We start from the raw sequence: 72,089 nt of genomic DNA, 5'->3' as shown, positions 1-72,089 counted from the left end.
GTCTGATTATTTTAACTAACGACTAGTTTTATTTCCTTTGTAGGATTTTTCTCTTCTATCTCTTCCTACTTGGATTTGTTAGTAATACACAGAAATGTTGAAGATTTGTGTGTTTTATTTTATATTCTGCAGTTATTCTGAAGTTGTTGTTTTGATTAGTTTTTTAGTTGATTCTCCAGACTCCTCTAAATCAAGGTTTCCTAAGTTTTTTCTATTTGCTACCCCTTTTTACCTGAAAAAATTTTATGCGACTCCAGTATATAAGGATAGAAAACAGGCATACAAATCAAACATTTATTTGATGATAAATCATAATTTCACAATCCCCACCCATTCAGTTACACAACCCCATATGGGTCAAAACTGACAGTTTAAGAAGCTTTATTCCAAATAAACTATCATATTATTTTCAAAGAATGATCATTTTGTTTCTTCATTGCTTATACTTAATCCCTTAATATCTTTTTTCTTGTCTTATTGCTAATATTTGGCATTTAATAGTACAGTATTGGATAGTAATGGTGATGACAAACATTCTTGCTTCAGTCATGATCTTACTAGAAAGCTTTTTAATTAATGCTTGATTTTAGCTTTAGATCAATGTTAGTTATCATTTTTAGGAAATTTTCACTTATTTCTGGGTTTTCTAGTGTTTTCTTTCCTTAGAACAGCTAAAAAGCACTGCATTGTGTACACCCAAAGCACTCCAACTGTGGACGGTAAAGATTCATTCTACACTCCCTAATATGACCCAAGTTAGTCTTTTTTGAGTAACTTCTCAAAATCTCTGCTTCAGTGACAATGAATCCTGGGAAGTACTCCATATGCACAAAAGTAGCTTCTCCCATCCAATACTTTGGATGTTTTCCTCATTACTGGTGAAATATACATGTATATACCTGGTAAAAATAATTAGTTATCCCTAGAACATGACTTGCATTCTTTCTAGGGATGCTTCTTCTAGGGATTTAAAAAAAGGGCAATGTAGTTTAGTCCTTATATCCTCTAAGTATACAATCCAAGTCAGCAATGATTTTCTTTGTATACATTAGGCATTTTTTTTACACTTCTTAGTGATATCTGATTTTTGATTACTGATTGGGTGTGGAAGTGAGCCTGGGTGAGGATTGGGTCTCTCAGCCTCTTTGCCTCCTCTTTATACCAAATGGCTTTTCAGTGGCATTTGTCTCTTCCCAGTGTTGATGGTGGCCCTGGACACAGGCCATAGAAAGAAAGTCCTGCTGGAGAAAGTCAGCAGTTATGACTGTGGTGTGCCCCAGGATTTGTTGGATATCCTTTAATCAGCCCTCCTTTGCTGGAATAGGAGGCATGGAAAAATGGGTTATGGGAGGCCAGTAGTAATGGAGTTTGTGAGACAGTGAGCACCCCAAATGCCTGAGGTTTAAAATACCTCCATGTACTCCCATATCCCCAGAATTTGAAAAAAATCTGACTCCTCTTCCCCACTGCAAAGGAGGGCTGATTAAGGGTTATCCAACAAATCCTGGGGCACACCACAGTCATAACTGCCTACTTTCTCCAGCAGGACTTTCTTTCTATGGCCTATGTATAGGGTCACCATCAACACTGGGAAGAGAGAGATGCCACTGAAAAGCCATTTGGTATAAAGAGGAGGCAAAGAGGCTGAGAGACCCAGTCCTCACCCAGGCTCACTTCCACACCCAATCAGTAATTAAAAAAAAAAAAAAAAAAAACCTTCTATCCTGCCGCTCATTTCAGGTAGGAGTAAATTTTCATTGTTATTCACTTTGATTTGAATTTTGTTTTCTTGAGAAGGAGATGAATGTGTTTATGTAGGAATTATACTGAAAAATATCCATTCATTTTGGACATTACTTCATGCCCCTAAGATGGGCACTTCATTCCTTTCTGTGGTGCTATGTTCTGAAGTTTGGGAAACTCTGCTGAAAACCTATCAGCTATCCTTAGTCTCCAGGTAACAAACACCCAAGTAGAATTAGTTGATTGACAGCTAAGAGCTAGAATAGGATATAGGAAAAGGTCATATAAAGGGGGAGTTATGTCATGAGGCAGGATGATGTGAAGGAGACTGAAGGGGGAGTTGTCTTCCACCAAATATTTATCCAGTTCTTAAGTTACTACTGGCCCTAAGCCCAGAGGAATGATCAAAATCCTCATGCATCCTGGAAGAAGGAAAGGAATGACATCTCTAGTTAAGGACTCTCAGACCAGAAAAAACAAATTCACTGGACTGGGAATCAGGATATCTGGGTTCTAGTCCCAGCTTGGTTACTAATTAGCTGTGTGATCAAGGTGAGTCACTCTCTTTTGAAATTAACAATTTTATTGAAAAATTGATACTGAACACTGATACAGCCATTTAAACTTGTTTGATAACCAATTGCTGTTTAATTTATTTCAACAAATAAAATGTCATAACTTTTTCCATGTCTATTAACAACATCCTAGCCAACTATCCCTACTCCTTGCCCTCCAAACCCCACATAGATGTGTTCTGCTATAACAAAACAGCACTTTTGCCTTATTTGAGAATGCATGTCCGGTTCTGTATCTCATCAACTCTCTGCCAAGGAGCAAAAGGTATATTTCTTCTTCAGTCTTTTGAACTTATGAATGATTGCTGGAGTCATTGAGGGGCTGTTTCTCCTTACATTATTGTGGTGGTAAATTGTTCTCCTGGTTCTGCTAACCTAACCATGCATTAATTCTTATAAAACCCTCTATATTTTTCTGAATATCTCCTATTTCTCATTATTTAGAGCATGATAACATTCTATTATTTGTGCACCACAATTTGTTCAACCTTTGCTTAATGAATGGACACATATTTTGTTTCGAGTTCTTTAGTCAAATAAGAAGACTTTACCCCAATAATTGATGCCCTTGGGGATAATAGATACAAGATTACTATGTTCAGTTGCTTTTGGGTCTTATTAGCCTATTTTGTTATTAATCCACTTTTGTATTTCTCAAGTAGGGCCAAATGGTGCTGATGATTACTGCTTTAGAGTGTAATTTGTCACTACTGGGCCCCTTTCAGTCCTACTCTTAAATATTACTTTCCTTGAGATTCTTCACCTTTTTGTCATATAACAATAACATTAATGGATTTTGTATTATTTTCTTTTGATCTACAAGGTAGCCCTTTGTGGTTTGATCAATATGAAATTAAATTTGTAAAATAATTTAGGCAGTATTACCATTTTTGTTATATACATTTGTGGGTTGTAGGGTTATTCCAACTATTTCTATCCACTTTTCCTTACTCTACAACTGATTCATTGCCTAGATGGACTTCCTTTCCTTTTTTTTTTTATCTGCTCTGGGAAGTTGTATCAAAGGATCTATAATAGTCTCTTTCTCACTAATTTTTTTTAACCTTTGAGACTTCATTTAGGAGTAGGACTTCTGGCAAAACACGTCACTGTTACATTTATCTCTCCTCTTTACTTCTTTTTAAACATATTTCCAATAAATATACAGAGATATCAATATATGCAGAAAAATCTTTAGTTAAAATGCATCATTAATTTATATTAAAAACAGTAGGAAGCATAGGAATAAATGATTTTTCCTAAAAGTGATAAATAGTATCTACTAAAAAATAAGAATTAATTTCATTGTGACAAACACAAAAGATCTTTCCACAATGAGAAAGCAAGTTGTCCATTATCGTTATTATTATTTAATACTTAATTAAATATTATTTAATATAGCTTTAGAAATGGTAGCTATTACAATAAGACAGGTAAAAGAAATTGAGGAAATAAGCATTAAGAAGTAACAAAATTATCACTATTTTCAATTGGTGTGTTGCTTTATCTAATTAGCCCTCAAGATTTAAAAAAAGTTAGCCAACTATATTAGTAATCAACAAAGTAGCCAAATATAAATTAAATTCACAAAATTAAATTATTCTTTGTTGTAATTCTTTTTCTTTTGCCTTTTGATACCTCATATTAAAAGATTTCCTTTTGCTTATTGTGAAAATCTTGTGTGATCCTTGTTTGATTCCTTGGTATTTAATTTTTCTAACTTTTTTGCACTATTTTTTCTTACCCTGAAAACTCTGAATTTTTGTTATGATGTTTCTGAGTGTGTTCAATTTGGGATTTCTTTGGGGAGGGAATCAAATCATTCTTTCATTTTGCCTTCTGGTTCTAATAGTTCTGACCAATTTCTTCTTGTCATTTTTTTTTTAATTTGGTATCTATGTTTGTGGGGTTTTGGGTCAGTTTTCAGGATATTGAGTGATTCTTAAATTTCCTTATCTCAGCCTGTTTTCTAGAGCAGTTGTCTTTTACAAAAAATATTGATTTCTTTTGTTTTTATATGATCTAAATTTCTCTTGGTATTTTCCCTACTCCAGAGAGTCATCCCACATAACAGGGAATATTCTTTTTTTATTTGATATTTTATTTTTCCCAGTTACATGTAAAGCAATTTTTAACATTTTTGAGTTCCAGATTCTCTCCCTTCCTCTCTCCCCCACCTATTGAGAAGGCATATGTGAAGTTATGCATAACATTTCCATAAAAGTCATGTTGTGAAAGAAAACATAGATCTTCCCCCACCCCCTCAAAAAAAACCCTCAAGAAAAATAAAGTTTTTTTTAAAGTATGTTTCGATCAGACACAGTTTTTTCTCTAGGTATGGATAGCATTTTTCATCATAATTCTTTCAGAGTAGTCTTGGATCACTGTACTACTGAGAATAGCAAAGTCATTCATAGTTGATTATCCTGCAATATTACTATTACTTTACACACAATACATTTCACTTTGTGTGAGCTCATGAAGGACTTTCTAGGTTTTTCTGAAAGGATTCTCCTCATCATTTCATAGGGAATATTTTTAAAGAAAAAAGAAGAAAAAAATCAGCAAAATTAAACAACATGTTAGAAAAATCTAAAAATGCATGCAATATTTCACAATCTTGATATCCTAGCAAAAAAGTAGAAGAATACATCTTTTTGTTGTTTGTTTGGCTGTTGCCCTTCCTTCTCAAAGAGGACCAAAATGACATCACTATGTTAGAATTCATTTATAGTGTGTCCAACCGTGATTGATTAGACCAATTTGAGCTTGGAATGCTCTACTATAGGTCAGGCACAATAGTCCATGTGAACATTTGGAGTAGATTTTCTAAATTTGCACATCTTGAATTTTTTTTTTGAGCTACTTCAATTCTGCTTTGCTTATAGAACACAACACCTTCTCTGATGAGGGTGTGCCATGCTGCGCAGCTTTCCGCCAGAATCTTCCAATCGGTTCTAAAGTTCTTAAGAGAGATGTTAAGAGTGTCCTTGTGTCACTTTTTCTGAAAGTGAACAATTGCCCTGAGTTCTCCGTAGTCTTTTTAGCAAACATACATTTGACATTCAAATAACGTGGCTAGCCCAACGGAGCCAACTCTCTATGGTAGAGATTGAATGTCTGGCAGTTCAGCTTGAGAAAAGATCTGTGTCTGGCAGCTTAGTCTGCCAGGTGACCTTCAGAATCTTCCTAAGACTATTCAAATGGAAGTGATTCCATTTCCTGCCATGGTGCTGGTACACTGTCCAGGTTTCAGAGGCATACAACAGGAGGTCAGCACAATGGCTCTGTTGACCTTCTGTTTGGTAGGCAGCCTAATTCCTCTTCTCTTCCATACCTTCCTTTGGAGCCTCCCTAATCCTGAGTTAACTTTGGCAATTCATTCATCAACCTATTCTCATGTGTATATCCCTTGAAAGTAAAGGTAAGTAGACTTATCCACAGTATTCAAAACTGGAATGGATGGTTTCAGTTTTCATAATGGTAATTATTAGGTCAAAGTTAGCACAAATAGTAGAAAATTGATCCATACTTTATTATATCTTGGCTTCAAAGGTTGGACTGAGTGCACAATCATCTACAAACAAAAAAATCGTGCATCAACACTCCCTCCACTTTAGTCTTGGCATGTAGCCTTTTCAGATTGAAGAGTTTATCATTAGTTCAGTAACTGATTTTGATGCCGTGTTAGTCTTCACTGAAAATATAACTGAAAACATCATGCTAAGCATGGGCACAAGCACACAGCCTTGTTTCACTCCAATGGTCACAGGGAAAGTACAATAGCATCAGTGATGAGAAGATCATGAGATGCACAAGTCTTCCGTAGTAAGTGACCATTGCTGTTGCTGTTTCCCACTCCATTCCTCCCAAGGACTCCATATCTAGTAGTCTAAGCCTACTCCCATATTAAAGTTGCTCAGAATTATAAGCTTGTCACTTTTGGTACATTGATGATAAGAGTCTCCTTAAATTTTTTTCTTTATAATTTCTTCATAATTTTTTTCTTTGACCTCATCAGGATTCATCATGGTGGGACCATAGATCTTGATGGTGGCATTTGTATATGATATCCATCCACTGAGTTTTCTCACAACAAGAGCTAGTTGTCTTTCAGGTCTATTGGATTTTGTGTTGTCTATAAATATGTGCACATTCCATGTACCAAAGGTGAGTGGAATCACCTTTGTAGAAGTTTTTGTACATTTTTTTTGTGCTTTAACTACAGGGTGCCCAGGATCAGGCCAAAGTTGAGTGAGCAGACAATTTTTAGGACACCTTTTCTAGCCCATTCCTCACACCAGGAGGTGAGCAGTGTGGTCCTTAAAAAGCTACTCAGTCACAAAGAGGCTGCTAAATTCCACTGCTGCTTCCATTATGAAGATGATTCTATGGCCTAAGATTGTGGGTATCTGTGGGTAAGATTGTGACTACACCTCCCAGTGTATCTGCACTTGCAGTTTTGTCACTTGTCTGTCACCACAAATAAAGGTGAGAAAGGTGAAAATGATGAAATGGAATGGGTTTTGTCTTTTGATTTATGCATAAACTGGAGTTAAGTGATTTAGGGCTGCATGAAGTCAGCAGCCTCACTCTCCTCCAGAGTCATCACAGTCCAAAGACTCTTAATTATGCACTCAATTATTTCCCAATAAATGAGCATCTGTTTCCAGTTCTTTGTTACCATAAAATCAATACTATAAGTATTTTGGTGAATACAGGACCTTTCTTTTAATCTTTGATTTTCTTGTAGTAAAGACCTAGCAATTGGATCTCTGAGTCAAGAATTATGAGTATTTTATTTTATTTTTTAAAAAACATTCATTTACTTTGCCCTAAGGAAACAAAATAACTTACTGATAAGAATTGTCTTTATTTCATAATCTAAGCCACAAAAAATGCACCTAACAATTATATTTAATAAGATTTAATTTCAATTAGTTATGTTTAATTAGAACAATAAGTAACAATATATTGGTGTCTGATTCTTAATTTATTTTTAATGAATACTTCTTTCAAAAATTTAAAAATTAATATTTTTTGTTTTTACATCATCTATATTTGCCTATGTGTATTGTATACCTTTCCCCCCTTCCAAAATAAAAGAGAATATAAGAGAGGGGGAAATATAATTTAGCAAAACTAACCCTTATTCCACCTCTGCCATCTTTTGTTGTTCATCTCCAGAAAATATTTCCTTCTTCTCTATCTGTATTCCAGACCACAACATATTGGAGGGAACATCTCACATTACATATGGTATTCCACACTTATAATCCCTGATGTCTGCAAAGATATGGGGAGAAGTGCTCTCTAGTAATTCTTCTTTGGGAACAAACTTGGTCATTATTATTTTGTAGTCTTTGGTTTTAATTGTGTTCTCTTTATGGTTCTTTCTATTTACATTGTTGTACTATAGTTTTTGTGTGTATTATTTTTTCATTGCTGCTTCCTTCATTTTGCATCAATTTATAAAAGTTTTCTCATAGTTCCCTATTTATTATAATCATCATTTTTTACTGTATAGTCATATTCAATTATATTTGTGTAGAACAGGTTCTTTGATCCATTCCCTAGTTAATAGGGATCTGCTTTTCCCTCCCAGGTTTTTGCAACTACAAAAAGCATTACAATAAATATTTATCATGCAATTCCCATCCCCAACTAAGTTAATTCATATAATCATGGTATTTAAAGGAGATGTTTTAATTAGGTTTTTTTTTTACATTAAATTTGAGCCACACCTAGAGATTTATCCCTTTACAAAGTTTGAAAATTTCTTTGAGTGAGAAGGTACCATCATGGTTGGCTTAAGGCTTTCCTCCCCACCAAAAAAGTTACTTCCATTGGGAAGATGTTGAGAGAGAAACAGTATATTTATAGGGGAGGACTTTGCAAGGAGGAGAATGAGAATATATTTTTCTCCTCTCCATTAACCATGCTGTTTAGTAGGGACGATACCTCCAACAATTAAAGGAAATTCGAGGAGTAACTTAGGGACCAGAGATGAATAGTGCAGATAGAAGAAGATAAAGAAATAAGGTCACTGGAAAGAGAAAGCATATTAGGAAAGCAGGGATTCTTGAAGAAGAACAGTGGTTATGAACTCAAGATAGTGTTAGTCCAGGCAATCAAGACTCAACCTGTGGAAAGAAGCAGAGCCCAAAATCCAGCTAAGACTTTAAAAAACTCCAAGTAGAACTAAGAAAGAAAATCTATGTAGTTCTGAAGTTGTAAATTACTTTGATACATGTGGCTCACTACTGTAGTACTTTAAGTATGAACCCACTCTTCCCACGGATACTTAACGTATTTGTGGGACAATGTCATTCAAGTAACTAGAGAGAGTAATGTTTTGCATCTACTGTTTTTATTATACCATTTTAAGACACATCTTTGCTAAGTTCTAATTGTGTCTACTGGATGATTGTTAATAAAAGACATGTCAGTGGGTGCAGCTGACTTGTAATGTTATGAGTGTAATCACATGTGATTAACCCTATAACCCAAGATAGTTGCTTCCCTGTAATCTAACCAGCCAAATTAATTGTCAGTGGGAGCACTACAGATATTTTTTGTGCATATATGACCTTTTTTTCTACCTTTGACCACCTTGGAAGTATGTGAGGAAGGAAGGAAGGAAGGAAGGAAGGAAGGAAGGAAGGAAGGAAGGAAGGAAGGAAGGAAGGAAGGAAGGAAGGAAGGAAGGAAGGAAGGAAGGAAGGGAAGAAAAATCTCTCATAATATCTTTTCCTTATACCCAATATCTTTCTGTTCAATTTCACTTTTGCAATATCTCTAGAATATACCACCTTCTCTCCTCCACTACTGCTACTACATTTGAACATTTGTATAGCTCCTCATCACCTCACATTTGGATTAAGCTCAAGTTCAGCTGTGTTACTCCCATACTCAATAAACTCCAGTGGCTCCCTATTGCCTCCATACAAAACCTTTAGTTTGGTATTTAAACCTCCTACATTTCCATTTTTCTTACACATTATACCCTATACCGTACATTCTCCCCTTCCTATACACATATACTCTTTTATTATTATTATTACAGCTTTTTATTTACAAGATGTATGTATGGATAATTTTTCAGCATTGACAATTGCAAAACCTTCTGTTCCAACTTTTCCCCTCTTTCCCCTCACCCCCTTCCCCAGATGGCAGGTAGACCAATACATGTTAAATATGTTAAAGTATAACACATATACTCTTTAATTCAATGATAATGGCCACTTTGCTATTCTATGAACAGACACTTTATCTCTTGCCTTTCTTTGTATCCCCAGCATTTAGCAGAATGTATGACACTAAGAAGGTGTGTAATAAATGATTACCAGTTCACAGAATACGGACTTTTTAGTAATTTATGTTATTAAATTCCAGATTGCTTTTCAGAATGGGTGGAACAATATATAGCAGCATCAACAGTATAGTTGATGCGACTATATGTGCAGAATATTATCTATGTTGTCAGGCATAAGTACCTTTGATCCTTTTTGTGTAACTATTTCTCTTTGTTATAAGAGAGGATTCAGTATCAGGGAGATACATTATAAAAAAACTGGAATGAAAACAAAAGGTATTAATAGAAGTTTTTTTTAAAAAAACCAATAAATTAAATCAACCATTTTTTCAAAGCCCAATATGTTAGTGCACATGTCTTTCCACAACCCTTCCAATATTCATTATTGCCATCTTTTGTCATCCTTGAAATATTTATTTATTAATATTAATTCCCTCTGCAAAGGCAGATTTCACAAGCTTCTCATTCAGAAACTGATCTCTAGAACCTTTTAGGGCTTTCATTTTTCACTACTTTCTGAACCTCTTTCATCACTGAGTCCCAGTACCTGGCACTGAGCTTTCTCAACCTAGATTCTTTAACCTTCTTAAGTCACTGAATTAATAGATCTGCCCTACCTAATATACTTTCCCCTTACTCTGCCTTTGATGCCATCTTTTGTTATCCATCTCAAGAAAATGTTTCCTTTTTCCCTATCTGTATTCCAGACCACAAGTGTATTTTTTTAAAGAATTTATTGAAAATAAAAAATTAAAAAAAAAAAAAAAAAAAAAAAAAGAATTTATTGACAAAAGAATATATAAACACAAAGCTACTGTACAAAGATGATGTACAGAAAGGATATGCAAAGGGAATGAATACACAAACTCCAAAATATTATAATCCATGATGGCAAATTAATTAAATGTACAAATAAAATAAATCTACCCAGGCACAGGCTGAGGGACACCTAAACTGTCTAAATTAATCCTTAATGACAGTTCCCCAAACCAAATTTGGCTCTAGGCCCTCTCCAGGGCCTAGAAAAGAATGGCATCTCTGCTTCTAAAGCACTCTTAATAAAACAAAACAAAACATTTCCACAGCTTCTTCACAGCCTATTGGGAAATTCCTTGACTGCCATAGAGGGGTTTCTGGTATTTATACATATTACTACAGGTTCACACAATTAAATAGATAAATCTTCCTTTGCCCAAAGTAGAAAAGTGAAGAGAAAAATGTGAATTTTCCTAGAACCATTGACTTCTAATTTGTTTTCTCAATATATCTTGAGTTCCCTTCTTGACTCAAAATGGTACATTATTTCACAGCTTTTTAAAGGAATTAGGTGTAAACACATCTCTACAGTTGGTTTCACATCTCATTACCACCTTGTGATTACATTCTCTAACTTATCTGACTATATCAACTGTGGCTGTGTGTTAGAGTGGGAGGGAAAGGGATCCTGTAAGAATTGTCCTCCTCAATCCTACTCAAAGCACAATGAAGATACTTCTTTCTGCCTAACACCTTTTCTAGTTCTACTAGTTGATATTTTCTGACTCTGTCCCTCCCTTCCTCCTTCTTTAATAATCAAAGGTAGATTCCTCAAGATTAAAATTTTTTTCATGTTTCTCTGTATCTCCATCCTCTAGCTCAAGTCTAACACATAGGAAACATTTAATAAATATTTGTTGAATTGAATTGAAGTTTTCTTTATCACTTCAAAAAATCAGAATTATTTAACCAGATTAATCAGTCACAAAATTCACCAAAAAAAAAAAAAAACCCTTTTCCACCCTACAATCTTATTACATCCAGAAAAACAATTCTAATTCCCTTTATTGAGTGAAGCACTGTGGAAACAAAAACAAGATACTAGAAAGGGGCAATTTATGGGATCTTTTGCTCTCAATGGGGTAATTAAAATTAACAGGGAAGCATTGCTCTAAGCATTCCTCTACTGCTAGATTTTTAGCTCAATTTAGCTCAGCCCAGATGAAATCAGACCAGTATAACTCAAGTGAATAGACTAAAGCAATGGTTCTCAAAATTTTTGTCAAGGGGTGGATGGGTGGGGCAATTAGGGGATACAATAGATAGAGCACCAGCCCTGGAGTCAGGAGGACCTGAGTTCAAATGTAGCTTCAAACACGACATTTATTAGTCATGTGACTGAACAAATTACTTAACCCTGATTGATAGCCAAAACAAAACAAAAAATTTGCTCCCAAGAGAGCTTCAGACCTTTAAAAATTATTGAGAGCCTTAAAGAGTTTTTGTTTATGTGAGCCATGTCTATTGATATTCACAAAAATAGACATTACAATGTCTTAGTATTATCATGAACATGATTTTGACCTTGAAGACACCCTAAAAACATTTCAGGGACCTCCAGAGATTTCAAAATCACATTTTGAGAGCTATTGAGCTAGATTAAGGGATAATAATCAGCTTCATTATCCAACTTGTACACACATGCTCAAGAATAGGAATTGTGCTCATTTACCCTTGTATTCACATGCTCAGTCATATAAGCACAATTGTACACATTTTAGACATTCAACTCAACACAATTACAAACAAACTATGTTCAAGGTACCATATTAGGTTCGGGGAATACAATGATAAAATTTGGAGCAAAATCCTACTTCCTAAGGGCAGTTAGGTGGCCCACTGGACAGAGCACTGGGCCTGAACTCAGGCAAACCTGAGTCTAAATTTGATCTCAGATACTTATCAGGTACATGACCCTGGGCAAATCATTTAATCTTATTTGCCTCATTGTCCTCATCATAAAATGGTCATAATAATTGTACCTACCTTGAAGGGTTGTCAAAAGGATCAAATGGGTTAATAATTGTAAAGTGTTGAGTAAAGTACTTGGCATATATTAAGCACTTTGTTATTGTTTAGCTTTTTCAGTTATATTTGATTTTTCATGATAGCATTTGGGATTTTCTTAGCAAAGATACTGGAGTGATTTGCCATTTTCTTCTCCAGCTCATTTTATAGATGAGAAAACTGAGACAAACAGGGTTAAGTGACTTGCCCAGGGTCACATAGCTAGTCTGAGTCTGAGGCCAAATTTGCACTCAGGAAAATGAGCCTTCCTGACTCCAGACTTGGCACTCTATCCACTGTGTCACCTAGCAGCCCACATATTAAGCACTATATAAATATTAGCTGGTTTTTTCTTTACTTTCTGGTTCTTCCTTATTTATTTTTTTCTCAATAGTATTTTGGTTTTTTTCCATTAAATGTAAAAATAGTTTTTGACATTCATTTTTATAAGATTTTTAATTCCAAATTTTTTTTCTCCTTTCCTCCCTTCTCCCCCCCCAAAATATCAAGCAATCTGGTATAGATTACATATACATATACATGTATAGATTATACATGTACAATCATTTTAACTACATTTCTATATTAGTCATGTTGTGAAAGAAAAATCAGAACAAAAGGGAAAAACCACGAGAATGAAAAAGCAAACAAAAAAAAGAGATGAAAATAGTATGCTTCAATCCACATTCAGTCTCTATTGTTTTCTCTCTGGGTGCAGATGGCATTTTCCATCCCGTCTATTGGAGTTGTCTTGGATCATTGTATTAATGAGAAAAGCTAATATCATAATTGATCATCACATAATCTTACTGTTATTTTATACAATGGTTCACTTTACTCATTTCACTTATCATAAGTTCATGTAAGTCCTACGCTTTTCTGCAATCAGCCTGTTCATCATTTTTTAGAACAATAATATTCCATTACATTAATATATCATAACCCAACAGATGGACATCCACTCAATTTTCAAAACCTTGCCATCAAAAAGAGCTGCTACAAACATTCTTGCACATGTGAGTCATGAAGTAACTTTAAAATATATATAATATCTTTTTATAGAGAGCCAGAAGTTTGGAGAAGTATACTTGAAACAAGGTGTTAACTCAGTGGAATTGATAAGACAATGGTTATCTAATTTAGCATGGTGATTAATAGTTCTCTAGTTCCGTATGATTGATTTAATCCTAAAACAAGGCTTTACCTCAGTAGAATTAAGATAATGATTCTCTAGTACTTAGTACAGTTCTACAAGTTGAAACCTATTCTACAAGATTGATTGATACCTATGATGATGTATTTATAATAGAGTATAGAAGAGCTAAGAGATCTGGGAGGGGAGACAGATTCAAAGATAAAGACCCTTGTAATGACTATCCTGTCTGCTTCACTTTTCCACTGAGGCAAGAGATATTCCATCTTTGATTAGCCTCCTGGTATGGGTCTTGGTTTCAGTGGAGGAATGCAGAAAGCACGAGAGCCACCAGGACAGTCTCTATCTTGAAGTCTGTCTCCCCTCCCAGATCTCTTAGCTCTTATATCCAAAACCCCAAGATGGGGAACTCCAAAGTTCTGGCTCTCTACATTTTTTATTTAAAAAAATATCCCTGTCAATAAAAAGTTATTAAATTAAAAAAAAAAAAGGTAGAGGAAGCAAAAAATAAAAAATATTCAAACTTTTCCCATTTCCCCCCTCCCCCACCCCAAGGGAGGAGGAATTGTGACTATTCCCATAAGTTCTTATGGAGGAGGGGATAGTGTCCATAGAGAATGGTGAATCTCTTCTCCAAGGCCGCCTTTTTATCCCAGCCCCTCTCCAGATTCTACTTTGCCCTGTGTTGCCTCATAACTCCTTCCTGGTGAAGGAGCAATATCAGGGATGGAGTTGTGGAGGGATGCCCCACTTTCTTCCCAATCGTCCAGCCTTCCCTCCTGCACTGGGACGATTGGTATCTTTGAGGTAACTCTTTTATGATTTCTTTGAGATATAGATCCAATAATGACACTGCTGGATCAAAGGGTATGCAGTTTTATAACCCTTTGGACATAGTTCCAAATTGCTCTCCAGGTATCTTTATCTTTATCCAGAGAGCGAGAGTGAGAGAGAGAGAGAGAGAGAGAGAGAGAGAGAGAGAGAGAGAGAGAGAGAGAGAGAGAGAGAGTATGTTATCTGCCTCATTAAATTGTAAACTCCTTGAGGGGAGGGACTATATTTTACCTCTTCTTCACTCCCCATTTTAATATGTAATAGGCACTTAATAAATGCTGATTGATTGATTTTCAGTTCTAAATTCTTTTCCTCCCCTAACTTTTTCTTAATCCTTCAAGAATGTAACAAATATAAAATCCATTGCAAGATAAAGCCATGCAAAACAAAAATTTTCTCAACTCCATAAATTAGGAAAGAGCAAGAAAAAGGGGGTAAATATGTATCAATCTGCACTCTAAATCTATGTGTTCTCTGTCTGGATATGGATAGAATGTTTCATTATACATTTTTTGGAATTGTGGGAGGTCTTGGTGTTGATCAGAGTTATCATCTTAACAATATTGCTATTATTGTGTACATTGTTATCCTGATTCTGCACACTTCACTTTGCATTATTAGTTCACACAAATTTTCACTCTCCTTCATCATTTCTTACAGAACAATAGATCTATGATTTGTTCAGTCATTCTTCAACTAATGGACATTCCATCAGTTTTCAATTCTTTGCCCCCCAAAAAACAACTACTATAAATATTTTTGTACATATGGACCCCTTTCCTCTTTCTTTGATTTATTTGGGACATAGACCTAGGAATAGTATACTTGGATCAAAGGGTATACATACACAGTTTAATAGCTTTGGGGGCATAGTTCCAAGTTGCTTTCCAAAATAGTTGACTAGTTCACAAATTTACCAAAGTACCTTAGTATAATTCCCACATCCCTTCCAGCATTTGTTATTTTTTTGGTCATCTTAGTAAATTTGATGGGCACAAGTTGATAATTTATTGTTATTCTAATTATTAGTGATTTGAAACATTTTTTCATCTACTAACTTTGATTTCTTCCTCTGAAAACTACCCAGTCATATTCTTTGATCATTTATCAATTGGGAAATGGCTCTTATTCATAAAAATTCAGCTCAGTTCCTTACATATTTTAGAATTGATACCTTTATCAGGGAAATTTGCTGCAAAGATTATTTCTCTTGAGAAGGTTGATAATAAAAGAGAAGGAATATTGTTTGATCAATTAAATTTGTGATAGAATCAATATCTACCAGGGCTACTCCTCCTACTGATGTATAGATTAGGCTAGTTCTTACCTTAAAAAGCAATGAAGCTATATTCAAGATTTGATTGGCCCAAGGGGGCCTGACACTCAAACAAGATGGCAAATGAAGCAACTTCCTGATGACCTCAGGCCATATCCTTATAGATCCTAATCACCTTAGGGCAGAGAAATACCCTAAGAGAGACATGTGGAATTGGGGCTTTTCAGATTTGACAGATGGGAAGGAGTCAACACATCCTGCACAACTGACCAAATACTCCCCAAGCTTAGTACTATATCCTTGTTAAATATTCCTTCTATGCTGTAGCTAAATAAACCTTCTTTGGTTAACTATTGAATGACTTATGAGTATCTTATTTTATCTCAGTATCAGACATGGACTACCAGGGGACTGACTTGAATCAGGCCTTACACACACACACACACACACACACACACACACACACACATCTAGAAGGAATTGTGAGATAGCCTAAGAGAGACATTTGGAGTTGGGGCTTTTCAGATTTGACAGTTGCCTCAAAGTAATGGGGGAAGGAGTCAACATATCCTGCATAGCTGACCAAACACTACCCAAGCTTAGTACTATATCCTTGTTAAATATTCCTTCTATGCTGTGGCTAAATAAACCTTCTTTGGTTAACTATTGAATGACTTATGAGTATCTTATTTTATCCTAGTATCAGACAGACTACCAGGACACTGACTCGAATCAGTCCTTATGCATACACACACACACACACACACACACACACACACACACACACACACACATCTAGAAGGAATTGTGAAGGAATGGGTTGAACGGCACAAGTAGACTAAGTCGCATCAAGAAGAAGGCCATGTTCTTCTCTGAAATTTTGAGGAAGGAGAAGTAAAGTAAAACAAGAAAATATTTCAAGATATGGCAGAAGGTTGATGAGGACACTCATCAAAAAATGACTTCAACCTTTTTAGTTAAATAAGATAGAAGGCAAGGACATCTGTTGAAAGCGGGGACAGGCTGCATTTTTTATTTCCTTCACAGGCTAATTGTACACTATTTCAAAGTCCAACTCTTTTCGTACAGCAAGATAACTGTTTGGACATGTGTGTATATATACATATACATATGTGTGTGGATGTGTATATATATATATATAGATAGATAGTATTTAACTTATACTTTAACATATTTAACATGTATTGGTCAACCTGCCATCTAGGGGAAGGGGTGGGGAGAAGGAGGGAAAAAGTTGGAACAAAAGGATTTGCAACTGTCAATGCTGAAAAATTACCTATGCATATATCTTGTAAATAAAAAGCTATAATAAAAATTATTTTAAAAAATAAAATAAAGAAAGTGGGGGCAGGGTAGAACAGAATTAAGGATTTGAGGAAAGAAGAAAAACTTTAAACAGTCATTGTAGAGAATGTTTGCTTCTTGAGGACAAGAATTGTTAAATTTTTTTTCTTTGTAACCCCAAGCACAGTGCCTAGTATAAAAAACGCATTCCTATGTTGAGGTCCCATTAGTTCTGACTGGGACCAACAAGATATAGAGAGAATGTGTCTCTTGGTATTGGGGGGAAATATTCTTGCTATATCATCTCAATAAATATCCCTTTGTAAAAATTTATTGATATCAATTGGTTAAATATACCAGATGCTAATCATTGAGTAAATTGATGATATAAAAGAGTTACTAATTGTAAGTGGTGATTGATATTGGTGAGAATATACTAGAATGGAGACTAGTGTGGAGATATTCCATAGACTCTCCAGATTACCCCTAGACCCTTGAGGTGAAAATGTAGCTAGTCAGCCTTGCTATCCAACTTGTCCATGCAAGTGGCAATTAGGATAAGGACTTCCAGAGTTTATAAAAGGATTACATGCTTTAGGAGGGTAAGCTCATACTGAAAATAATTGCAACCAATTGTTTTTTCCCATCAAGTTCATGTCTAAATATGACAAAGCCAAAGAGATGGAGGTGATCCCATGCTATTAATAGGACAAGCAGCCTAGAACCAATCTACCAGTTGGCTGGGTCAAGCAGGTTCCTCTTCACTACCTCTCTGATGCCTGACCTGGCTTAGCCAAGTCAAACGAGATAAACTAGAGTTTGGGATCCAGTTCCTGTCCCCCCTGATGATTCTTCCAATCTTCTGAAGCTTACAAAGCTGAAATCTGAGACTTCCATCTCTAATATTCCTTCATCTAACAGCAGAAAATACCAAAGGCAAAAAAAGGGCCAGAACAGAAGAGGTATCCTGGAAGCTTGGTTGCGGTAATTAGCAGCCTATAGCAGGAAACTGTGGTCATCACTGGTACCAAAGAAAGAGATGTCTTTCCCTACTCAGAAGTCTACTCAGTTCTGCCTATCAGGCAATTGTTGATGCATCTCTCCACCATGTATGTGGCAGGTGGACAGGAAAATGTTCATAAAGACTGGCTCTCATTAGCTATTCTTCTGTTTGAATCAATCAGAAATGGATGGAAGGATCGTCATTAAAACATAAAAAATAAGTTCTTCCAAAAGAAATATGCTCCTTGAGGATACAGACTGTCCCTTCCCCCCTTTAAAAAAAATCTTTGTATTTCCAGCATCAAGCATAGGTCAGGATTTGTTGGTTTAGTTGTCTGTTTCTGCATATGGCAGACATTTAATAAGGTTTTAAAAAAAACTTTTCTTTTACTTTTTTAAAAAACAGATTAGCATTTCCTCCCTCCCCCCCCAACCTCATCCAAAAAATAAAAATAAAAAGCCCTGTAACAAATATCCTGATCAAACAAAATAAATTCTTTCATTAGTCATGTTCAAAATACTAAGAATTTTATATACTTCACCTCATTTAATCTTCACAACACTCCTGCTAAGGTAGGCTCACCAGATTATTAAGTCTGCTTGACAGATGAAGAAAATGATATTCAAAAAGATTAATTAGTAATTGATCACACAATGAATATCACAGACAGGATATGAATTCAAGTTCTTCTTGATTCTGAGTCTAGCACACTATTTACTACCTTACATAGCCTTGTGCCTCTCTAAGAGACACAATATTTAAACAGAACTTTTCCACAATTTAGTCATGTGTCTATCCTGTCAGGAGATAGAAAGGCTCTTCAGAAAACTTGGAGATTTCCCTTTAGACTGAGGTTTTTCTTCATTGCTCCCATGCCCCAGTATCAATGAAGCTATTTATCTAACATCATGGTTGGCCACAAGAGAGAAATCACTAACATTTGAGGTGTGAGTGGGTGATAAAGTTTCTGTAGGGGCTGTCTCAACTGACCTTCTGCCCTATTATAAGATTAAATCAACCCAGAAAACAATTAACCCAAAGACCCAGGGACCTCAAACCAGAGAATGGGCTTCCAGTGCCCACTGTAACTGGGTCTCCTATTTCTCTCCATTTCTATTTCTTTGTCATTTGATTGCTTTTTCTATGTGTGAGTTTTGAGCATACTTGCTAACTATGCCTTTCTCTCCACTGTTCTCTCTATTTCTGAGCATTCACTTCAGAATTTCTCTCTGTGTTTTCCATTTCTTTGTCAATGTTCCTTTCTGGGAATAAAGTCAGAGATAAAACTAGTTTCTCTGTCTTCATAGCTAACTCTCTGCCTCCCTCTGTGTCTCTGTTACTGGATCTGCCAGTAGATCCCTGGGAGACTGTGGAGGTGGAGGTAAATAATAAGTGAAACTGGATTCTAAGGAGTGCCCCTGTAACAGCTATGTCCCTCCCAAAGGACAGAATTGGACTTTAGAGACCAAGCAGATTATAGAGAAATGCATAGAATATGTAGATATATTCAAATGAGATTGCAAATGTAACGTTAAAGTTGCATGGGGACTGCATTGGGCAGCTCTTTGGTGCCTGTGGGCACAGTGGGGGCCCCAGGAATGCCAGCCTGCCTGTTCACCTCAGGAGACTGAGATGGGGAGACAGTGACAAGATACCTGACAGTGGAAGCCTGTCCCACACAGACATAGCTGGCATTGTCAGCCGGTTGTGTTGGGATATGGTTATTGTTGTTTTTGTCATTGTTTCCCAAGTTGACTGAGTGCCAACAATGTCCTAAGTGCCCTCAAAATCCAACTGAGCTCCCAAGGTTTGAAGACTGAGCAGCCCTTAAGAGGAGGGGTTGGGAGGAAGAGAAAGTAGAATTGCTTCCAAAACACTTGGGTCTCACAACTTCCAGCATCTAGAAGCCAGACCCTCAAGTGACCTTGAGAAGAATCAGGATTGTTACATAAAGAGCTAAAGGAAAAGACCATGGAAGAAGGAAAGACAATGAAAGAATTGATAGTGACAAGGGCATAGCACACAGAATGTGGCACAGAAGACAGAAGGTGAGAAGAAGATCAAGGAGATACGGATATTCATATAGAGTTTGTAGAAAGGCACATTATGTTGTCAGAGAAGTCTTTGTGGTTTCAGAATCAAAACATATCCCTAATGGGGAGATCTAGGAAAGCCAGTGCCAAGGGGAACCTAGGATGTGGGAAGAAGTGATCCGCATTGGGGGCTGGAAGAACCAAGGGTGGGGTGGACAGCTGTCCAGATGTGTGTCCATGATAACTCTGTTTACTGGGCATTGGGCTGAAGTGGGGTGGGGTAGGGGGGTGGAGAAAAGGGGCACCCAGGGCCCATGGGGCGGGCAGATTAGGAGGCGGGGGCATGAGTCAGGGGTTTGTGAGCTGCCCCAGGGTGCGGGACAGAAGGCCAGGTGCTGTCAAAGAGGGTGTGAGATTCAGCTAGTCTGAACGGATACCTGGCACCCCAAGATCTCACCAAGGGAACCTAGCCAGCAAAAGATCAGGTAAGTAAGGTGGGGAAGGGGGTGGGGAAGGTCATGGGGTAGGGGTACCATGTTACCACTGATCTCAAAAGAGTTCCTGATAGTTCTAGGTCAGAATCCATACCTTGGCATATCTGACCTGGTAACCTAGAAGCATATGAATCCCCCTCCTGATTTTGAGCCATAAAGAGACATGGGGGAGACATCAAACTATCAATGCCAGTGATAGCCAAGCCTCGATGTCTGCATGGATTTGAGATTGGGTGATATTAAGGAAGAAGAAAATTAGAAGTAGGCAGCATTGAAATTGTGAGGTGCATATGGAAGAGGGGGCTGTGAAGACACTGCAAATTAGTTATTTTCCCACACCCTAGGGCAGGTCAACTGTGCTTGAGACCTCATTCAGTCGTCTCTTCAATAATATTCTGCCAGAGTGGTGACATATCCCACTCCCTCTCCCCTCTGGTGTTTCTCTATCAAGGGGACACCAGGTCCTCCAATAAGTTTTGGGGATCACATATCTTCTTCAATTAGCTCCAACATTTTCTTTCACATGCAGTTGTTTCTGGGGGGTTAGCACTCTTCTTGAAAAAATTATCAGCTTAAGGCATTGGCTCTGAAGTCAGGTGAATCTCAGTTCAAATCCATCCTCAGACCCTTAACACTTCCTAGCTGTGTGTCCCTGAGCAAGACAGTTAAATTCAATTGCTTCACAAAAAAAAAAAAAAAAAGAAAAAATCATCAGTTGGTACTGTCTCCATCCTTGGTCTCATTTAGGGAGGGAGACAGGAGTCCCTCATATATCCTGATAGAGAGGAGTTTGGAGGGAAGGGGTCTTCTTAGCAGCTTCAAGTAAGACCTTTAAGTCTTTTCATTCAGATAACCTGCAATGGGCATGAGAAAGTGGGATGGGTATGGAAAATTGTAATGGGCACGGGAAACTGCAATGGGATGAGAGTCTCAGCATGACTAAGTCTGGGGTTGGAATAGTGGATTTCTGAGTGTTCAAGGCAAGCCTTTTGGAAAAAATCATCATAGCATCATAAGTTCATAGGTTTGGAATTGGAAGAAACCTTAGAAGTTTTTTTTCCTTAATTACAAAGGAAGATACTTAGGCCTATAGGATATAAGTAACTTATCCAGTTCACTGGAACTAGTGTCCAATTTCGGATCTGAACCTTTCTGAGTCCGAGTTCGTTATCCTTATCCACTCTACTGGAGACTCTTAAACTGTGGCCCGCTATTTTACTTTCAAAATATTTTGGCAATTGCATCTTAATATAAATGATTTCCTTTGTAATTTTATGTATTTTATTGTGTACATTAAAAAAAAAAAACACTTTTTCTGAGAAGAGAGTCATAGATTTCATACAGCTTTCCAGAAGAGCCCAGGACACACAAAAACGGTTAAGCTCTTCGATTGTGATTTAGAGATGGAAGAGATGCTATAGGTTATCCAATTCATCTCTCTACATTCCATTTGCTAAGTAACTTGCTCAGAGAGCTAGTTAACTTGCCCAAAGTCACAAAGGTAGTATTAGATTCGAACGCAGAGCCTGTGACTCCAAAAGTAGCGCTCTTTCCATTGTGCCACATTGCCTCCCCTAGGAAAGGGAAACCCTTGTCTTATATCTCCTCCCTTTCATTGTTGACACCTGCTAAACCACTTCCAATTCTTGCCAAGAGAGATAGGGTATTTAATGTCAAAAGTCTTCCTGTCCTAAAAACATCAGGCTCATCCTCTTATCTGGCTTGGCCTGTGAGTCTGACAGTCTAAGTGCTGGGGGGTGGGGTTGAGGCTATTGACAGGAATAGAGCATTGATAGGGGCTTGAAAGCTGCTTATCTCTATTGAAAGTGGCAGGATAGGGGAGATGGGGAGGAGAGGCCCTCTGGTTCCCCGGGCACAAGGGCTGCTCAGCTGAGCCCGAATCCAGAACTGGGGAGGAACTCCTCTTCTGCTCTCTTCTTCCTGAGCTGCTCAGGAACCCAAACAAACATCACAGATTCACAGAATATCAGAGCTAAAACCCCTTGTGTTAGAGAGGAGAAAAATCAGGAAAAAACTCAGCTGCAAGCAAAACCAGAATTAGAATCCAAGTCTTCTTATTCTGTTGTCCAGAAATCTTTTCAGTCATCATAATGCTCTGATTATTCAGAAAAAAATGCTGATGGGACCCAAACAGTGGTGACATATCCCCATTCCCTCTCTCCTCTAGTATTTCTCTGTCCAGGGAACACTAGGTCTTCCAGTAGGTTTTGGGGATCACATATCTTCAGTTAGCTCCAACATGCTTTCACGTGCAATTGTTTCTGGGGGGTTAACACTCTTCTTGGAAAAAGGGGAGAGGGCCAGAAGGTGGGAGTGATGGGGGTGCTGTTATGGAGGGACGGTACTACCGTGGGAAGTTTCTAGTCTGGAGCCCAAGACCATGTTAGGGGAAATTGGCTGGGTAGAAGGGATGCACCAAGGAGTGAGGTCAGTCCTTCAAGATCATCATTGTTCAGGTCATCTCCATACCCTGTGCCTGGATAGAGATTAGTTATGTCACAGTGGATGAGGGCTCTGCCCCTTTCCAAAAATAATTGCTAGCTTTTATAACATTTTAAGGCCTTCAGGGTTACATATGATAGCTCATTTGATCTTCAACATAAATTTTACACAAAGGGAAAATGAGGTTTAGAGTGGATAGTATTGAAAGCTTAAGATTCACCCTTAGCTCTTCCTAACTACAAAGTTCAGCACTGTCTCCACTGGGCTGCCTTCATACAAAAGGCAATCTGGGGAAAGAGCATTGGGCTTGGGGTCAGGAAACATGAGTTTGACTCCCACTTAGAGGATGTATGATCTTAGGCTTAAAGCCTCAGTTTCTTCCTCTGTAAAATGGGGATAACACTTGGACTACCTACCTCACAAGGATATTGTGGAGAAAGTACTTCATTAACCAAGCAGTAATTTTTTTTTTTGATCAGGACCTATGATTTCATGCAGGTGATGGAACTTAGTGTAAGGATACAAGTCACCAGGTCTCATTGACTCACTATTTATTGGCAATTGTCTATAATTTATATCTTGGAGGCACCAAAAAGTGAGGTGCCCCTAATCACATAGCTCCCATGATGTCAAGGCAGGCAGGTCTGCTATCAACTCTCCTTATGCTGCATGTCCCGGTTGTAGATAAGTGTCAATAATTACTGTTATCATCCTCCCGCCAGTCTAAAGAGATCAGTAGGGCAGGATGGGGATTGTCTCTATATTACAGATTTGAAAAATGGATCACAGAAAGATGGAATGATTTAGCTTCCTTAGGAAGGAGCTACACCACAGCCCAGAGTCTCGCAACCCTCTGGTGAATAAACATCTTTCTTCCCTTGGGCCCTCACTGGGAGTGAATTAGACATATGGATACCACTAGCTGATGTGAGGTATAAGCAGAGAATATTTTTAAAAATAGAGAAAGAAAAGAATATGGGAGAGAGGTGATGGGGAAAGTAAAAGAACAAAAGAGAGGAAGAGATGGGGAAGAGAAAGAAAGAAGTTTGTGTTGTGCATTCCTGAGTTATTTGGGAGAAAAACAACACAATAACCCATGAGTTATTACACAAATCTCCCTACAGAGGATTCCCTAATGAAAGAAGCCCTAAGGGGAATCTATAAAACATAGTCCTTAAACCAGCTGTTTCTTATTCTGATGGAAGTGGATCTCTTCGATAAAGAGATCTAATTCAGTTTCAATTGATCAAGGATGGACAGAAGCAGCTACACCCAAAGAAAGAACACTGGGAAATGAATATAAACTGCTTGCATTTTTGCTTTTTTTCCCAGGTTATTTATACCTTCTGAATCCAATTCTCCCTGTGCGACAAGAGAACTGTTCGGTTCTGCACACATATATTGTATCTAGGATATACTGTAACCTATTTAACATATATAGGACTGCTTGCCATCTGGGGGAGGGGGTGGAAGGAGGGAGGGGAAAAATCGGAACAGAAGTGAGTGCAAGGGATAATGTTGTAAAAAATTACCCTGGCATGGGTTCTGTCAATAAAAAGTTATTTTAAAAAAACAACAGCTGTTTCTAAAATCTAGAATCTTTCTAAGATCATCTTGTCTCTTTTTTTTTTCCTAGTCTTCTACTTTCTTCAGCCCAGATAGGGGTGGGAGAGGGGGAATCACAAAGAGAGTGAATGATTAATCTTACCAACTCTTCTTCCCAATTCAGAAAATAAGTTCCTCCTGAACTCTTCATTTGCTCACTAGTTATCCTGTATTAACCCCATGTTTGATGTTGTTCCACCTCCATACTGGAATGTCCTTACCCAGATCCTACCCAAACTTCAAGATCCTACTTGTTTTACATCCCCAGCCCAGGGAGACATACCTTTCTCCCTCCGTTGTCCATTTGGCACTTGATCCCACACTGAATTTCTTATACTATTGTCTAGCTCATTCTTAAGCATTTTATTGTCAGTTTAAATTCTATTCCTCTAACGAGACTGTGGGCTCTTTGTGGGCAGGAACCATATGTCCTACTTTACCTTCTCTTTCCTACCGAGAACTCATGCCACACTCTTAATTTACACTCAACATATATTTGTGAATCTAGTAGGAAACAGTCTCACCTTAATTTCTAGTGCTTCACTAATTTCGTTCTATTTCCTTTGGTCCTATCTTGGCTTAGCTAAGTAAAAGTGAGTTCTGCTGCCCCTAATCCTGTGCTATTCTCATCTGATCCCACTCTGGTATTTCCCCAAGCCAATATCTCTATTATCTGGTGTCTAGGGTTCTCTTATGCATCCTTTGGCAACCAAACAGAAAGTTTTCACATCAGTGCTCCTTCCTGCCCCACAGGAATGAGAATGGAGGAAACTGAGGTCTGGAGTTGGCAGAGCCAAGCCCTGGACTCATTCTGGCTCAACCACTAATTTTCTATGAATATGATGTCCAAATTTCACAGAGAAGGAAACTAAATCAGGAGTTTAAGGAGTTAGATGACCTAAAGTCCCTTCCAGTTCTGACTTCATATAGGTTGATGCCCATGGTGATATAGCGACATGGATCCTGGAATAACGGCACCCAGTCTCACAGTCTCAGTATCTTGTGTGGTTACCATCCAGGACCTTAGTACCACAGCACCCTCCTCCGCTTTTAGGGAAGTGGGAAATAGGCCTCTGTGAATACATGGGGCCATCTTTTCCAATTTCTTCTCTACTGCCTTTGACCTCAAGATTCCCCAAAATGCCTCAGACACTGCTCCTTGCTGTAGGAAGCCACTTTTTTGGGTCAAGGATAGGAGGGAAAGGTAAAAATGATTTCTAGAGTCCCTTATCAATTGGAAGATCATCCTATCAACCTTGAGGCTGTTTCTCTTAATAGGTACCCCTTGCATGGGGTATGTGGGGCTGAAGACAACACTAGAGACTTGATCACCTAGAACTGCACCATGGAGGAACCGCAGGTGGGTCCCTTCAACCCATCCAGACACCTCCCCTGATCCTATGTCCCTAATAGGCTCAGGGGACCTTGGGTTGGGACCCCAGATTACTGTGGGGAGGGTTGGGAAAAGAGTGAGACTCACTACAACTCTCTCAAATTCCTACCGGCAGGTAGAGTATGAAGAGGTATTGGAAGAGAGGCTGGAGATTGAGGTCTATGATGACCCTGAAATCCCTCTTCCTCAGGTTATTATGGAGGAGCAACCAAGTGAGTCACCCCTATGCTTGAATGCCTGATTTCCCTCCAGCTCCCTCCCTCTCCTCTCTTTCTGCTCGGTGCTACTCAGTACTGTGGAATCATAGTATATGCTTCTCATCCCACCTCCTCCCCTATCCTCCTTCCCTTAACCTTCAGGGACCAGTTCTCCCCCCTCACCCCACTCCCAATTGAGATTGATTGAAGGGTAAACAGAACTTTGTTTGCAATGACCACAGGTGAGGGGGAAGGAGGACAGGGGGATGTCGGGGGAGGGTCAGTCACCCATGGGCTTTTAGGTGTGTGAGAGGGCAGCCCCAGGGATGCAACACCCTCTTTCCTACCTAAGGTAAGTAGGTATGATGACCTCATTGCGGGGGTTAAGGAATATGGACATGAGTCTGTCTGCCATCTTTGCCTATCTGGTGATAGCCTGGGCACTGAGGGCTGCCTCTGAAATTGAAAGCTAAGGAATCCTAACATCTGCCTCTTAAGGGCACCATCAGGGTGGGAGAGAGGAAGGGAGAGAAGAATCAGGGTAGTGCAACTTATGTTCTTTGGAGGGAATGATCTGCCCTCTACTCCTGCTACCTCCCCGATTCTTGGGTTGGGGAGAGGAAGGGGAAACTGCCAAAGGCACAGAGATTCAGCATCCTCAACCACACCCTCTGCTTAGCCCATGTTTCCAGTGGGGAAGGCAGAGCAGGTACCTGTTTACTGTCAATATAAGTTAAGTGCCAGCAATTTTTAGTAAAGACAAGGGGCCCCAGTAAGTAAGTGGGGTCCTTGCGGGGAGGGGGAATGGAGACAGGATATAAGCAACTGGTCCTGTGGTGCCCAGAGCTCAGTGCAGAAGGTGGTAAGAGGTAGGTCTTGGGTTGGATGAGGGATAGGGGATCGATGAGGATCAAAGGGGCTGGAACCACGTGTGTCAGGAAGGCTTAGCATCTGGTCGGATCCCAAGGTAGGTGAGCCTACAGGAGTCACTCTGATGGTGACTAGTCATGATCTCTAAGCACCTTAGGTTACCTGTCTTTTCATTTCAAAATCAGAATCCAGACACCTTGGTCTGAGAACTTGGGCATCCCTAATGGATGACCCCCATAGGTACCAACTTGGCAACATGTGAGGACTTAAGTATCAGAGGGTATAATGACCGTCCTCAAGCAAAAGTCCCTTAGGTGGGCATTGTGGGGGGATGCGGAGTAAGGCCTTTCTGAAGTCTTCAGTTGCTGGGCAGAGCAGCAGAGTGAAGGATCCAGGGGACATCTCTAGCTGTAAGAAGGCTGGGACTCTGCAAGACGTGGTGAGCAATATCCACTTACCCTGTTGTTGTCTTTAGATCACACCCAGGAGCCAACAGCCACAGACTACCAGACCAGACTATCAGACTCGGGCACCCGCGAGGTGAGCAGTGCCATTCTGAGGGGCCTTCCCAGCCCTTTCTGGGATAGAGCTCCACACATCCTCTCCCCTGAGGCGGGGAAGGCAATGAGAAGTGATGAAGGAGGGGGCAGGAAAGCCTATTTTCTAGTCCTACCTCAAAAAGGCAGAAAAGAAAAAATAAAAGAGAGACTATGTGGGTGGAGGGGGAATATGAGACCCCTGAAATCCCCAGACAGGTCTATGAAGAAAAAAGTTAAACTTGAGAGGGAGAGAAGAGGGGAGGAGAAAAGAGAAGAGAGGGAGGAGGAGAACAGAGAGAGGGGAAGGAAGCAAACACATGCTCGTTATCTCCTCTCCCTCTCCCAAGAGGTTGACTGAGGAAGAGAGAGGACCCCAGGGAATAAAGACCGGGCCCCGGTTTCCTAGGCCAGCAAGCCAGAGTACCTTCAGGCATATGACGCTTCCATAGGGCTTCTGATTCAGACAGCAGGGCTTCCTTCCTCTCCCGACAGAATCAAGCTGTCTGCACTTCCCCACGTCCAGAGTAGGGGTGGGGGGAGTGGGCCAAGGCTAGGAGGATTTTGTCCCTGTTTTTTTCCTTGCTAGCTTGGGACAGATTTGTTATAGTTCTGCCCAGTTGAAAAAGCTGGTTCTTGACTGTGAACTCCAGCTCTGCTGGGTTACCCCAGTGCTTATCTTGGGGTACCCAGGGAAAGACAGTTCACGGGAAAGAAGGGAGACACTGAGCACGCACTCGCGCGCACACACACACACACACACTTTCACTCTTGTTGGGTCCTGCTCACACTTTGGTGCGGACACACATAGATGGCATTCTACTGGCAGACCTGGATATGGAGGTAGAGGAATGAAGCCCCTGACCTCTTACTCCTTTTATTCCAGCCCTGATTTCCCCAATTTTAAGTCCTCTTTCATCTACTCTAGTTCTTTCTCCTTTCTTCCACCTGGCTCCTGTGCCTCTACCCTATATTTTTCTTTTTTAAAATTTTCCATTTTAACATTCGGTACTATTCTTGATAACAACCCCAATGCTCCTCTGACTTCAGGATAGGAAAATGGGAACTACTCTTTGCCATGAGGATCTTTGAGTCGCTTTAGTGATGAGAGAAAGGGCTAGGTTCACTCCTTGATTGAGCAGTGAACTTGAGAACAGACAGATGAATAGAACCAGGAGTCTAGAATCCCTCTCCAGATATTTCTCCTACTTCATTCTTTCTTCTTTACCCAGTGAAGGTAACACCTCCTCCAATTTTCACTTACCCAGTCCCTACCACATCTGCTCTCCCTAACCTGCCTACTATCCCGGGTCTCTATTAGCTCTATGTGGAGCTGCAGGAGCTGGTGATGGATGGGAAGAATCAGGAGCTTCGATGGATGGAGGCGGCGCGTTGGGTTCAATTGGAAGAGAATCGGGCTGAGGCCGGGGGTTGGGGTCGCCCCCACATTTCCTGCTTAACTTTCTGGAGTCTTCTGGAACTACAGAGAACATTTAAAAGGGGTGAGCAAGGGTGTTGAGTTCCTATTCCACTTCTTCTCAGAGCCATTTCTCCTGTCCTCCTTCATAAGCCACCCATGATACCCAACATGCTACCCATTACATATGTGAATTCAGGGCAGATATTTTCTTAACCCCTGAGTAGAGGGAGGAGAGCCCCTGGAGAGAGTCCCTCTTGGTCTGAGTAGTGTCCCTGCCTCCCACCCACCCCCACCCCCTGATCCTGCCATGTTCTTGCTAGGCACTGTGATCCTGGACCTGCCTGAGACCACCCTGCCTGGGATTGTGAACCAGCTTCTAGACCAATTCATCTATGAAAGTCAAGTCCAGCCCCAAGATCGGGATGAGCTGCTAAGGGCTCTACTGCTCAAACACAGGTAACCTTACCTCTCCCCTCCACACACATATTTACACATGCATCTTCCTGGCACCTGATCTGTAACTAGGTTGAATCCACCCGAGTTCTGTCCCAGGGTGGAAAATTAGGAAGGTCCTATTACAGCACCCTCAAAGGGTATTTTTCTCCATCCCAGTTCCTCTCTTGTTTACCCAGCCCCTGATGGAAGCCTCAACCTGGAGGGTACTTTTTCCCCCACTTCTAGCCCAGAAATTTTATTTTTTTAATTTTTTATTTGTTGGTAGGCATTCGAGTTTAAGTGACCCGCCCAGGGTCACACAACTAGTAAAGCATCTGAGACTAAAACTTGAGCACAGAAATTTTAGAGAGTATAGACAATACCATCCAGAACTTTCTCTGGAAAAGATTACCTTAAGGGGGTCAGGGACCGCAATAGACTATTTTTCATGTATTCCTTTGCCTCCAGGTAATCTGTCTCCATCATTTCAGATAAAATACTATCTACCAAGATCCTCAAACTTAATGGAGAAATAATCTGGGTCCCCTCTTCAAATCATAGCTGCAGAGGACCTCAGAGTTCATATAGTCACATATATAACTATTAACACCCAGAGAAATGAACTTGCCCCAGTAAGTCAAATAGCTACAATTCGAACCCAGATTTTCTGATACTTCTAATTCTTTTTTTAGTGCACCAAATGCACTGCTCTGATTTGATCACCAAGATTTCCCATTGCAAACTCCCTTGACATAATACCTGGAATAGAGTATCTACTTAATAGATGCTTTATCATCCTTTCTTTCTTTCCTTCCTTGTGAAAATCCTAGGAAATAGCTCACCTGTTCCTCCATCCCCATTTGATACCTGCTGCCCTCTTTGTCTTCCTTAGCCATGAAGGAGAGCTGGAGGCTTTGGGAGGTGTGAAGCCAGTTGTGCTAAAGCGCTCAGGAGAGACCTCTGAACCCCTTTTGGCCCAATATCCCTCCTTGGAGAACCAGATCTACTGTGAGCAGGTAAGGCTGGACAAAGGGCCAACAGGAAGATTTAGAGAGATTTAGAGATGAAGGAAAAGGAAATTCTGTGGGGGAAGAGACTAGAAGTTGAGGTTTCTTGGGCCCAAGATATCCAAGCGACACAACTTGGGGAGGATGAGGTAGTTAGGATAGCGAATATAGTGAATATAGCTCAGAGCCCCAGTCATCATCCCTTCCCTCTTGGCAGGGAGAGGGCTCCTCAGACCGCTCACGGACATCTCACATCCTGGAGAAGATCCCTCCTGATGCAGAGGCCACACTGGTACTAGTGGGTGAGTTGTTTGTGCCCCCCCATCTTCCTTGTCCCATCCTGGCCCCTCCCCTACCTCCAGACCCATCTTTAGACCTCTCTCTGCCAGCTACATATCATTGGATTTCCTGTCTCTTTTTCCTGCCTCCTTCCTTTGCCTTCCACTCTCTCCTGCCCCCAAGCTCTCCCCCAGCCTGCCTCTCCTGTGCCCCTGCGTTCCCACAAAGCCGAGCAACCAGTGCCTCACCTAGCTTCCTCCCTCCTCCTCCCCACCATCCCTTAGGTCGGGCCTCCTTCCTGAAGCAGCCCATCCTGGGCTTTGTGAGGCTTCAGGAGGCAGCCAGGCTGGAAGCGGTGGACCTCCCCGTGCCTGTGCGCTTCCTCATGGTGCTCTTAGGGCCCGAGGCCCCCCACGTGGACTACACCCAACTTGGCCGGGCTGCTGCCACCTTGATGTCTGAGAAGGTAGGGGTGCGTCCCTGGAGGGCACAATAAAGGGCAGGAGAAAGGCTGGATGGGAGAGTAAAGCCACAGATCACCGAGGCGTAACCATTAGCCTGACTGGCCATATTTAATCCAGTTTTTCCAAGTTTGATCTAATTCAATCCAAATTGATCTAGTCTACTCAACTTAGCCTATTTCAGTCTAGTTTGGGTTCATTTGACCTCCCCTTGGTTCATTCTTTTTTTTTTTTTTTTTTTGGCTTAGTTCAATAAACCATCAATCATCCAAGCAACCAAGCAATCAATAAGCACAAATGTAGTTGTTTCAGTTGCATGAGTTGTGACTCATCATTTGGGGGTTTCCTGGCAAAGACACTGGAGTGGTTTGTCATTTCCATCTCCAGCTCATTTTACAGATGAGGAAACTGAGGCAAACAGGGTTAGGTGACTTGCCCAGGATCACACAGCTAGGAAGTGTCTGAAGCCAAATTTGTGCTCAGGAAAATGAGTCTCCCTGACTCCAGGTTTGGTGCTCTATCCCTTGTACCACCTAACTGCTATAAGTGTATCTATTAAGCGCCTGCTATTCCAGACAATATGCAAAGCATGAGAGACACAGAGACAATATGAAATGGTCCTTTCCCTCAAAAAGCTTATGTTCTATGAGGGAGGTATCATGTACACCTGTAAATACATGTAAACTAACCATATGCAAAGGTGATGGGAAGTAGAGGAATCAGGGAAAGCCTTACACAGCAGGTAGTCTTGGAGCTAAATTTTGAAGGGAGCTAGGAATCAAGATGAGAAGTGGCACAGACACAGTGCAACCTAGTTTGACCCAGCTTGACTTGGGTCAGCCCAGTCTAGACTGGTTTGATCTGCTTCAGTCTGGTTTAAATTAGATCAGCTTGGTTCAGTGGGTTTTAACCCCAATATCCTGATTTAATCAGTAAGTTTCTTGTGCCTTCCTCTATTCTTTTTGGTCCTGAAACGAGACCCTTGCAGGAGTGCAGAGGGAGGGGAATGGAAAGGCCTGAAATGGAATCCCAATTCCACTATTTACTAACTGTGTAAACCTGGGTAAATTATAGTCACACTCGGCCTTCCTTATCTTTTTGGGTTTTGTTTTTTAATTTATTATATTTTAATTCAGGGAACAAAAATATTTCCACAACACAGTACAAAAAAAAATACATGAAACTGCAAATCTACCATTTTATGACTTGCTGGTCCCTTCATAAATACAATTATCATGTAAATTTCTTTTTTTTCTTTCCTTCCCCCTACCCCTAGCATAGAGATGGCTACCATAGACACAAATTGATATATGTATGTAAAATTATTCTATACATACTTCTGTTAATCAATTCTTTCTCAGGATATGGATAGTGTCTCTATGTGTCTATTATTTTTCTTTCCCTGGGTCTTCCTTATCTAGAAAGTAAGCTTAATCCATATGACCTTTAAAATTCTATCCAGCTCCAAATGTACCAGACTGGTCGGAATATTATGCTTATTGGTTGGCTGTGTGGGGTAGTGGGATAATTAGGAGGATTAGGATAGAAGCTAGTAAGGCAAGAACTCTGCCTAATTTGTTGGGAACTGAGTGGAGGATTACGTATGCAAATAGGAAGTATCATTCTGGTTTGATGTCCTGTAACTTTGGGAGAAAGCCTGCTCCTAAGAGCAAAGATGGTGTTATCCAAGAGGTCCTGAGTTGCAGGACTATTCGGCCCCAGGGGGTCCATGCCATATTTACCTCTCCAGGTATTCCGAGTAGATGCCTACCTAGCCCGCGAGCGCAAGGAGCTGGTTCAGTCTCTTGAGAGTTTCTTGGACTGTAGCGTGGTGCTGCCCCCCACGGATGCCCCCTCAGAGTCAGCCTTACGTACCCTGGTACCCATGCAGCAAGAACTGCTTCGAAGGCGCTACAAGCTCAGCCCCTCTAAGCCTGATCCTGACTTCTACAAAGGAATAGGTACACACTGAGATCCTCTTCACACTCCTTAGCTCACCATTCAACGCCTCCCCAACTGCCCCTCACCTGATGGAGCCAAGAGACTTTGGGGAGGACAACTAGATGGCACAGTGGATGGAACTCTGGAGTTGGGAGGACTGGGTTCAAATCTGGAAACAAACAGAAAACAAAACTGGGACTTTGAGATCAGAGGACCTCGGATTGGGGTCCTGGCTCTGCCACTAATTCTCTGTGACACCCAGGGCTCCAGCCCACATTCCTCCTCTGTAAAATGTGGCACTGGGGTTGGACGCGCACTCTATCTGAGCTTCTGAATTCCATGGCTCTCCCTCCCCACTGTTCACTTCCCTCCTTCTCTCCAGGGCGCTCCTACATCCTAGATAACTTCTTCCACAGTGTCCCACCACCTTCCGCTTCTGGACTTCTCTCCTTACCCTGGCTGACCCCATCTCCTCAGCGGCTGCCCAGCCTTTCCTGCCCCCACACCCCAAGCTTCCAGGGAGCCAGAGGAGGAAGCGTCTGAATGAGGTTTTCTCTCCCTTCTCCCTTCAGACTTGAACGGGGCTCCCGTGGGCCAGGATGATCCCTTAGCGCGCACAGGCCAACTCTTTGGGGGCGTAGCTCGGGACATTCGGCGCCGCTACCCCAAGTACCTGAGTGACATCACTGATGCACTGAGCCCTCAGGTCCTCGCCGCCGTGGTCTTCATCTACTTCGCGGCGCTGTCACCCGCCGTCACCTTTGGTGGCCTCCTAGGTGAGTGTCCCCCCATTCAGGGTCCTCTCTAACAACCCCACCCTAAGGGCTCAGAGCCATGACCCGGCATCTGGCTTGTCTGGTCCCTTTGAGCTGGTGGCTTCACTCCATTTCTTTCTCCTATCTGACTTCTGATTTCGCTCCTCAGGAGAAAAGACTCACAACCTGATGGGGGTGTCGGAATTACTCATCTCCACGGCCGTGCAGGGCATTCTCTTTGCCCTTCTGAGTGCCCAGCCTCTGCTTGTGCTCGGCTTCTCGGGACCCCTGCTTGTTTTTGAGGAGGCCTTCTTTGGGGTAAGATGGCCCTGTGTCCGTGACTTCACCCCGTTCCCCCCTTTCTGTCCTCCCTCATCTCTCTCCTTCCAATCTGACTTCACGCAGCCTTCAGCCTTCCCTCCCCAGGCTCCTGTTCCTCTTGATGCTTCCCCATCTCTCCGTCCTGCTCCATCTGACCCTTCTCTGTGCTCTACTCCACAGTTCTGCCAGAGCAACGGCTTTGAATACATCGTGGGCCGGGTGTGGATTGGCTTCTGGCTGGTGCTGCTAGTGATCCTGGTGGTGGCCTTTGAGGGAAGCTTCCTGGTGCGCTACATCTCTCGATACACCCAGGAGATCTTCTCCATCCTCATCTCTCTCATCTTCATCTACGAGACCTTCTCCAAACTCATCTCGGTCAGGGCACTGTGTGTCGGGGGAGGGGGGCTGGCTTCCAGGCTTCTGCCCCTGGATGAGCAAGGATCTGCCTTTGTACCCCCCCATAATCCAGCTCAAATCCCACCTTCCAGAGTCCAGCTCTGAGATTGCCTCCCATTTATACGGAATAGATCTATACATAGTTTAGACATTGTCTCTCCCATTAAAATGCGAGCTCTCTGAGGGCAGAGGCCAAGTTTTTGTCTTTCTTTGCAATCCCAGTGCTTAGTTTAATGTCTGGCATACAGTATTATTTGTTGACTGATTGTTTTTATCTTTCGGTCATGTCCAATTCTTTATAGATCCTTCCATCCTCCCCATCTCATAAAGTCTGTCCAAGTTCATTTTTGTTGTTTCCCTAACATCCATCTTATTCTTTGCCATCCCCTTTTCCTTTTGCCTTCACTCTTTCCGAATGTCGAAGTCTTTTCCAATGAGCCCCACCTTTTCATTATGTGACCAAAGTATTTAAAATTCAGCTTCTGTATTTGACCTTCCCATGAATAACCTGAATTAGTTTCTTTAAATATTAATGATTTGAACTCCTTGCTACCCAAAGAACTCTCAAATGCCTTCTCCACTGTAGATATTAGCAAAAGCTTGGGACTTTGGGGGTATTTTCAAGGGTTTGAAGTCACTCTGTCCCTTTGTTGTGTTTTCTTCCTATGCTGTTTTCTTTGCTCATCTCATTTGGGGCTGTGTCCCTATCTCTACTCCTTAGCATGCTGTCTAGAGAATGGGATTGGATGTCAAGGTGTCTCTGCTGCTTTCTGAATACCCCCTGGATTGGGGCTCATTCTGTTGTCCAGTCTCCTCTAAACTCTATTCCTCCTCTTGCCATATCTCCCATCTTTTATCTTCACAGCTTTTCACTCTCCCTACCCCCCCCCCACAAGTTAACAGTAAGGGGGAGGGGAGATGGGGCCTAAGATGCCCCCAGTCCCACCCCCAGCTGTATCCTCCCCCTCACTAAAACTGAGCTGTGAAATCAGGAGACCCATTCTGTTACCATGGAGACCAAAGGAGCAAGCAAGGGATGGATATGGGAAGAGGAGTTGGGCAGAAAAGGCCTGGAAGGGGCCCAGGGCAGGCCTGGAAGCTGGAGGGTGGGTGAGGAAATGGGGAGGGAGTAGACATTCTGAGCTGAGGCCCTCTCTTTTTCCTCTCCTGCCTTTCTCTAGATATTCCAAGAACATCCACTGAAGAGAAATTATACCAGCAATGTGAGCTGGCACCCCAAGCCCAGAGAGGCCCTGCCCAACACTGCCCTTCTCTCCCTTGTGCTCATGGCCGGAACATTTTATTTTGCCATCACGTTTCGCAAGTTCAAGAACAGCTCTTTCTTCCCTGGAAAGGTCTGCCCCTGCCCCAGCCCCCTCACCATCTGTCAGCTGTTATTCCCTCCCCACTCCCTTCCTGCTCTCCCCTCTAAACTAGATTTGTTCCTCCATTTCTATTGCCTTTCCCACTTTGTGCTTTTTAGCCTCCCATTCTCTCCACTATCACCCCCAATGCAACCTATCTGGCTCCTCCTGCTCTTGCCCCTCACTCCTTTGGGAATCTTCAGATCTGGTTTATCACGGTTGGGGTTTCTAGGTCTCTGGGAACAGAATGGGGACAAAAGGAAAAGAATCTCAGAGGAGGAAAAATAGCTTTGAGGTGGGATAAAGGATTGGGGCTTCTGTTGGAAAAGGGGGAGGGAGAGTGTGAAGGCTGTCTGAATCCTTAGAAATAGCAGGAACTTATAGAAACTGCTGATCACCAGAAAATGGGGGGAAAACTGAGACAAGGACAAAGACAGAGAGAGAGAAAATGAAAAGAGAGTGGGAGTGAGAGAGGAGAGAGAAAGAGAGAAAGATAAATAGAAAAAGAAAGAGATAGAGATAGAGACAGAGACAGAGACACAGAGAGAGGACAAACATGAAATAGGGGGAGAATAGGGTCTCTAGGCCTGGAAGGGCTGGAGTCTGATAATTCATCTATCCATCCACCCCCCATAGCTACGCAGAGTAATCGGAGATTTTGGTGTTCCCATTTCCATCTTCATTATGGTTTTGGTGGATGTGTTCATTAAAGACACCTATACCCAGGTGAGCCCTTTCCCCCAACATCCCTCTGACATTCCCAAAGACTTTATGTTCTTCAGATGTCCCTCACCAAACTTTTCCTCATTCCATTAGAATGTGAGAGTTCTTTGCTGGACAATCCACCACAAACTACATCCTTGTTGCCTTTCCAACTCCTCAGGATCCCCCCCCCTTTAGAATACCAATCTTCCTCACCCTTAGAACTCCTGGGGGCCAGTCCCCTAAACACGTACCCTTTTAACTAGATTTTCCCTCCTGATGCAGCACCTCCCCCTCTCCCTATGCCTTAGTCCCCTCAGTATCTCCTGAAACCTCCTTCTTAAGATCCCCAATAGCACAATCCCTCGGCTCTTTTGCCCATGGACTCCCACAGGCTTTGTTGATTCTCAAGCCTGGTTTCTCTTCCCCTCAGAAGATTCCAAACTCCTATTCCTTTTCATCTGTAGAGAAGCTGAATTCCACAATCTCAGTAGCCACAATTTCCCTTTTCCTCTTTCCACAGAAACTCCAAGTGCCCAGTGGTTTTGAAATCTCTAATAAATCGGCCAGAGACTGGTTCATTCACCCCCTGGGCTTGAACAAAACTTTCCCCCTCTGGATGAAGTTTGCTTCTGCTGTGCCGGCTCTGCTTGTTTTCATCCTCATCTTCCTGGAGACACAGATTACCACGTAGGCAAGGGGCAGGGGCAGGGGCTGGTGGTAGGAGATGAAGCTAGGGTAAAGGGCAAGGGCTAGGACTGGGGCCAGGGGATGACAGAGGAACTAGAGGCTGAGTCAGAGACAGGGGCAAAGGGCTGAGACAGGATCCATGAGCTGGGCATAGGAATTAGGGGCAGGGGCAGGAGGAAGGGGCTGGTGTTAGGGGCTGAGGCTGGGACTAAGGGGCAGGGGCTGGAGCTGGAGTAAGAACAGAGGCAGAAACAGGAGTAGGGCAGGGATTAGGGCTGGGCCAGGGGCCAGGGTTGGCCTACGTTGGCTAGGGAAGAAAGATGGATAATTGGCAGAGTAAAGGTGAGAGAAGGAGGAATGACAAGAGTCTTAAGAGACTTGAATCAAGAATCAGAAGTCCTAGTCTTACAGCGTGGCCACCAACTTATTACAGGATATTGGACAAAACATTTTTCTCGGATAGATCGTTTCCTCTTTGTTCATTTCCTCAGCAGAAAAATGAGGGGGAAATGAAGTAGAACTAAGAGTGTGAAGTCCATTCCCTCTCTGAAGATATGAGAATAAAATTAACAGCTATGATTTTTACAGCATTTTGAAGCTTTCAAAGAACTTTATGTATATTATCTCTTTTAGTCCTCACAATAACCTAAACAAGAAGGTGCTTTTATCAAGCCCATTTCTCAGAAAAGGAAATTGAGCTTAAGTGATTTGCCCAAAGTCATCCAGCTTCCTAGTAAGTGTGTGAGGCTGGATTCCACCAGTCTTCTCTACTCTAGTATGCCACCTAGTGACTGCTAATCCTGGGATGCTTCAATTTCTCTCTGTAATATGTAAACATGAGCACTTCCTGACAGAGAAGTGATGGAGTCAAATGAAATTATAAAAATATATATATGGACAGGGCCAGTGCAGGACTTTGTCTCATTTGATTACACATATTTGCTAACAAGATTTTGGTTTTCTTTTTCTTTTTCCCTGGGGAAGATGAAAGAAAGAAAAACCACCTTTTGTTAATTGAAAAAAATGAAATTATTTTTTCTTTTTAATGAAATGGAATGGATTGTGACCAATTAGATTGTACTGTGACCATTAAACATGATCTCTTAAGGCCTTGACTCTTTGGCTAAAGAGAAAACTTTCGGGTTCTAAAGAATTAGAGCTAAGGTAACAGAGACCAGGAAATAGGGAGAGGAACGTGGGTGACAGAGAAGGAATGGATAGAGGGGACTGGTATAGGGATAGAAAAAAAGGAGAGTCCGGGAGACTTGCAACGTGATATAGGAGAGAGTAAGAAAGAGATAAAAGCAAGAGGGAGATAGGAACCCACAAGCAGGACAGAAAGACGGACACAAAGGGAACAGAAAGGAAGACGGAGAGCAGAGAAATTCCAAGTCAAAACCCAGAAAAGAGGAGAAGAGAAGGGCGCCGGGAAGGAGGGAAAGAGAGGGAGGAAGGAGGCAGGTTTGGAGGGAGCTAGCTCGCTGCCTCGGCTCATTCACCCACTCCCTGATCGCCCTCCCAGGCTCATCGTCAGCAAGCCGGAGCGCAAGCTGATCAAAGGCTCCGGTTTCCACTTGGACCTGCTGCTGATCGTGGGCATGGGCGGCCTGGGCGCCCTCTTCGGGATGCCCTGGCTCAGTGCCACCACGGTGCGGAGCGTGACCCACGCTAATGCCCTCACTGTCATGGGCAAAGCCGCTGCTCCCGGCGATCGGGCTCAAGTCCAAGAGGTTAAGGAACAAAGACTCAGCGGACTCTTGGTCTCCGTGCTCGTGGGTGAGCGACATCCCCGGGGGCGGCTTCCCGCTCAGTCCAGTCCCCCACCGTCCCTTTACCTCCGACGCTCCATCCCATTCCCTGCTGTTCCTGCCCAAAGACTTTCCCCCCATCGCCAACGTAATCCCTCCGGAACCCCTCACAGAGGGTCCTGCTCCTAGAGAGTCAGTGAAGCCGCGGGATTTGCCTTTCGCGCTGTCCCCGGGGTCTTAGCAGAGTGCCCGGCGCGGTATAAGCTCTTCTCAGCTGCCCGTTACCCACCGTGGTTCAGCGCTGGCTCTGCTACCGACTTGCTCAGGCTAATCATTTCCCCTCTCTAGGGTCAGTGCCAGGAGGTTGAACAATATAATAATCAGCAATATATTTAGTAATACTTAGCATATTCCTAAATTTTGTTAATTATTAAATTAGATAAGTAGTAAATATTAAACACAAGATTAAATTATATCATTAAATATTGTATATTTTATCAAATGTCACTAAGTAATATTTAGTATATAGTTATATATATCATATAGTAATTACTATATGTTTATATAATATTTCACATAATATATGATATGCAATACAGAATTATATATTATGCATATTTTATATATAGTATATATTACTATAAATAGTACATATTGTAATATATACAAATTACATACTGTATATATTACATTTATCATATTATTTACACATAATACATGTAATATATGTGATGTTGTTTATGCATATAATATATAATATAATATAACCTATGTTTATATAGATTTATTATATTATTTATATTATGTAATGCATAGTATGTTATATAGCTTTATATACACTATTACATATCAGATACATAATATATAGTATATGTTTAGCAATATATTAACTATTGTTATCCAGTTAAACATCTAATTGATTAATATAGAATGAAATTAAATTCAAAAGGCACTACACAAATTATCTCATTTAAATCTCACCACCATATTGTGGGACACTTAGGGGTGTTCTGGGTGTCAAAAGCAAATTTCAAATGTATTGTTCCTGATTACAAGGGACACTAACCATTGAACCATACTGTTTTTCTGAGTACTACAGTTTCTTTTCGTGCTTAGACGCAATATCTTGCCTGCATTAATTTGACAATAGTAGAGTACCCTGGAAAAGTATCAGGTCGGGTTCCTAACCTCAAGGAGATTAGGAAGACAGAATGGGCCATATCAAAAGACAGCTAATTCTAAGGGATAATATGTAATTAGACACTAAAAAGAGAATAGAAAAACTCAGAGGAGGGAGAAAGTGAGGGTGAGAGGGTTTAAGGAAGCCTGGGGGGAAAAAGTCCCTCCTGGGCTTTTTCCTCTTCGCCCTTTTTGTTCCTCCAAGTGCTAACTCGTGGTCAGGTTAGCCTGGTTTTACTTTAGATAGATCTCCACTTCAGCCTTCATGCCACGTGGGATTTGGGTCCCCTGCCTGTTCTTCTTCCTACTCCAGACCCAGGAAAAACCAGTCAGTCAGTCAATCCACAAACATTTACGAAGCCCACTTATTGTGCCAGGCACTGGGGATATAAAGAAAGATCCTCAAGAAGCTTATATTCTAATGAAGGATCCAAAACTGTACCTATCTAGGTATATTCAAGATGTCTACAGGTAGATGGAAAATAAGAGATGCTCAGAGAAGAAAGCATTAGCAACTGGGCAGTCCTGTAGCCTCTGAACTGTCTTGAAGGGGAGCAGGGAAGCTAGGTGATACAGAATGCCAGACCTGAAGTCAAGAAGACTTCTCTTCCTAATTCAAATCTGGACTCAGATATTTTCTAGCTGTATGACCGTGAACAAGTCACTTCGCTCTGTTTGCCTCAGTTTCTTTATCTGTAAAATGAGCTGGAGAAGGAAATGGCAAACCACTCCGATATCTCTGCCAAAAAGACTCAGAAAGGACTGAAAAGTGACTAAATGGTAACAACAGGGAAGCTAGAAGGAAGAGGCCAGGAGAGAGCGTTTCAGACATAGGGCAAAGCCAGTGAAAAGCTGCTATATCATATTCAAAGACCCCAAGTCCATTAAGCTGCCCCATCCTCTGGCTCAACAAATCTCTTCCCCAATTCATCCATTACCAGGTGTCTCCATCTACATGAAACCCATCCTGTCGAAGATCCCAATGGCTGTCCTTTTTGGCATTTTCCTATACATGGGAGTCACATCGCTGAGTGGCATCCAGCTCTTTGACCGAATGCTGCTGCTCCTGAAGCCTCCCAAATACCACCCTGATGAGCCCTACGTCAAGCGGGTATGAAGGGCGATGGGGAAGGGGAGGTGGTATGGGAGAAAATACTGTGTGTATGTGTGTGGGGGGTCTCCAGGGCCCTGACTAGGCTGGCCTTTTGTTCCCCAAATCTTTCAGGTAAAGACCTGGCGTATGCACCTGTTCACTGGCATCCAGATTATCTGCCTGATAGTGCTGTGGGTGGTAAAATCAACGCCTGCCTCCCTGGCGCTGCCCTTTATACTCATCCTCACTGTGCCCTTGCGACGATTCCTGCTGCCCCTCATCTTTCGAAACTTGGAGCTCCAATGCGTAAGTGGGACTGTGGGTTAGGATGAGGGGCTGGTCCAGTAAGAAAGGGAGGAGGAATGGATGCAAGAGGAGTCAGAACAAACTTGTATCTGGGAGTTGGGGTTGGGGAGGAAAGATTTTCTGGGTCCCTATCCTCCTAGGGCAGTGTAGTACAGTCTGCTGGGACTGCTGGGACTCTTCTGAATAAAATTAAGATAATAATGTTCCCTTCCTTACCTCAATGTGTCATGAGGAAAATACTTTGCAAAGAATTATAAACATGTGAGTAATTCTGTTGAATGAGTGCTCCCAGGGAAAGGATTTATAAAGAGCACCTGATGTGTGGTAGGGAGAGTTGTGACCCCAGTACTTTGCCACCTTAAGATTAATTTTTCCCTCCTCTCTCACTTCTCTTGACTCCAGCTTGATGCTGATGATACTGAGATCACCTTTGATGAAGAAGAAGGTAGAGATGTGTATGATGAAGTACCCATGCCAGTGTGAGCCAGGAATATGAAGCTGGACCCAAGACTGCCCCCAACATTCTCCCATACTCTCTTAGGACATAGACACCTCCTTCATTGCCTACAGCATTAGGGAAGTCCATACCCACTCTGGATGAAAATAGAGGATCCTGAATTGGCAAAGCATTCCTTTGGGCCCAGATGGATTGCCCACTGCTAGGATGGGGAGCTGAAAATATGGGAGGGGGCGAGGAGGAACCTCTAGAGAAAACTATTATTTATGGGTTTTATTGTTTTGTTATTTGTATATTGTGCCCCAAGAATTAAGAGCAACAGAAACTTCTCTGGCTCTCAGTTTCCCCATCTGTATAATAAGAGAATTAGACTAAATTACCTCTAAGATTCCTTCCAGCTCTTAGTCCTGGGATTCCTCAGTTTGTATTCCTTTAGTTATAGAGATGTACATAAATATATATATCCCTGAGAATCACACAGAGATGTACGCACACATACATATCACAGTTATTCAGATATACAGACACACACCTCTCACATCTTCATACCATCACACAACATGAACCATTGGAGCTGAAAAGGACCTTAGACATCATTTCATTCAACTCTCTAATTTTCTAGAGAAGGAAACTGAGGCCCAGGGAAAGGTATAATTAGTTAATGGAAGAACCAGGCCAGAATTCTCTCCACCATAAACATCAGATTCCAGTTAAAAACTGTGGGACATCTTAACAATCTGCCACCAGCTGTTCTGCAGCTTGGGACCCAGACAGGAGTGTGATATGGGTTTGTGTGGATTTTGGCCTTCCCTCTCTCCTCTTTCCCCGATCCTATGCAACCATCCCCCCAATCTGGAGCTCATGTAGCTGTTCATCTCAGCTGGTGAACTTGGTGCTAAAAAGGCTTTGCCCATGGCGGTAGGGGGAGTTGGAGGGAGTAATCAGGGCAGGAATTTAAAATGATTTTGCCATTTTCCTGCACACATTCCAGTAAAAAGCTAACTGAGCCTCTTTAGCCTTAGTCAATAGGGTTTAAATCGTGTGTGTGTGTGTGTGTGTGTGTGTGTGTGTGTGTGTGTGTGTGTGTGTTGAGAAAGGGGGGGAGGGGAGGGAGAGAGGAAGGGACAAGGAACAAAGATTTGATCTTTGAGAAGAAAGACAATTTGACTAGGAATAAATGGTCAGAAAGAATAGAAAAGGGCAGGGATAGGCTTTGTAATTTATTGTGTATTTTCTAAAAATAAATTAATCACATTTTAGCTTTACTATCTGGGGAATCAGGGACCTATCCCATTCTCCTCAGCAAAAACTTTGGGAAGATAAAGAATTGAGTGAGGAGAAGGTAGGAATTCCCCCTGGAAGTGGAGAGGAACAAATCTATTTTTTTACAAAACAAAAATATAAAAAGAGTCAGAAGAATCTGTAATTGGAGAAGGGGAAGGATAACTCAGGCGAAAGAGCTGATGACCAGGGGATAATGATGATAATAATGATTCCATTCCTGGAAGCTGAGCCCTCCTCCTTCCCATCCCTCTTTCTCTGCTACTACTGAGGGGGCTACCCAAAGAAAACAACAATTTAAAAAATCCTTTCCCATTGCTTATGAATTTGTTTTGCCAATAAATCTATTTTTAACTGTCTCTGATGAATGCCATCTCAGGATTTTAGGTGCCGGGGCACAGGTGCCAATGTAGGCAGTACTGGCTGCTTGGGACATGTGGCTCTGGGAGGAGGTCGGACTCTACTTCTAGGGCTGGGGAGGTGTCTTAGGACAGCGCCCCACCCAAGTGAGAAGAGTGAGGAAAGAAGCCAGAGCAGACATGAAAATGAGAGCCAGTTGAAAGATACTAGGACACTTTGAGTCAGCAGTTTCTCTATCCGGTTTATATCCCAAAGAGATCATTAGAAAGGAGAAAGATCCACATGTGAAAAATGTTTGTGGCAGCCCTGTTTGTAGTGGCTAGAAACTGGAAATTGAATGGATGCCCATCAATTGTAGAATGGTTGGGTAAATTGTGATACATGAATGTTATGGAATATTATTGTTCTGTAAGGAATGACCAGCAGGATGAATACAGAGAGGCTTGGAGAGACTTACATGAACTGATGCTAAGTGAAATGAGTAGAATCAAGAGAACATTGTTCACACTGTAACAACAAGATTATGTGATCAACTATGACAGAAATGGCCCTTTTCAACAAGGAGGCGATTCAAGCCTTTTCCAATAGATTGTGATAGAGAGAGCCATCTGCATCCAGAAAGAGGACTGTTGGTACTGAATGTGGATCATAACATAGTTTTTTCATCTTTTTTGTTGCTGTTTGCTTGCTTTTTGTTTTTGTTTTTTTCTCATGTTTCCCCTTTTTGATCTGATTTTTCTTGTGCAGCATGATAAATGTGGAAATATGTATAGAAAAACTATATGTTTAACATATATTAGATTGCTTGCTTTCTAGGGGAGGGGGAGGGAAAGGGAGATAGAGAAATTTGAAACACAAGGTTTTGCAAGGGTGAATGCTGAAAACTATCTTTGCATATATTTTGAAAATAAAAAGCTATTATTATTTTTCAAAAAAAAAAAAAACCAGGATGTAACTGACCTCACTGTGTTTTCAACTTAAACCCCTTTTGAACAAAGTTTCTCCTTTCTCTTAAACTAGATTTCATAGAATGGGAAAGTGAGGCAGGGCATTAAAGACCATAGTCTAGTCCATCTCTTCCTTTTTAAGATAAAGAAATTAAGGTCCAAACAGAGGAATGACTAACTTGAGGTTGTTTACACTGACAGAACTGGGACCCAACTCTAGACTCTTATATATAATCTTTATATATATGTAGAATATCTATATCTATCTAAATATATATATATGTAGAATACACACACACACACACACACACACACACACACACACACACACACACACACATACAAATATAGAAGTGTCCTATAGATTTTAAAAGGGAGATGTACCTATAGCAACTGACTATACAACCAGGACCCTCAAGAGCAGCTAGATGATGTGTCATCCTGTTCTCCTGAATGGGGAGCTGGGACACCAGTTCAATGTCTTCCACACCCAGTCCTCCTTCCCCCTGCACCAACCCTCCCCTCCCTTCCTGCAGAAGGAACCTGGGACAAGGCTGTGGCTGCTCAGCTTCCTCTCTCCCATCTATATTTACCAGCTGTTTTTGTCCCCAGCTGACCCCTCCCTAGCTTGGGCTGTCTGCCAAGGGGTCTGGGAGAGCCAGATGCAGCATGCAACCTTTCTCTCTGCCCCTGCAGCTGTTCCTTCCCATCTGGACTTGCATTTGGTCCTTCCTGTCTCCCAGGGTCAGACACTTAGGTATGATTCCATCCAGCTCTGCCAAGTCAGACTGCAGTGTCCAGCAAGGGCTCGCTTTTCTTCCCCCTCCTCCATTGCCGCTGCTGGCTGGACCTCAGTTTCCTTATCTAGAAGAGAATTTAGAATAGACAATCTCTAAGTTTTTTTCTAAGATTTTATGAGTTCATGAAAGTGGGCAGATGTCCTCAAGGATTAGCCCTATGGGCACCAAGGGAGGGTGGTCAGGGGGCTTTCCTAGAAAAGGAACTCTCCACCCCCCACTTCCCAGTTCTACTACCCAAAGCCCTATTGCAAAGCAGAACAAAATGGGAATTTTGAAATTTCACAGGCTTCAGGCCTTACTTCAGAAAAAGAAGGGAATGACTGAAACACTGATTTTTGTTTAATTTCTATAGGCCCCTTTTCCCTAATTTGTAACACAAAGAGAGTTTGAAGCTTATTGTTATGTTAAAGGTGTTTATTGAGAATCAATGTCAGTTGGTGATTCTGGCTTCTTGCCCTGAGAAGATAAATAAGGTCTTTGAACATTTCAAGAATTCTTTTTTTTTTTTTTTTTGGTATCAGAGAACCCTGGGTCAGCCTAGTGAAATGTATGACCTCTTTCTCAGAAGAATCTTGGGTAAATGTATAAAATAAAATACATAAGATTCTAAAAGAAAACCAAAGATACAGAAATATAGTTATAATTTTTTAAATTCAAAAGCTTCTGCTTAAGAATCCCTCATAGATGATTTCAAATCAATTAAACAAATTATTCATAGCTACACCCAAAGAAAGAACACTGGGAAACGAATGTGAACTATCTGCACTTTTGTTTTTCTTCCCGAGTTATTTATACCTTCTGAATCCAATTCTCCCTATGCAACAAGAGAACTGTTCGGTTCTGCAAACATATATTGTATCTAGGATATACTGCAACATATCCAACATATAAAGGACTGCTTGCCATCTAGAGGAGGGGGTGGAGGGATGGAGGGGAAAAAGATCGGAACAGAAACGAGTACAAGGGATAATGTTGTAAAAAAAAAATTACCCTGGCATGGATTCTGTCAATATAAAGTAATTATTAAATAAAAATTAAAAAAAAACCAAATTATTCATTATGAGCTGGGGGGAAAAGCCCATTCTTTCCTAAATTGGGAGAAATTCATTTTATTTTTTTCTTCTAAGTCAAAGATAGTGTCTCTGTCTTTACCTGGTAAGAAAGAGATAGAAGAGATCTCTTCAAGCTATTCTATAGAAGAAGACTTTCAAAAGAGATAATCAGAAGTAGTGGGGATATAGCAGATTCTGAGGATAAAGCTAAAGAGGAGGATAGACCCCAAGCGTCTCCCTGAGCCATTTGCCTACAGCACAAGCTCCAAAGAGCAAGGAATCCAGGCTGGAGAAGGGAATGAATGGGTAGCACTATATGACCTTACCCTGCTTTTCAAGCTTTACTACCATCTCCACTATTCTCCCTATAGCCAGATTAGAATATTTGGTATCGCAAACCCCTCACTTTCTTACCTTTGATGACATTCCTTTTTCCCAGGATGTTTCAGCATCCCTGCCTGGCACTAGTTTAAAAGCACCTTTTCTGACTGGGGAGGTCAGAGGGCTTGTATTCAAATCTGGTCTCCAATGCTGACTGAGTGACAGCAAAAAAAGTCCCTTAGCTTCCCTGGGCCTCAGTTTCCTCATCTGTAAAATGAGGAGCTTGAACTAGACAGTTTCCAAGGACCTTCCAGCTGTTCTAATCCCTAACTTGCTCTCAGTCCCAACTAAAATCCCACCTTCTACAGGAGCCTTATCAAACCCCCAATTCCCCATACATTCCTCTTTTTAATATTTCCTATTTCTATTCTTATTCTATTATTTCCTATTTGCCTTGCATATAACTCATTTCACATATTTTTGTTTGCATGTTGTCTCTCTCAAATTGTCAGTCCCTTGAGGGTAGGGACTGTCTTTTGCCTCTTTTTGTATTCCCAGAATTTATCATAACACCTGGCATATAGGGACTTAATAAAATTTGATTGATGATAATCTCATGGTTCTACAAGTAAAAAACCATTCCTAGTAGAATGAATGCTCCTTAAGGACAGTAACTGTTTTTTTTTTTTAATTAAAGCTTTTTCTTTTCAAAACATATGCATAGGTAATTTTCAACATTCATCCTTGCAAAATCTTGTTTTCCAAATTTTTCCCTCCCTTTCTCCTACCTCCTCCCCTAGACAAGTAAACAACCCAACATATGTTAAACATATGTAATTCTTCTACATATATTTCCACAATCATCATGCTGCCAAGAAAAATCAGATCAAAAAGGAGAAAAATGAGAAAGAAAACAAAATGCAAGCAAACAATGACAAGAAGAGTGAGAATCCTATGAGTTCCCACAGTCCTCTCCCTGGGTGCAGATGGCTCTCTCCATCACAAGAGCATTGCAACTGGTCTGAATCATCTCATTGATGAGTCCATCTAAGTTGATCAACATCACATAATCTTGCTGTTGCCATGTACATCAATCTCCTGGTTCTGCTCATTTTACTCAGCATCAGTTCATGTAAGTCTCTCCAGTCCTCTCTGAAATCATCCTGCTGATGAAACTGTTTTATTTTTGTGTTGAGGGCTGTTTCCCTCACTAGCATGGAGGTGCTATTGTGTGGCTTGGAATGAGATAAAAGAGACATCTTTAGCTTCTTCTCCCCTGACTTTTTTCCAGGGGATACTAATTCCTGCCAGAAGAGAAAGCAGGAGGTTAAAGCTGGAAACTGTTCTGCTCTCTTCTGAGCAAGGAAGTACCAAGATATAATTATATCTTGAAAAGCCAGCAAGAATCATTGGATTCCTTAAGATGAAAAATTGTTGATGAGACTTTTGCAGTACTTCAGGGCTTACAGGAACTATTGGATTCCTGGCACGTGAACTAATGGACAATGGAATCCTTTTTGGACTATTTCTAGGACTTATGGACATTTGTAAATTTTCAGGATGATTCATGTTATTTGTTACATTACTACCAGCCTGTGTTATATTGCTATGTGCTTATGTAAATTATGTATAATGCCTCCCATATTGATGGATTTATGTATACCATGTATATCTGTTACAAAGTTTTGGCCCATATTGATGGATTTATGTGTACCCCCTTCAGAAACCCACTAATCTGATTTGATTTCCTATTTCCTTTAGTGTTTTCATCTCCCTTCCTGAGATGTCAGGGAAGGCGTGATCACCTTTTAGGTGGGGTTCTCACCTCCTTGAGAAATCAGGGAGGTCATGACCATCTTATGTTCCAAAACAAAAGAAAGGGGGAGATGTTGGAATCCTTACAAACTGCTAACTAATTAGAGTTGATCTAATCTTACAAGAAGATTTTGGCCAGAACCTGAAACAAGGTACTAAGTAGAACTAATTAGTACAATGCTTGTGTTTACACCTTTGTGTTCACATCTTAATAGTTTGGGAGATGTGATTTTCAGTTCAAGCCAACTTCTTTTGTTTAATAGCTTTTTATTTTCAAAACCCATGCATAGATAGTTTTCAGCATTCACCCTTGCAAAATGTTGTATTCCAAATTTTTTTCCTCCTTTCCTTTCCTCTACCCCTACCCCTTGATAGCAAGTAATCCAATATAAGTTAAACATGTCTTCTATACATATTTTCACAATTAACATGCTGCATAAGAAAAATCAGATAAAAAAGGAAAAAATGAGAAAGAAAACAAAATGCAAGCAAACAACAATAAAAGTGAAAATACTATGTTGTGATTCACTTAGTCTCCACAGTCTCTCTCAGGGTGCAGATGGCTCTCTCCATCACAAAACCATTGGAACTAGCCTGAATCACCTCACTGTTGAAAAGAGCCATATCCATCAGAATTAATCATTGCATAATCTTGTTGTTGCTGTGTATAATGATTTCCTGGTTATATTTATTTCACTCAGCATCAGTTCGTGTAAGTCTCTCCAGGCCTTTCTGAAATTCTCCTGCTGGTCATTTCTTACAGAAAAATAATATTCCATAATATTCATATACCATAATTTATTCATTCTCCAACTGATGGGCATCCACTCAGTTTCCAGTTTCTGGCCACTACAGAAAGGGCTGCCACAAACATTTTTGCACATGTGGGTCCCTTTCCCTTCTTTAAGATTTCTTTGGGATACAGACCAAGTAGTGATATTCCTAGATCAAAGGCTATGCAGTTTGATAGCCCTTTGGTCAAGCCAGCTGCTGATCACTGGGCAAGCAGGACCCCAAGATTTGATGCCATTCCCACCAAATACCAGTTCCATAAGGAACACACGTAGCAGTTATCAAAGAAACCTATTTGTCCCCTTTTGCAGCAAAACAGAATCAGAAAAAAGTATACACAGGAGAACATATAAGAGACAATAGAGAATAATAAACTCTCCTTTGGGAAAAATGTAATTTACCTAATCCAAGAGATAGAGTCCTAGATCTCAGCCAAGGGGAAACTCCCCAAAGTCTCTAGTATAGCAAGCTGGGGATAGCTAGCTTCTCTCATGTCAGCTTCTTCCCAGTATCCTGAAATGAGGTTGGCAGTCGTCCATCTTCTATCTCAAAACTGGGAGACAGAGGTGCACAATGTCTGAAAACTCAGTAATTCAAAAACAAAACAACATCAACAACAACGCCACCAAAAAAACAAAACCCAAAACCCTGAAAAGTTCTCTCCTACTCTTGCCAATTCTGCCCAGCTCCTTATTTCAGGCTTGGAGTATTAGTTTACATCAGAAGGAGAGTGTCATACCAATGGGTTCTGGTAATTAATGAGGGTTACATTTTAACTTGTATTTCCAGTGTGTTCCACAGTATCTGGAAAGTACCTACTAAATTTGCATTTATTGAATTGAATTGAGTACCACGTCCTCAATGAAGCTTTCCCGGATTATGCAACTGAAAGTGAATGCTTCTTTTCCTGAACCTCTCATCCTGAGGTCTGATTTATCTTCTACACTTACCAGCTGCATAGCTCTGGGCAAGTTATCTAATGCCTGTCTGCCTCAGTTTCCCCAAATTGTAAAATAGGGATAATAATAGTACCTGTCTCTTAGGATTGTCCTGAGGATCAAAGCCTGGCACATAGTAGGTTAATAAATTTTTGTTTCCTTCTTTCTATTAACCCTCAACATGATTACAAGAGCCTTCACCTTCCTGACTGATGTCTCATGAATGCTCTCATAAAACCTGGTACCCAGGTATGGTCTGAGCGAGGCAGAGGACAATGAAATAACTACCACTTCCCTATTTCCGAACATTCTTTTCTTAAAGCAGCCTAAGATCTACATCCCTTTGGAATTTTGCATCTTTCTTTTGGCTTTTACTCCTTTATATAATTGTTACTTTGCCTAATCTGCTCTGACTAGACTGTAAAATCCTGGAAGGATAAGATAGTTTATCCTTCTTTGCTCATTCACCATACCTAGTATAATGTTTTATAAGAAGCAGGTACTCAATTGATAAAAAGAAGGAAAGAAAGGAGGAATGGAGGGAGGGAGGGTGTAATATTCTCTCTAAAATGTAATATTCTCTGTTGAGGTTTTCTTGAGGTCTCTGGGAGCAGCCTTCGTTTCAGTTCAGTAATCACCACATGAGTAGCCAGGGGTTAAAGTCCAAATCCTTTATAGTTTCCTTCAAAGTCTTGTCTCCTTTCCTAGGGCCGGGCTAGTTTTTCGGAAGGCCTTCAGGATCTTGGTTTCAGGGTAGAAGGGAAGGAGGATAAGCTTGTTTTAACGTATATGGTCTCTTATCAAAGGTGTGAATCTTATAGAACTATATTAAGTACTAAGTACTTGTACTGAACTAGAGAACTGTTAAGCACCAAGCTAAATAACCATTGTCTCTATCAATTCCATTGACTTAGCATCTTGTTTCAAGTTCTGGCCCATAATAGTAGGGAGAGAGGAAGGAAGGGAGGGAGAAAAGGAGGGAAAGAGGAATGGAGGGAGGGACGGGGGAAGGGAGGAAGGAAAAAAGGAAGAAAAAGGGGGAGAGAATAAAGGAGAAAAGGAGGAAGGAAGAAAATGAAAAAAGGAAAGAAGGAAGGAAGAGAAGAATGGAAGAAAGGAGAAGGGGAAGGGGGAGGAAAGGGGAAAAAAGGGAAGGAATAGAGGATGAGAGGGAAGGAAGGGTGGAGGGAGAAAGGAGGAAGGAAAAAATTTGTTCCAGCATCCCTGAAGGTGACTGAAGCAAGTGCTGTGGTGCACTTAAAGCTGGGTCAGATATTGAAGATCATCCATTGTAGGCTGGGTCATTGCCAATCATCTTGACTTTCATCTTGCCACTGGACTTCAATGATTCTGGAAGAGAATGTGAGGCTGATGACTTTGTGCAACTAATTCTGCCTCACTTAAATTCAATTCACAAGTGAGTCAAAATATCATCCTATGATGTCATTGGTCCTCTTTGGAAGTGAAATATAAACAACAAAATAATAGAAATAACCAAAGTGGGAGATAAACACTTTGCTCTTTATATTCATTCAGTCTCTGAGGAGGGCAGACTCAAACTTAAAGTGATTGTTGCAAAACAGTTCTCCTTCCCCATCCTAGGGACCCCTATCCTGAGAACCTTTTTTTTCTTTCACAAAGTCCTTACCAAATTCACTTCTGGATGTGGTGCAGCCAATGTGGTGCACACGATGTCATGGCTGTGAAGCTGATTCAGCAATGGCTCTTCCCCAAACCTGGCTGTGAGCAACTCTAATTGCTGAATTTCTGATGAAATTCTTCCCACCATTTTGACACTCACATGCTTGGCTGTGAGTTGTTCAGTTTTGACTCATTCATCTAAGATAAGGAAGAGAAAAAAAAAAATAAACAGAGATCCCAGGTCTCTCTCTTAGGAATGGTCCTTTTGTTTTTTCAAGGTGGTTGTGTTGTGACTAGGTAACTGGAGAGAAGTGGAGGTGTGGAAGGAAAGTAACTTAAGTCCTACAAAGCACAGGACAAAAGCTGAATTAAATACTCCACCCATTCACCTAGGAGGCATATATGGGATTAGACCTATGGAGTCATCCTAGGGAGCATGTCCCAGAGCTCCCATGGAAGCTTCTAAGGAGTCCAGTGACATATACTTCTCAGCACTGAGGGGTTTGTACTTTGAGATGATTAAATAATTTCTTTACTGGATGCTGAGCAAGAAAAGCCAGTGACTCAATGGATTTTTTAAGATGGAGCAATCTGTCTCTTTTCCATAGATCAGGTCAGTACTATTCAATATTATCCCTGGAGGAATAGAAGGAAGAAGGCTGGCACCCTTATCCCCACCCCAGCAGCAGGATAACTGCCAGAAATGGCATCCAAGGAGGGGGGGTTCTAATAGGCAAGCTTGAGCTTGGACCCCCAGCTGCTTGCTATGTATATCTTTGCCTGCTCATAAGTAAACAAACCACCAAAAATCCTAGCATGGATTTAGATATCCAGTCTTGGAAGCAGCCTCCTAAGTTTGAGAAATCAGGAATGCTAAGTTTCTCAGTGGAATACGATTGGCAACAAGAGGAATTTCTTTAGAAAAGAAAATTATTACTAAGATGCCTGATCAGAGTTCAAGAAGGCATGGGTCTGAAGAAATTGTTTGGACAGAAGAGAGTATCTAGGTATCTAGTCCCATCAAATTCTTTATGCTTTGATGGTTTTTAAACTCCTGAAAGGGCCAAAGAGATCTACATGTGGATTATTCTAAAGAACTCTTCTGTTATCTTCTGAGGGTATGTTTTGATCTTCCCTGTCACCATAGTAACTTTCTATGGTCAGAAACTTTTTCTGTTGTCTGCTCATTTTCTTAGCCTCTTACTCGGCTTTTAACTCTTTGTTAGAGTAGTACTCTGTTTCTAGGGTAGGGGGTGCACTGTTGCAAGCTTCAGGGATTTTGTGCAGCTGTTTTCAGAGAACCCTCTAAGGACCTGAGCAGAAGCACTCTTTTCTACACTGGAACTTTTAGGAGAATCCTTGTTCCACTATCGCTGTAAGATCTAGCATATTAAAACAACAAAGTCCTTCCTTATAGTGCTAGTAAGAGATATCCTATGAGCCGAGCCCTCCAGAAGTTGTCACTGCCACCCCTGCCCACGTCCACTCTTAGTTTGCTGATTTCCCAAAGCCTTCTTATCCTACTGACAAACCTTTTCTGCCAACCTTCCAAGTCGTCTTGGGGGTCCCTAGATTGAGAGGTCTAGAAACCACCAGCGTTACTGATGATTCAGAGATACATATGCCTGTTCTTGTTTAGTCCCTGTCCTGCTAGGGCTGGGACTGTGCTAGTACCAGGACTGCAGGCTGGACCCCGACTCTGGTGCCACAGACCTTTCCTGCTGACTTTCTAAGTTGTTTTCAGCTGGAAATTTTTCTACTCTATCTTTTTGTGTGTTCTGATGTTCTAAAATTTGCTTAAAGTCATTATTTAAATTTAGAGTGGTTTGGGGGAGAGCACAGTGAGTTCCTGCCTTTACTCCACCATCTTGGCTCTGCCTCCTAAAGAATTCTTCCGAATATAATTCTTGAAACACCCCCAAATTACTGTCTCTTCCCTCCCGTCACAGAGCATGTGTATCTACTTCTCCAATCATTATAATAGTATGATGTAATGGGCTAGTTCTGACTCAAGCAAATTTCTTAATGGTTTAGGTCTAAAATGGGAACAAAATAAGAAATTCATAATCTGAAAACTAACAAAAAGGGGGCTTACCTAGTCATAGCAGGAGAAAGTCATTCAGAGCAGGGAAGGATTATTAATCCAAGACAAATCATGGATTCAACTGATCATAGTTTCTCAGTATTGTTCATGCTGATGGTCTGTGGTTCAAAACTTCAGGGAAGAGTCCCAACTCCTTTTGTTCTGGATATTTTATACCTACATAACCAGTAACATGATCATGTTAATGATTTAAGCCTTAATCCGTCCAGGGGTCCTCAAACTACGCCCGCGGCCAGATTCGGCAGCTGAGGACTATTATCCCCCTCACTCAGGGCTACGAAGTTTCTTTATTTAAAGGCCCAGAAAACAAAATTTTTGTTTTTACTATAGTCCGGCCCTCCAACAGTCTGAGGGACAGTGAACTGGCCCCCTATTTAAAAAGTTTGAGGACCCTTTAGAGTCTAAGCCAATCAAATATAAAGAATATTACCTATTCATGAAAAACTAGTCTAGATTGTATAGGGTGGGAAATCTCTTAGGCTATTGCTCTCACCAGACATGGGCTAAATGGCATTAGTATGTATGCATTTCCATATTGCTCTTTCTCATGTTTGGAGTTATCATTTCTCTGTATTCCCAGCCTCGACCCAATGACTGCCATATCAAGTCAAGTGATACATTGCTGTTGTTAAGTCATTTTTCATTCATTTCTGATTCTTCATGATCCCATTTGGCGTTTTCTTGGCAGAGATACCAGACTGATTTATCATTTCCTCCTCCAGCTCATTTTATAGATAAGGAAACTGAACACAACTATTAAGTGAGTGAGGCCAGATTTGAACTCACAAAGTTGAAGTGATACATTAATTCAGAGTAAAAAGTCATTTAATGAAATAGAAGAGCAAAATGATTCCACCATTACCCCAATTCAGCTTCCTTGATTCCCCAACCTGGAAGGAAAGGACCTATCAATTCAAATGAATGGTATAAGTAAGAGCTACACTGCCTAATCATTAATCATCAAAAATAACTAATAATTTACCTTCACTCAAAGCTACAAGGTGAAAAACAATGTCACTGCTTTCCATTTTTGCTCACTATACTTGCCTTATGATATATCTCCTCCCCATCTCCTGCTGAAAATGCCCAAAAAACATCTATCCAATTAGAATTAATGTTAAACCAGGTTTACTTAATTCCAGTTTAGAAACCCATCTATCACCCACTTTTCATAGAAATTTGATTAGCCTAAAAAAAATCAAATTGTAGCATATACTCCCATCCCCTGAGAATTTTTATTTTCTGTTTGTTATTTAATCTTGTCTAGCTCTTTGTGACCCCTTTCAGAGGGTTCTTTAGCAGAAATATTGGAGTGATTTGCCATTTTCTTCTCCAATTCATTTTATGTGAGGAAACTGAGGCAAACAGGAACAAGTGACTTGCCTAGGGTCACAGTTAGTGAGTGTCTAAAGTCAGATTAGAATGTCGCATTTCCTGACTGTAGGACTGTTACTCTATTGTGCCATCTAACTGCCCCTTTTGTCTTGTGACTAGCATCAAATGTCTTGCCTGTAATTAAGAAGGTATGAGGGGGAGGAGTCTAAATGATGTAATCTCAATTTTGACTATGTCATTTTTCTCTGTCATCTTGCTTTTAAAAGACCCTGTGAGTCTTTATTGGTCACCAAGAGAGACCACTGACCCAAAGGATTGGTTATTGCTAGCCTAACTAACAAACTGATCATGCTCAGAACTTTGTCCTTCAGAATTTCTATCATCACAACATATTCAATTTTACCTTTTTATGATTATCCCCATTCTTTTCTTTGCTAAGAATTTTGAGGAAGGCAGTATATATATTCTCACCTCTTTTCTGGAGCCAAAGTTGGTCAATCAATATTTACCATATAGGGCTCAGTTTGGAGTTACCATTATTTCCATAATTATAGCATTTTATTTATTTTTTTCAACTTCTGCTTACTTCATTCTGCATATTTCATACTTGAACACTGATTTAGGTCTTCCTTTATTTTTGTAAAGAGTGTTTTGAAGTTGGATTTCCCTAAGCCTTATGTTTTTCTTGGTAGGTTAATTCCCAGATACTTCTTGCAATTTGTATATACATTTAAAATTATTTTTCCCATCAAGTCTTCTTGAATTTTGTTAGTAACATAGAAATACGCATGGCTTTTACAGATTTATTTTGTATCCTGATATTTTACTAATCCTCATGATAAAATTCCTTAGTGATTTAAGGGATTTCTAAGCAAGACAATTTCTCGTATGTGGCTCAGGATAATTTTGCTTCCTCTTTGTTAATAGTTTTATTTCTTCTAATTCTTCATCTTATGTTATTGATACATCTAGCATTTCTGATACTATCATATAATAGTGTAGAATTGATTTATGGTTAAATTTACTGAGGGGCAGGCAAGGTGGCTTAGTGGATAGCAACAGTCATCTTCCTGAGTTCAACTTTGGCTTCAGATACTTACTAGCTATTATGACTCTGGGCAAGTTATTTAAACCTGTTTGCCTTAGTTTCTTCATCTATACAATGATCTGGAGAAGGAAATGCCAAATTACTCTATTGTCTTTGCCAAGAAAAAGGCATCACAAGGAGTTGAACGTGATTGAACAAAAAACTTACTTGCTCATTTAATGTGAATAATGCTAGTTCAAATAATGCTAGTTCATGGTTTTAGATATGTTCTTTTGATCAAATTAAATGATCCATCCACAGTTGTGCTTTTTAGGATATTTTATTATAGATGAGAATTGTATTTTGTCTAAAACTTTTAATTATGAGTTGTTTAGAATTTATCATTTATATGACTGTCGATTGTTTTCTTAACATTGAACCTTGATTGCATCCCTTGATATAAATTTAATTTAGTCATAATGAATATTTTTGATATGTTGCTATAGTCTCTAAAATTTCACATTAAAATTTCTACATCAAAATTAACTAATGATGTTGACCTCATTATCTGCTTTATTCTTTCATTATTTGAAAATCAGGGTCACATTTATCTCATAAAAGGAATGTAGTAGAGTGCCTTCTTTCTAATTTTTAGAACAATTTACGTAACAAAGATTAATTGCTTTTTAAGAATTTGCCAGAATTCACTCATAAATAAATTCACCTGGAATGGTTTCCCCGCGTGCGCGCCCTCTTCCTCCCCGCCCCCCTCCCCCTTTGGTGGCTCATTTATGTCTTGCTATGTTTTTCTTTTTGAGATTAGGTTTCCTATTCTGTTCATTTGGATATTTTAATTTTTTTTTTGATAAAAATTGTAGAAGAAAACAAAACTCTGCCTCAGCAAAAATCTGTCACACAGTTAGCTAATATGAAAGCATTTCTGCTTAGAGAAGCTTCAGATAGGCAGAGTTATATTTCTAAATTAGAATACCTTTTATCCCAAGAATCTTCCAATTTGCAATTTATAGGAATCATGAAGCACAAAATGAAATTACCCAGTAAGGTAAAAGAAGTTTACACATGCAGAGGCGAGAGATGATTCAATAAGGACTCAGTCCTTAGGGCATGTAAAATATTTCCCTGTCTGGTACTAATTCATGTGAAAGCTTGATGAGCCTGGTAAGAATACATCTGACTGTATGGTGACAAAGCAAGAATTGTGATAAGATGCCATGTTGGGGATCTCTGCCCCACTTGGCTGCAATACTGTCACAAATGTATTTGCCTCTGTTTCCTCTGTCTTTTGTGTTCATTTTTTTCCCGATATTAGCACAGGTAGGGTCCACAGAGAACCATTTAAAAAAATAATTTTAAAATTATTTTTATTTTTAATTAGTTATTTAATTAAATTATTAAACAAAACAATGGTTTTAATTAATAAATTTAATAACATAATTGGTTATATTATATAATTGGTTTCCTTTGCAATCATATGTATTTGATTTTATACACTTAAAAATATTATTCTGAAAATAAATTCATAGGCTTTATTGGGCTATGAAAGGGGATCATGACATACATTCACCATGTCTTAGGTGAATGAGTATCTGGAGAAAATATAGAGAAGAATATAACCTTAAGAGTTTTGAAAGACGGGAAGACACATCAGAAGTCCTGCAAGACAAGTAATAGTCTGCTGGGAGCCAACTGGATTTGGGGAGGAACCAGCTAAAGGAAGAACATAAGTGATCTAGTCCATCAAGAAACTAGCCCAGCTAAGGAAGTGACTAAGGAGTGACTTATCTGTCTGCATCAATCAACTAAACTCTGCCAGGACTGCATAGGTACAACTACACATAGTTTAAGTTTAAAGGTTTTGATTTACCAAACAGAGCTGTAATGTTAATTCTACATACTCTTGGAGAAAAATCTCTTTTTTAAACCAACTACTTCCTTTAAAGAGTCGCTTTTCTCTATGGTCAATAATAAATAAAGGAACACCTCTCTTAATTAAATTAATTGAATTTTTAGGATTTTTTACCAACTTCTTTTAAAGTTTCAAATGTAATATGATAGTAGGGCAGCAAGGTGACACAATGGTTAGAGCACCAGCCCTGAAGTCAGGAGGACCTAAGTTCAAATTATGGCCTCAGACACTTAACACTTCCTAGCTATGTGATCCTGGGGCAAGTCATTTAACCCCAATTGCCTCAGCAAAAAAAAAAAAAAAAAAAAAAAAATTAATATGAGATATATATACATTTTCTTGCTTATATGTGTTCCTATTTGAACTTCCTTCTGCTCTGTTCTAGGTTTAAGGTTTAACTGATACTCTTTTCTTTCTAAAATTAAATTTATTTTTTTCAATTAGCAAAATTGGGGTAGCTAGGTGGTGCAATGGATAGAGCACCAGCCCTGAAGTCAGGAAGACCTGAGTTCAAATTTGACCTCAGACACTTAACACTTCCTGGCTGTGTGACCCTGAGCAAGTCACTTAACCCCAATTGCCTCAGCAAAAAACAAAACAAAAAACAAAACCAATTTTTTTTCTTTCCCTCCTACCTTAAAAGAAAGGTAGGAAAGAAAAAAGAAAAATAAAAAGAACAATTGTAACAAATATGCCTACTCAAGCAAAGTTAATTTCAATATTAGTCATGGCTAAAAAGTATATATCTTAAGTCATCACCTGTGCCCATCACTTTTTGTCAGGAGATAGATAGCACATTTCATTATGAATACTTTGGAATTGTTGTTAATCATTGCATTGATCAAAAATTCTTATTTCTTTCAAAATTAATTTCTTTACAATGCTGTTATTATTGTATATGTTACACTCGTGATTTTTTGATAATTTAATTTTTTCTAACAGTATTTTATTTTTTCACATACATGTAAAGATAGTCTTCAACATTCAGTTTTGCAAGACTTTGTGTTCCAAATTTTTTTCCTTCCCTCTTCTACCTCTCCCTTCCCCGAGGCAGCAAATAATCTGATATAGGCTAAATATATGCACACCTTTTAAACATATCTCCATATCTTGTGATTTTTATTACACTGTGCTTGATAAAGAATATTTAAAAGTTCTGCTTTTCTGCATGTGCTTATAAGCAATAGTTGATTTTTTGTAAATGTGTTATTCCAGCTAAGAACATGTATATTCCTTTCTATTCTCATTCATTAATTGCCAGATTATCATTTATAACTTTTCTAAAATTATATCTTCTTTTTTTTTTTTTACCAATTTTTTTTCTTTCTTCTTTATTTAACTTCTTTTTTATTTATCTTCTTATCATATTTGTCTAGATCTGGGAGGAACACAATGAGAATTCCCTAACTATTACAGTTTTGCTGTCAATTTTTGCCTATACAATGATTATTTTTTTCTTTCAAATTTTAAGATGATATGCCATGTGATATATGTGGATAGATATAGAATTAAATTATTGACATTATTTCATTATCTATGGTATCTATAACCAATGGTAATTTTTCCTGTTACTTTGTCTGTGATCATGATTACTACCCTTACTTTAAAAAAAAATCATCTGAAGCATAATAAATTCTGCTTTGGCTCTTCATTTTAATTTTATGTGAATCTTTATGTTTTAAGTATGTTTCTTACAAACAACATAGGATGAAGGAAAAGAGACAGAATCTAACAAAAAAAAAATCCATAATTAAAATATTTTACTACTCTTCACCAAGCTCAAACCTCAATCTCTTTATCTTTTATACTTTTTTGTTTTAATCTCCCTTTGATGATCAACCCTCTGAAACTTCAGGCGTTTCTTTTTAACTTTTATTTCTTCCAGTGGGTAGAATTCCAAGTCTGTGATCAGGGAGACTTCTCTTCCCGAATTCAAATCCAGTCTCAAACACTGGCTAGCTATGTAACCTTGAGCAAATCCCTGCATGCCTCAGTTTTTCATCTATAAAATGAGCTAGAGAAGAAAATGACAAAATAGTCCAGTAATTCTACCAAGAAAATCCCAAATGGGGTCATGTATAGCCGAACAAAACTGAAAACGATCAAACAACAACAAAATTCTTTCCCTGACTTTATCCTTTCCTTTCTCTGCCTGTTAATGAATTTAATGTTTATCTACACCAAACTTTTTGAATGTGAGAGTTGGGAGATGGCAGCATGTAAGTGGAACAATGATTACTCAGGAAGACCTGAGTTCAAAACCAATCTCAGATATTACCAGCTATGTGACTCTGGGCAAGTCACTTAACCTTGCTTGCCCAATTACCACAAGGAGGTAGCATCTATTAGGAGTAATATCCGAATGCCTTTCACCACACAGACAATGTAGTTTTTCCTTAAAAGGGATTACACTATCCTTGAGACTTAATCAGCTCAGGGGACAAAAATTCAAATTATTGATTCTGGTGCCCTACATACAAAAACTAATGTATGAGAAGTCAAGGGATCCTTCTTAAACTGGTTTACCCCCATACTAAATGTATGGAAAGAGAAACTATATACGATATTTGTGGAAATATGTATAGAAAAATTGCATGTTTAATATATTATTGGATTACTTGCTGTCTAGAGAAGGGAGTGGGACTAAAGGGAGGGAGAAAAAATTTGGAACACAAGGTTTTGCAAGGGTGAATATTGAAAACTAACTATGCATATATTTTTAAAATACAAAGCTATTATTTAAAAAGAGAGAGAAGCTTTATCAATGGATAAAGGCTGTATCTGAATCAAGGTTATATCCTTGCTGAGCATACTTTCCATGCAAAACCTCCTTTTAGTAGCTAATAAATGCTCTACAAGCATTTACTCCATTTTCTTTCAATTCTGAACCAGAAGGCTTCAAATCAGCCTGAATCAGAGCTAGCATCCAACCCCTTCAAAGCTTCCAAGCACTGAGCCAACAAAGGTGATCAGTCAGAAGCAAGCAGGATGTCTCTCTATATACCCTATACCACTGGTTCTCAAAGTATGGTCTAGAGAATCCTGGGGATCTCTGAAACCCTTTTAGAGGGTCTACAAATTCTAAAATAGTTTTTATTTCCAATATGGTAAATGTCTATAAATATAATCCAGATAAATGAAAACGCTTTGGAGAGATCCTCAATAATTTTTAATAGGATAAAGATACTGAAAACAAAAGTTTGAGAACCACTGCCCTATACTATAACAACACTAACTTTCTCTACTCAGTTCTCCAGGCCACCATCTCCTTTCCTGGGATATCAGAGGTGAGGAACTACCCAGACATGACCAAGAACTTATCTCCTCCCTATTAAACCAATGTCCCTAATCTGCCCTGGCAAGTTACTTTATTGTGGAGATGATAGGACCACAGATATTCCACATGTTAGCTTGGAGTAGTGATGGCTTATAGCCAAAAGACAATCTCTCAGTGGCCTACCACTGATCCCTCTTTCCTTCTGTTATTGCCTGAACCTCACTCTGTCCAAATGTCCAGGATCTTCTATCCCTGTATTCTCTGCTTCCCTACCTGCCCCCCCAAGGTCACCTCTTGTCCATAAGTATCTCATTCTAGGCTTGGGATATGACATGCTATAATAAAGGTTCGTTACTATATGAATTTCTGGCCTGGTTAGTCCTAAGACTGCTAGAACAGACCGAAACCCCTTAAGATTAGAGAGAATAAGGAAAAACCAGGATTAAGAATTTAGACTTAATGAAATGTACTGTGTACAAAGTAACAGCAATGTTGTGGGATGATCTGCTATGAATGACTTTGCTATTCTCAGCAATACAATGATCCACAGCGACTCTGAAGGACTTATAATGAAAAATGCTATCCATACTCAGAGAAAGAACTGATTGTGTCCAAATACAAATTGAAGGATAGTTTTTAAAAAAACTTTATTTTTTTGAGGGTTTTTTTTTTTGGGGGGGGGGGAAATCTATGCTTTCTTTCACCATATAACTTATGGAAATGTTTTGCATAACTTCACATGTGTCTTTTTAAGGGGAGGTGGGAGTGGGGAGGAAGAGCGAGAATCTGGAATTTTAAGTTTTAAAAACAAATGTAAAAAATTATTTTATAGGTAACTGGGGAAAATAAAAATATTAAATAAAAAAGAAAAAAGAAAAAATTGACTTAATAGAAATAATTATAATTATGACTACTATGTACTTTAATATTTTACACTTACATATGAATGAATGAGTGAATGAATAAATGAATGAAAAGGCATTCACTAATGACTTAACTATTATAAATTTTTAAAAAGAGATAGTTTTGGCTGTTAAGGGCAACATATATAGGAGGGCTCGGTTGTAGGCCACATGGAAAGGCTCAGTAGTCCAGAAGGATCTATAGCAGGGCATTATGATAATTATCATTATTTATTATTACTTTATTAGTGTTATGGACTCGACTTATGATATCATTGATATAGGGAACTCCCAAGTAAGAGAGCTCCATCTACCAAGTAAGGTACTAAAAGGATCACATAGCTTTTGTATATCAAAGGCAAGATTTGAACTCAGGTTTTTTTAGCCTTGAGACCAGCTCTCTTTTTACTGTCACACTGCTTTATTATCATTATTATCATTAATTGTCATTATATTATAGAATTTGATTCTCGTAATAGCCCAAAGAAGTAAGTAGTTTGTTCTTGTTTTTCAGTCATATCAAACTCTTTGTGACCTCATTTGGGGTTTTCTTGTCAAGATACTAGAGTAATTTGCCATTTCCTTCTCCAGTTCATTTTACAGATGAGGAAACTGAGGCAAACAGTCTTTTTCAAGGTCAGTGTCTGTGGCCAGATTTGAATTCAGGAAGAGGAATCTTTCTGATTCCAGGCTTTATAGTCTATCCACTATGCCACCCAACTGCCTTATTTAAAAGAATGCTCTTTTATGTCATCAACTGTAGGTCTAGAGTTGGAAAATCATCATGCATTTTCTGTCCCTCATGCCCATCCCCAGCCATACATGGGCCCACTCCTTCTCTTTTTTCTCATGTTTTCTTTCTTGGAAATCTCCTTAGTTCTTCTGGATTCAGTTATCATCTCTATACAGATGACTTCCAAATCTATATATTCAACCCCAGTCCTTCTCCTGATCTCCTAACTGCTATCACCTGTATCATCAACTGCTAGACTTACGGTATCATTGATATAGGGAACTTCCAGGTAAGAAAACTCCATCTATATGTGGCTCTCTTCAACAATGAGATGATTCAAACAAGTTCCAATTGTTTAGTGATGAAGAGAGCCATCTACACCCAGAGAGAGAACTGTGTGAAATGAATATGGGTCACAACATAGCATTCTCACTCTTTTTGTTATTTGCTTGCATTTTCTTTTGCTTCTCTTTTTCTTTTTTTCCTGGTTTGATTTGATTTTTCTTGTGCAGCAAGATAATTGTATAAATATGAATGCATATATTGGATTTAACACATATTTCTACCATGTTTAACATATGTTGAACTACTTGCCATCTAGGGGAAGGCATGGGGGAAAGGGGAAAAATCGGAACACAAGGTTTTGCAAGGGGTAATGTTGAAGAATTGTCCACACATGTTTTGAAAAATAAAAAAACTTTAATTTTTCATCTGTCAATACAGGCTAGCACCTTGGTGCCTTCTCCACAATTTGGTCATAGAGAATTTCCTAGGGCATTTTGGAAGTAAGAGACTTACCAGGATCCATAGTCACTGTACACGCTTACACACATACACATACAGACCATCAGTTTGTTAAACTCAACATATCCCGAATAGAAGTCATCATTTCCCCCCTAACATTCACCCTTTCCCCAAATTTTCCTTTTTATCTTGAGAATATCACAATCCTTCCAGTCGCTTGAACTAGTAACCTTGATTATTCATTCTCCCTTACCACCTCCAATACCTGATCAGTTGCCAAATCTTATCAATTCTCCCTCAATAACACCTCTCACATCCATCCCCAACTTTCCATTTGCTCAGTTCTGGGGTGGTTGGATCAACTCCCAATTCCTTAGCACATAGCTGGATTCCATAATAATAATAATAATAATAATAATAATAATAATAATAATAATAATAATTTGGTTGGCATTTGAAATAATGTTTGATTCAAAATAACTTTAAAGAAAAAAATAAAAGACACGGGCTAACTCTGCCTCTCTAAGTTAAAATACTTAGATTAAAATAATCTAAATTAATAAAAATTATTTTTGACTGTCTTGTGCCTTTAAAAAAAAAACAACTAATGTTAGCATCTAGTTGTCTCTGTGACATGTCTGCTATCTTCTTTAATTTCATTAAGTGAGCTAAGGAGAAATTGAAATTTCTAGGGGTTCCTGATCAACTCCAACACTATATTCAAAATAAATATAATTTTCCAAAGCAATCTCAATAGACTTTGGACAGAAAATGCCATCTGCATCCAGAAAAAGAACTAAGGAGACTGAGAACACATGTTATGTTCACTTCTTTTTTCTGTGTTTTTAAATCTCTTCCATAGTTTTTCTCTTTTGCTCTGATTTGTTATCTCTCAACATGATTCATAAAGTAATAGGTATTAAAAATAAATAAATTTACCAGAAATAAATAAATAAATATAATTTTAAACAAAGGCCCATACCTGACAATCTCAGCAATTTGATTCAAGAATTCAAGAACTGGATAAAGGACTTTCTTAAACACCCCCTTCCTTTAACATATGCTGTAAAAGAAACAGGAAAGAGTCATACCCCAGTACATATAGAATTGAGATCTACTTACCTTCATTCAGTAAACAGCACTTACTCAGGACTTGTGCAATCTCCCCTCTGTGTTTCTATGATTCTCCTCCGTTGGCAGGTGTTTTCCAGTCACTGTTCTATAACAATGCTTAGTTTGTTCCAAATCCTCCATCCTTGGCAAGTGACACAGGTCTTTCCCATTGCTGTCCAGAATTCCCTGGAGGCTCCAGGATGTCTCTGTCCTGTTTTTTTGCCTCATGGATATTTGGTTCTCTTGTCATTGATGGGTTTTAGTTACCTTATTTCTAGGGCAACCCAAAGAGCCCATTCTGTGAAGTGTTAGAGCTTCAACCACCAATGTTGCAGCTTCTACATAAGCACAAGGCCAGAGAAATGGCCCTGGCTCTGTTAAAACCTCAGTTGTTTTCCACCCTGGTCCTATAGGCCACCACTCTCTAAACAAAGGGGCCCTTCACTTGGCTGTGGTAATATCTCTTTCTTCAGTGACTCAAATGGTGCTTTGTTTTCTACTCTATGTTGCCTCATGTTGATCCTGCAGCTATTTGCCTCTTTGCTCTTCACGCTTTTTGGATTCCATGCATTGTGTCAGCACCTCCCACTGAGGCTTTTGGAGTTCAGAAAGATACTCTGGCTCCCTTTCCATCCACCATCTTCCTCAAGGGAAACTGGGAGGTATTATTCAAATTACCTTCATTTGGGGAATGACTAATGATTGTGATAGAATACCATTGTGATAGAATACCATTGTGCTATAAGAAATGGGAAATGGCTGGCCAAGTTGTGATATATTATTGTAATAATGTAATTATGCTGTAAAAAATGAAGAACAGGATGGTTTCAGAAAAACCTGGGAAGACTTATATGAACTGATGCAAAGTGAGGTAGATAGAACCATAGCAACTGTAAAATGGTTTTGATGATCAATTGTGAAAGACTTGACTATTCTGATCAAGAGAATGATTCAAGACAATTCTAAAAGACCCATGATGAAAAATGTTATCCATCTTCAGAGAGAGAACTGATAAACAGTGCAGATTGAAGCATACTTTTTTTAAACTTTATTTTTCTAAGGGTCTTTTTTGTGTGTGTGTGTTCTTTTACAACATGACTAATATAGAAATGTATTGCATGACTTCATATAATAATTTTTACATTGCTTGCCATCTCAAGGAGTAAGGGAGGGTTGAGAGGAATAAAAGAGAATTTAGAAATCAAAAATTTAAAAAACAAATGTTAAATTTTTTACATGTAATTGGGAAATAGTTAATGAAATATATACACACACATATATATATATGTATACACACACACACACACACACACACACACACACACATATATGTTTAGTATTTTTTTAATTACCCTTGGCTGTTTCTTTGATGATTTCAGAAGGGGGAGCAGAGGAAGTAAAAAGAAAAGATGGAGTTAGACGCTCCTGGTATTTGTTCCTAGGACAAATGTCTATTTTTGAGAGAGTTAATCCCTTCCCAAGCAATGCCCTTCCCAAAATGTGGCACTTGATACTAAACACCAAACGAGTGGTGTATTTCCAGAAGCATTAACACTTTCTTCATTCAGATACTAGGCCTCAGTAAAATCTAAGATAACAGTGAAATTTTTGTGGCTGAAGTTTGACTCCATTTTAGGTAACCAGAAATGAATCAGTCAGGTAGCCCTGAGTTCATATTTTACCTCAGTAACTTAGTAGGTATATTAACAAGGACATATTACTTAACCTCTGTCAACTTAGTCCCCCTCATCTGTGAAATGGGAACAATGATAGCAACTATCAGGATTGTTGTTTGGATAATATCACTTAGCAACAATAATAAATCTGTAAAATATTTTGCAAACCTTATGATGTTATAAAATTCTTGATTGTTATTTAGCTGCTTCAATTTTGTCTGACTGTTATCCTGAGTTAGACAAACAGATCAAATATCTGTTAGTTGGGGGTTTTTTTAGCAGAAACAATGAAGTAGTTTGTCATTTCCTTCTCCAGTTTATTTTACATATGAGGAAACTGAGGCAAACAGAGGTAAGTGACCTGGACAGAGACATACAACTAGTAAATATCTGAGGCTGGATTTGAATTCAGTTTTCATGATTCCAGAGCTGGCACTAAACTGATCATCACATTTTAAAAGAAACAAAAGAAAACAATGCCTAGATCTTTTTTATAAGAAATTTCCTAGTTGATTTTTGAAATTCAAAAGTAGAATTTTATATTTATTTCTATCAAGTTTCACCTGATTTCTCCATCTCTTTTTTTTTTCTCTAATGATGAGGTCTTTTTAGATTATGATTCAATCCTTGAATATTCTAGATATCCCTCCCAGCTTTGTGCCATGTCCATTTATACATATCATGTCCCATTTTTGAAATACATTCCCTCTTCGACTTCACACCTTAGAATACTTTTCACACACACACACACATAATTGCTAGTAATCTCCCTTCCTCAAATTATTTGGCTTTATGCTTATCTATGTCCAACTTACCTATGTGTGTTTAGGCCTATGTTGGAAATATGACTACAGAAAAAAAATGACAATTGAATAAAACAAGTCACATGAGTTTTTTTGTTTCACAGTGCATAGAAAATCTATGTTTATGCCATAATATATTCTATTAAGTATGCAACAGTGCTATGTAAAAAAATATTATGTATATACCTTAATTTAAAAATATTGCTAAAAGTATTAACCAGCATCTGAGGCATCAGCAAGTTGCAATCTTTTTGTTAGTGGAAGTTCTTGCCTCAATGTCAATGGTTTCTGACTGATCAGGGGAGTGGTTACTGAAAGTTTGGGGAGATTGTGGCAATTTCTTATAATAAGCCAACAATGAAGTTTGTAATACTGTTTTAACTCTTCCTTTCACTTGAACACTTAGAGACCATTATAGGGTTATTTATTGGCCTAACCAATATTGTTTGTGTCTTAGGGAATAAGAAGAGTTGAAAAGAGCAAGAAAGGTGAAATAGCAGGTTAGTGGAGCAGTTAGAACACAAACAATATTTATCAATTAAGTTCATCATCTTATAGGGGCACAGTTCATGCATGATACCCTAAAACAATTACAATAGTAATGACAAAGATAATTGATCACAAATCACAATAACAGATATAATAATGAAAAAGTTAGAAATATTGTGAGAATTACCAAAATGTGACACATTCATGATGTGAGTATATGTTGTTGGAAAAATGGCACTGATAGATTCGCTTATCAACATGAACCTTTAATTGGGGGGTGGGGGAAAAAAACAAAACAAAACAACAATGCAATATCTACAAAGGACAATAAAGCCAAGCATAATTAAAGGAGGTAAACCTGAAAAATGTAAGCTCCTTGAGGGCAGGAATTGTTTTTTTGTCTTTATATTCCCAAACCTAGCACAGTACTTTGCCTATAGAAAGCACTTTGGGAATGCATGTGGAATAGAATCTTCAAATTTAATAAACATGACACATATTCTCATTTGTGTTTTCTCATTTGTAAAAGGAAGGAGTTGGATTAGAACATGGCTTCTTAAACTTTTTCCACTCACAACCTTTTCATCTGAAAAATTTTTATGCAACCCCTGGTTTTTAAAATAGGTATACAAATCAAACATTTACTGATAACAAATTAGAGTTCCATGACTCCCATATGCAGTTATGTGACACACATGGGTCATGACCCATAGTTTAAGAAGCTTTGGACTAGAAAACCTTACTCCTTCAGAGTTCCAGATCTACAATACCATGATAATCAGTAGATAGATAGATAGATATAGATCTAGTTATAGATACATATTTCAGCAGCAAAGAACAAGTCTCTATGACCAGATTTGAACCTAGGAAAATGAGTCTTCCTGACTCCAGGTCCTAGTGCTCTAGCCACTGCATTAACTAGCTAGCCCATCATCTTAGTGATTAGGCTTCACTAATCAATACAAACTTCTGGAAAAATCAGAAAGCAGTCTTGACAGAAATTAGGTTTAGACCTATATTTCATACCATATACCAAGATGAGATCAAAATGGATATATGACAATCACACTCAGGATCACACAATATTTAACACTATGATTATAGTGGAATAGAATGTAGGGAATATGATATTCTAAAAAGCAAATATATAGAGAAGTATAATCAAGAATAACTTTCCCAGTAAACTGAGTATAATCTACAGGATTCATCTATTTCATCTTCAATGAAAAAGAGGACTTCTAAGCATTCTTGCAGAAAAGATCAGAGCTGATGGAAATTTTAAAATACTAATATGGAATTCAAGAGAAAAATAAAAAGGTAACTATACAAGTCATTGGAAAGAACTTTATAAGGATGAACTGTTTACATTATAAGTGGGGAAGAATGATAAGTTCTTTCAGAACACTAATGTCACTAGGGGTCATAGAAGGAGTCAAAGAAAATAGAGGACTTGAGTGGGGTTTGTTATGCTTTGATAATCTTAAAAGAAAAAAGGAAAAAGACTCAGAAAGGGAAGTGTTTAGGGAAAATAGTCTCATTAATGCATTGTTGGTAGAGTAATGAACTGATGTAACCCTTCTGGAAACCAGTTAGAAACTATGTCCAATTCTGAAGGGTACAATCTCCTTGATCCAGCAATATCAAGCACTATCATTACTAACCCTATAGTCCAAGAGATCAAAATGCTCAAGGACCCATATGTACAGAAAGTTTTGTAGCGATGATTTTTATGGTGGTAAAAAAAACCCAGAAACTAAAGGAATAAAGGAATAACAATTGGGGAATGGCTGAGCAAAGTATTACATTTTAATATAATCATGGAATACTATGTATCATGCCATGTAAATAATAAAAGGGACAATCTCAAAGAAACCGGGAAAGACTTGGATCAACTGATATAGAATAAAGTGAGCAAATCCAGAACAATTTATATGATAGCAATATTGTAAAAAAACAAATGACTAAAAGATTTTAAAAATCCAATAAATTTAATGACTAACTTTGATATCAGAAGACTAATGATGAACTCTACCTCCTGATAGAGAGATGTACTAAATATACAGACAAAGGGATTGTTTTGCTTAACAATCCATATTTGTTACCAAAAAAAAATTTTTTTTTTTTTTTTTATCCTCTGAGGGTGAGGAATTGGGCAGTAAGAGGAAGAGAAAATTCATTCTTATTATTTGGAAAAATAAAGTAAAACTTAATTAAAAAAAAAAAAAATCTCCCACCCCCAACTTCTACCATTGCTGTTAATTCTTGAACTTTCATTCCTTAATTCAGGAAGATCTGAGTTCCAGTCACTTGGACAATGGCCAAACAAGGAATTTGTTTTGCATGAAAATTCCCATTTTTTAGAAGAGTTTAAGAATGTGTTTTTTTTTTTTAATTTTTCCCCAATGGAGGGGAGGTAAAAATCAACTTTTATTCATTGAAAAATAAAATTTAATTAATTCATTTAAATGGAGCTCTTCCTCTTAGAAGCAGCTAGATATTGCAATGGATAGAATGCTGGACCTAGAGTACAAGGTTTACGATTATAGGTTTTTATTTGCTTAAAAGTAATAATAGTAATGTCAACTTTCGCACATCCTTGAAAAAACACCTTTCACCAAATTTATTATTACTTTTTAACCATTCTTAAACATTCACCTTTCAGACATAGGGGAAAAAATCCTCCAGAGAACTTTGCAAAGATCAAAAATATTAAGGAAATAATGGAAAGGAAGTGCAAAGGAAGGGGTATTAGCATTACTCAATCACAAACTAAACTACAAAGCAATTCAAACTAAGCTATAATAGCTATAATAAGCTATAAGCAATAATTATTTAATACTGGTTAAAAACAGACAGCTAGATGGCACAGTGATTAGAAGCAGAAAAATCTGAATTCAAATTTAACCTCAGACATTTACTGTGTAGCCTTGGGCAAGTTTACTTAACTCTGCCTCAGTTTCCTCATCTGTAAAATGAGTTGGAGAAGGAAATAGCAAACCACTCCAATATCTTTCCCAAGAAAACCCCAAAAGAGGTCACAAAGATTTAAACTATAGTCGGGAACTATGTGAGCAAAACTACAAAACACTTTCCACACAAAGTCACATCTAAGCAATTGGAAAAATATCAAGTGCTCTTGCATAGCAAATATAATAAAGATGACAATACTCCCAAAACCAATCTATTTATTTAGTGTTATACCAATCAAACTCCCAAGAAACTATTTTACTGACCTAGAAAAAATAACAACAAAATTCATCTGGAAGAACAAAAGGTCAAGAATTTCAAAGGAATTAATGAAGAGAAAAGCAAATGAAGGAGGCCTACCTGTACCAGATCTAAAACTATATCATAAAGCAGTGGTCATTAAAATCATTTGGTTTTGGCTAAGAAATAGAGAAGTTGATCAGTGGAATAGGTTAGGTTCACAGGACGAAATAGTCAATGACTATAGTTATCTAGTGTTTGACAAACCTAAAGATCCCAGCTTTTGGGATAAGAATTCAGTATTTGACAAAAACTGCTGGGAAAATTGGAAACTAGTATGGCAGAAAATAGGCATAGACCCACACCTAACACTATATACCAAGATAAGGTCAAAATGGGTTCATGATTTAGACATAAAGAATGATATCATAAACAAATTCATTTACCTCTCAGATTTGTGGAGGAGGAAGGAATTTGTGACCAAAGAAGCACTAGAAATCATTATTGATCACAAAATAGATAATTCTGATTATATTAAGTTAAAAAGTTTTTGTACAAACAAAACTAATGCAGTCAAAATTAGAAGGGAAGCAATAAACTGGGAAAATATTTTTACATCCAAAGGATCTGATA

General features: G+C 39.3%; 1 protein-coding gene and 1 long non-coding RNA gene across 3 annotated transcripts; one reads left to right on the top strand and one right to left on the bottom strand.

The window, feature by feature from the left end:
* Positions 1-20,429: 20,429 nt before the first annotated feature.
* SLC4A1 (solute carrier family 4 member 1 (Diego blood group)) lies at positions 20,430-42,569 on the top strand. Its single transcript, XM_051994830.1, has 20 exons — positions 20,430-20,545; positions 25,901-25,982; positions 26,131-26,227; positions 27,558-27,622; positions 28,940-29,120; positions 29,359-29,494; positions 30,366-30,489; positions 30,698-30,782; positions 31,044-31,225; positions 32,971-33,181; positions 33,734-33,937; positions 34,086-34,234; positions 34,418-34,612; positions 35,815-35,988; positions 36,634-36,723; positions 37,223-37,389; positions 38,912-39,165; positions 41,258-41,427; positions 41,542-41,715; positions 42,118-42,569. The coding sequence occupies exons 2-20, from the start codon at positions 25,968-25,970 to the stop codon at positions 42,196-42,198; spliced, it is 2,754 nt and encodes a 917-aa protein (XP_051850790.1). The 5' UTR covers positions 20,430-20,545; positions 25,901-25,967; the 3' UTR covers positions 42,199-42,569.
* A 2,506-nt stretch (positions 42,570-45,075) lies between these two features.
* On the bottom strand, positions 45,076-65,632 carry LOC127560341 (uncharacterized). Of its 2 annotated transcripts, none has more exons than XR_007953316.1 (5): positions 65,291-65,632; positions 54,215-54,379; positions 52,127-52,317; positions 49,942-51,828; positions 45,076-45,624 (listed from the first exon to the last, which is right to left on the bottom strand). It is a non-coding gene; the product is annotated as an uncharacterized LOC127560341 (long non-coding RNA). The 2 variants fall into 2 exon arrangements; XR_007953315.1 differs by lacking the exon at positions 65,291-65,632 and adding an exon at positions 65,151-65,272.
* Positions 65,633-72,089: the final 6,457 nt, after the last annotated feature.

Source organism: Antechinus flavipes, chromosome 4, assembly GCF_016432865.1.
Source record: "Antechinus flavipes isolate AdamAnt ecotype Samford, QLD, Australia chromosome 4, AdamAnt_v2, whole genome shotgun sequence".
Lineage (NCBI taxonomy): Eukaryota > Metazoa > Chordata > Mammalia > Dasyuromorphia > Dasyuridae > Antechinus > Antechinus flavipes.
This window is presented reverse-complemented; position numbering and strand designations above follow the sequence as displayed.

Excerpts from the sequence above, each read along its gene's own strand:
- SLC4A1 (XM_051994830.1), top strand. Across the intron at positions 29,495-30,365 it reads GCTCTACTGCTCAAACACAG|CCATGAAGGAGAGCTGGAGG; the intron begins GTAACCTTACCT and ends TGTCTTCCTTAG. Across the intron at positions 34,235-34,417 it reads TTGAGGAGGCCTTCTTTGGG|TTCTGCCAGAGCAACGGCTT; the intron begins GTAAGATGGCCC and ends TCTACTCCACAG.